Source organism: Oryx dammah, unplaced genomic scaffold (assembly GCF_014754425.2).
Source record: "Oryx dammah isolate SB20612 unplaced genomic scaffold, SCBI_Odam_1.1 HiC_scaffold_11, whole genome shotgun sequence".
NCBI lineage: Eukaryota > Metazoa > Chordata > Mammalia > Artiodactyla > Bovidae > Oryx > Oryx dammah.
Window position 1 is genome coordinate 2,226,801 of NW_024070195.1, and position 71,442 is coordinate 2,298,242.

Sequence of the window (71,442 nt, forward strand, 5' to 3'; positions counted from 1 at the left end):
CGGTGCGCCCGGGCATCGGGACAAAGCGCCCCCGCTGCAGCCTGCGGGGGTGGGCGCAGGGTCCGGGTTAGGAGGTGCGGAGGAAGGGGTGCGGCTCCGAGGACCTCGCGAGCCCGGAGCCTCAGCTCTCCTTTCGCTTCCGTCTCCACGCGCGGCTACTGGCGGTCCGGGTGTCTGCGGAGGGCCGGAGAGGTCGAAATGCAGAAGCAGAAGCAGAAGCAGAAGCAGGGCCGCGCGAGGCAGGCCCCGAGCCAGGCCACACGTGACCGCCCTCTGCCCCGAGCTCACGTGGGGGCGTCGGGCGCCGGGAGCACCGAACACACCACCGGGCGAACCGGGCGACAGGGAGACGCGAGCCGGGCACGGGAGTGCGAGGGCGGGGTTCTTTCCGCAGGGGCGTCAGGGAGGTCTGAGCTGAGTCTAATAAGTTTGCCGCGGGGATAAGCACGCAGCAGAGCATCCCGTGAGAGCAAACAGGGTGTCTAAACCTGCGGAGAGGACTGGAGGGGCCGTGAGCCAAGAGGGAGCCCGAGGGGGGCTTGGGGCCTTTCACCTCCTTAAGCGCCGCCTGAAAGACGCTCACCAGGAGCGGTGAGCTTGCGCTGTGGGCTCCGCTTCAAGGGACCCCCGTCTCCTCCCCTTTGGATCCTCTGTATTAACGTGAGCAGCCACTGGAGGGCGTAGGGGTTTGGGGAGGAAAGACTGACGGGGCAGAAGAATTTTTGTTGTTCAGCCGCTCAGTCGTTTCTGACTGCGATCCAGGGACTGCAGCACGCCAGGCTTCCCTGTCCTTCACCATCTCCCGGAGTTTGCTCACACTCCTGTCCCTCGAGCCGGTGATGCCACCCAACCATCTCAGCCACTGTTGTCCCCTCCTCCTCCTGCCTTCAATCTTTCCCGGCATCAGGGTCTTTTCCAGTGAATGGACTCTTGGCATCAGGTGGCCAAAGTATTGGAAGTGATACTTCACCATCAGTCCTTCCGATGAATATTCAGGGTTGATTTCCTTTACGATTGAGTGGTTTGACCTCCTTGCAGTCCAAGGGACTCTAAAGAGTCTTCTCCAACACCACCGTTTGAAGGCATCAATTCTTTGGCACTCAGCCTTTTATATTGTCCAGCTCTCACATCCACATGTGACTACTGGAAAAACCATTGTTTTGGCTAGACGGACCTTTATAGGCAAAGTATAGACAAAACCATGAAGGGTGGCGGATGCCAGGCTGGTGGGCTTTAAACTTATCTTGCGGGCTGGAGCTTGCAAGCTGGTGGCCATGTGATTTTTTTTTTAATCCTAGGAACTTGGTTTGTTTAATTCATAGAAAGTTTTTAAAGTCAGCACTTTTCTAGAAATACCAACAACTTCAGATATGCAGATGATACCACTCTAATGGCAGAAAGTGAAGAGGAACTAAAGAGCTTCTTGATGAGAATAAAAGAAGAGAGTGAAAAAGCTAGCCTAAAACTCAACGTTCAAAAAACTAAGATCATGGCATCCGGTCCCATCACTTCATGGGAAATAGGTGGGGGAAAAGTGGAAACAGTGACAGACTTTATTTTCTTGGGCTCCAAAATCACTGGTGACTGCAGCCAGGCAATTAAAAGACCCTTACTCCTTGGAAGAAAAGCTATGATAAACCTAGACAGCATATAGAAAAGCAGAGACATCACTTTGTGGACAAAGGTGTGTACAGTCAAAGCAATGGTTTTTCCAGTAGTCATGTATGGATGTGAGAGTTGGACCATAAAGAAGGCTTAGCACCAAAGAATTGATGCTTTTGAACTATGGTGCTGGAGAAGACTCTTGAGAGTGCCTTGGCTTGCAAGGAGATCAAATCAGTCCATCCTAAAGGAAATCAACCCTGAATATTCATTGGAAGGAATGATGCTGAAGAGCTGACTCATTGGAAAAGACCCTGATGCTGGGAAAGGTTGAAGGTGGGAGGAGAAGGGGACGACAGAGGATGAGATGGTTGGAGGGCATCACCGACTCAATGGGCAGGAGTTTGAGCAAACTCTGCGAGATGGTGAAGGACAGGGAGGTCTGGTGTGCTGTTGTCTGTGGGTTGCAGAGTCGGGCACAACTGAGAGACTGAACGACAAGAACAGGATGCTGAAGAGACAAAAAAGAGGAGACATTTAAGAGCAGACACCTCGGCATCGCACCACGCATGACTGTCTGTCTTCCTCCCTCTCTCATCTCTCCTGACCTGATGCCCTGAACGTCCATGATGAGAAACGTGGTACAGACCTCACTCAGCACCAGGGCCTTCTCACTGGGCGGCCCCAGGGTTAACAAGCTGCACACAGGTGAGGTTTGTAGCCAGTCCCACCCTCCTTTCCTTTGGGGAATTGAGGCTCTGAGCGTCAGGCTCTGCATGTGGTTCACAGTGTGGAGGGGAAGGGCATTGCAGCAGGATGCCTGAGCAGCTGCTGTGGATTCAGAAGGATCTTTCGGAGACTGGGCCCAGAGTCGTTTTGCTGTTCCCAGTACTTACCTTCCAGGCTGATGCCGCCTGTGACCAGCACGCTTCCTGTGGCCAGGCCTTGTCCTCTAAGGGGTGCTGTTGAAGCACCTCCCAGACCTGACTCACGGCCCCCAGAGAAGCCCGGAGTGAACGTTCATACTTCATCCCGTTCAGGGAAGCTTCCCCCAGCATCTCCTTTGCACCAGACACGGTGCTCCGGGCGGGGCCAGACACATGCGGAACCGCCACCACCCCCGTGAGTCAGCCCGTGACCAGGCCTCCCGAGGTCTGAACAGGAAGTGAGCCGGGCTTGGGTCTAGCAGGAATGAGATAAAGTGCGCTTAGACATGGCATGACCGACAGAAACGCACTGGTTCACAGCTCTGGCGGCGGGAGTCCAAAACCAAGGCAGGAGGCAGGAGGTGCTGCCAGCCCGCTCTCGGAGTTTGGACGAGTCCTGTAGCTTGTTTGGGTTTTCATTGTTTGTGTGTCAGAGCCGGGAGGGGTGGACCAGATGACTCCTGAGTTGGCCTCAGGCTTTGTCACGCGGCGGTTCTGCTGAGCAGTGGCCTTTGGAGACAGATCCAGGCACTGAAGCTCAGACGTCTGCATTCGTTTTCTCAAGCTATGGAAACGAAGTGCCCTGGTCTGGGGGCTTCAGCGACAGAACCTGACCGTCTCACAGCTCTGTAGGCTGGGAGTCCAAGATCGAGATTCTGGCAGGGTTGCTTCCTTCTGAGCGGGGAGAGGAAGCTGCTCCAGGCCCTCACCCAGCACCTGGGTGTTTGCTGGGCATCCTTGGTGTCCCCTGGGCAGTGGAAGCATCGCCTCAGTCCCTTCCTCCATCTTCATGTGACGCTCTCCCTGTGTCTCTGTGTGTGTGTTCGCGCAAGCAAATCTCTCCCTTTTAAAAAAGTGCTTTTATTTATTTGGCTGTGCCAGGTCTTAGGTGCAGCATGTGGGATCTAGTTCCCTGCCCAGGGATCAAACCCAGACCCCCTGCATTGGGAGTCTTAGCCACTGGACCACCAGGGAAGTCCCTAGCATCTCCCCCTTTTTTCGGGTACTGGTCATGTCAGAGGAGGCAGCGCTGCTCCAGTAAGAGCCGTCTGAACTAATGATATCTGCAGTGGCCCTATTTCCAAATAAGGTCACGTTCTGAGGTCCTGGGGGTCAGGGCTTCAACGTGTGAGTTTTTAGAGAATTCAATCCGACACATAGCAAGGTCCAAGTGAAAAAAAATGCCACGAACAATGAATCAGTCACTTGAAACTGAGTTAGGTTTCCGGGCAGCCTGGAATGATTGTTGCGACAGGAGCATCCCTGCAGACCACCCAAAGGGGTTCTTGAGAGGATGCTTGCTAACTGCAGAGCAGCGGCTGGGCGGGAGGGACACCCACTCTGCACGGTGGCCCAGTCCTAGTGGAGGCCCTGGCACTGCTGCTGGGTGCAGACACGCAGCTGCCAGGACGCTGCCTGAGTATCAGGCTGCTGCCCGAGCGGAATCCAGCTGGTGCCACGGCGTCTGCTGCCTCGCGAGCCCCGCTCCTCCCGGAGTCCCACACGTGTGTATCTCCGGCTCTCTTAGTGGGATAATTCCGACAAACTACGTTGAAATGGAAAATGTGCTTACCTCTGGTTCAGTGATTCCACTGCTATGATTTTTTCCCCCCTAAGGAAATAATTCAGTGAGTGCCCAGACATATTTTTTTATAAATATGTCTGTTTATCAGAGTGTTGCTTACATGAACCAAGAACTTCCATATCCATCAGTGGTAGATGAGTTAAATAAACCGTGATACAAGTGTGCCCAGCATGAGGCTACATTAAGTGTAATGAGATAAATCAGGGATTTTCAGCTTGGTCAGATCTAAAAGCCTCCTTTCTATAATAAACGTCAGACCCAAATGCCTCTTTTCTATAATAAATGTTTATAGCACTCCCCTTACTATCCTGAAATGAAATTCATAGATAATTTAACCTACACACATGACTTTTTAAAAAATCAATATAATGACACAATGACTCACACACACAAGTGTAAAGAATCGATATATTACCTTAACCGTAACATAAAAGAGAAATAAAGGGAGAAGAATCAGTAATGAAATGTTTCAATATGTAAACGCACAGGCGTGGGTGCCCCGGGGAGACGTGTGGAAGGAATGTCAAGGTCGGCCCCTGAGGCACGCCCTCCAGTGACCCAGGCACGGGGGCAGACCCCCCACTGTGGGCGCCAGGAGTCCAGCTCTCCCAGCTGCACTGCTATTTATGACAAGGTTTCCCACAGTGAACACGGTGAGGCACCAACCACGATCACCATCCCACCATATTCCTGTAAAACGGAGTCATGTTGAAACAAGGAAAAATTGATTGTATCCAAATTAAAATGAATTTTGGGTCTTAGATGATTCTAAATAAGCTTTTTAACCACATGAGTTACTGGTGGGATATTTCGAAATTATGAGGGATTCACCTGCATGTGGGGCATTGCCTTGCACAATATCGGATGTTCAGCACCCCCGGACTACCACCCACTAAAGGCCCAGAGCCCCCTCCCCAAACAAAAAGCCCCCACCAAAATTTCCAACACGCTCCCACTGTGGGGCAGAATGACCTCCTCGAGAACGTCACCTTCGATCTGTGTTTGCGTGCGTGCACGCTGAGTTGCTCAGTCGTGTCCAACTCTTTGTGACCCCATGGACTGTAGCCCGCCAGACTCCTCTGTCCATGGGATTCTCCAGGCAAGAACACTGGAGTGGGTTGCCATGGCCTCCTCCAGGGGATCTTCCCGACCCAGGGATCAAACCCAGGTCTCCTGCATTGCAGGTAGGTTCTTTACCATGTGAGCCAGCTGGGAAGCTGCCCTAATATGTCTCTACTGACGTGGAAAGAAGTCCATAACGTGTATTTTTAGTGCAGTGGATGGTTAAGTAAAAATCTTAAGGATCAGCAACCACAACACAATTCCATTTTCCAAAAAAGAATAAGCTGAAGAAAGAAAGACTCCATGAAAAACCAATGTGTGTGTGCAAGTGTGTGTGTGTGCGTGGGTGTGCATGTGTGTGTCCACTGAGGAACCAACCTGAACATTTATAGACAAACATACTAACCAGGCTTGTCTCTGGCAATGCTGTTGTTGCAGGTAATTTGCATATTCTAATGTTGATTTTCCAGAATAGACCGATTTATTTAATAATGTTATGCGATCAGAAAAATTCAACCATTTCCATTTGGCAGACAGCTGCTAGCAGGCAGTTTTCTCAGCTCCAGCTCTGTGGGTGTTTGGGCTGGGGCGGGGGTGGCTCTTGGCTGCCCTGTGTGCTGTGAATGTCGGCGGCCTGGCCTTGACCCCCAGGTGTGCAGCACACATACCGCGGGCGTGGACATGAACCTAGAGCATCTTCAGTCACTAAGTCGTGTCCGACTCTTTGCGACCCCACGGACTGCAGCATCTGACCTCCAGGGAGGCAAAAACCCACCCCTGGCTGGGAACTATTGCTGCTGTCTGGGTTCTAACCACTGCTAAGCCATCCATAACCTGTGCAACTGGTGAATAATCTCCACCCAGATTCCTTTGCTGTAAAATAGATGATGACACCTCACAGGGTTGCTTGAGGACTAAATTAGCAAACGTACATTTGAATGACTAGCACAGTTACTGGAGTAGCATAAAATGCACAAGAATGTGGGCTTTCATTATCGAATAAAAGGTGCTGGAGACATTACAGGTAGATGAACACATTTGGTACAGGAAGGAGCTTGACCCCGCAGGCCACTGTCCCCTCAAGGACTGGCCTCTCCCCATGGGGTCCCAGAAGCCCCACTCAGGGCTGGCTTTCTCCTGGGACCTGGATGAAGTCTCAGCAGGCACCTGTGACCATGAGGGCAGCCTCCGCCCCGTAATTACAATGCTGTCTAGAGTACAAAATTCCAGATTTCACTCGGTGATGTTCTGGCTCCCCAGCCTTCCTGGGAGAGGGGATCTGGGGGCTTCTCCCTGACTCACCTTGTCCCCCACTGTGGTTGGTGGGACTCTTCAGGGCTCCTTCTTAGTGGTGAGGGGGCGAAGCCTTCAGCGGCTGGCACCCTGCCCTGTGCCCAAGTCCTCGGGCTGGGCAGACACTCAGACGCTTCCTTTTGGAGCGAGGTGGGTTCAGTCAGGTTCTCAGGACCTCCCCTGCAGCAGATGCCACATCCTGGGACCTGCTTCTCCTCCTGCACACGGGAGCTCTCCTCTGGGGTCACCCAAGCCCCCAGAAGGTCCACATTTCATCTCCAGAAAGCAGCACCAGCACCCTGCTCCCTGTCTTGGGGGAACCCGTCCTCCACCCTGGGCCCTGCCGGGTGAGGAGCACAGAGCATCCCTCTGCCCCCTGACCCCAGGGGCGCACCTGGCTCCAGGTGAGGGGCTCACTCTGCCCCTTCCTGCCCCTTCAGTGGACCTGACGGGGGAGGGCCGAGCAGATCACGGGCTCCATCACCTCTTCCCAAGGCTGTCGTTGCCTCGGTCCCTTCGGTGCAGGCAGCAGAGGCTGAAGGACCCAGAGGCGTGGGGGTGTCGGGTGCTGGGGTCCAACCCCGGTGGATCCAGAGTGATTCGAAGGTGGGGACGGAGTCGGCGTCCTTGGAAATAACTTATTTAATTACAGATAGAGAGGGATTAGAAAATTAGCAGAGAAAAAGAGGCTGAATAACTTGGTTTACATGGAATACCAATCACCACCTACGTAGGCCGCAGGCGTCTTCCCGTTCTCCCGAAGGAGAGGAAGCACTGAGCCGCACCCCCGCCCGGTCCGATCTTAGAAGCCCAGGCAAAATTAGCAGGATTGGTGGGTACCTATGCACAGATGGGAATTCGGCCAGAAAATAGTAGGAGAGAAAAAGAGGCTGAATAACTTGGTTTACGTGGGATACCAATAAAATTCCAAGACAAGGAATTTGCACCGTCTACGCTGGGCCACCGGCGCCACTTGAATATCGGAAGCTGCCCCTCCTTAGGCTCCTTGTTGTGTGGGCTTGAAAGCCGGGACAAGTAAGTAGACATGGCAGACATCCACGCTCCAGATGGGAATTCAGCCAGAAAAACGGGGAGCAGGAAAGAACGACATGAACGATCAGTCTTTCTGGAAACTGACCCCATTTCTTTATTTTTGCGTTTGCTTATATACCTTTTGTTACACATAGGGATGAATACAGAGTCACACGGGGGTCAGCAGTCCTGACCTTTATCAAAAGCAGGTGCCTTACATAAAAAAAGATCTTAGGGGTTTTACATCATCTTCTGGCCATGAGGCCTGCTGACATTTTATGACCCTTTCTTTCTGATAGCAAGAAACTTATTTTTTCCAAGGGTGTTTTTTCTTAAGCCAGGCACCACCCTCCAAATAAAGTTGCATTCCTATAGGGTGAGGGTGTAGTGAGTTACAATCAAGAAAGGAATTTATTTAACCCAAGGTTAACATGATTAATCTTAAAGGTTAATACTTATTTCTCCTATATGCTTAAAGGTTAATACTTATTTCTCCTATATGCTAGTTATATTCATTATAAGGGCAGGGAATATGGAGATTTAGCTGCAAACATCAGCCCAACAAATGAAAACCCTTCACCAATGTTCCCCTTAAGATCTATTTAGTCTTAAGATAGTGATAAAGTTACATTTTTACACAGCAAGGACACAGTGATTTATAACAAAGTACAGTGATCTATTACAAAAGAGAAAATTCATTAACTCAAAAAGTCTAGTATTGCTAACATCAAAAACGACTATATTTCCTTTTCTATATTCCAAATACATTGATTAATATATTCCCAGGTGCCTAAGGATATGGAGGCCTGGCGGCAATCATTGACTCAACAATGAGAAAAGCCCTATGCTAATTAAGACTCTCAAAATACTCCAAACTCTCTGTGCTGTTTATGGTTGAGAGGTAGGAAACAATCATGTGCATAGTGGCAGGAGCGTGGATAATCCTGTCACACAAGCTAGTCTGCCAGCAGAGAGGTCTGACCTGAAACACCCTTGTCACACCCAGGGCAGGGAATTAGCAGCAATTATTGGCACAACAAATGAAAAACTCTTCACCAATATAATTCCTAACCAACCCACTATACTAATAATTTCTAACTTCCCAAAAGAATTTGCCTTTAGTAAGTCTAAAACATCTCATGCCTCTCAGGTTGGGAGGCTGTAAACAGTCACGTGTAGCCTATACAGGACGAACCTATACAGGCGGGCTAGATAACCTTCAGAGGAGTCCGTAAGTTGAAACACTCTTGTCACGCCCAGGAATTTTTATTGACTTGGAGCCGCACGTTTACTCCTTCTCCGAGAGAACCGGTGGGGAACAGCCCCCCCCATAAAGTCAGAGGTGTAGGCGAGAGCATGAAACAGTAAAGTAGATAGACTCTGGTTTTGGGGTAGATGCTCGGGAACAGGGGGTTTCCTGAGGCTTGATCACGCCTTTGTGTACGCCAAGCCTCCTTCCTCATGACCTCTGCCATGGGCGGAGTTCCTCACGCTGGCTCCCGGCAGTCGCGGCTGGTCTTGGAGGCTCAGCAGAGACAGAGTTTATGAGCACCCTCAGGGCCTCATCTCCTGGTTACCTGTATTCACAGACAGCTTCTCTGTGGACCCGAGACTCCAGCCCTATCCTCTGACCTCAGCAAGGCAGGCCGCAGGGAAGTGTGAAGTCCACCCGAGACAGGCTCCTTCCTTGGTGGGAGGGATTTCCCCAGAAACCAGGCTGCCGGGCACAGCATCAGGAGCTGGCAGTGATGACTTGCGGCCACGAGGCTCCTTAGGAAGTCACGGTCAGTCTCCAGGTCCACAAGCTCAGCATGAGCTGGGCCAGCCGTGGGCTGTGAGAGGTGCAAAGCAAGGGGGCACGCTCTGGGTCATGGGTCCCGTGGGGCCTGAGGGGGCCGCCTCGGCTTCCAGAGCCACTCGGCTGGTGTCAGGGACCACTTACAGAGAAGGGGGCTCTGCCTTGAGCAGGGTAAGGCGGTCACATGTTCTAGCTCAGGGAAGTGGGCGTGGTGGAGGCAGCTAGGATTCAGCGCTGGCCCTGGGCCAATCAGAGTGGAGGTTCTTGCGTGGGGCCCCAACCAGCAGCATCCGCATAGCCTCGCCTGGACACTCGTTGAAAATGCAGATATAGACCTGGACCCGGAACTGTGGCTGTGGGACCCCAAGCAAGGTGCTTCTTACTAAGGCGGCTCGGATGCTGCGAGGGTCCTGAAGCACATGTTAGAGGCACTTGAGGGGGTGTTTCCAGAGTCAGGAGCCCCCAGGGGGCAGTCTGATGGAAATCTTGGTCCTCATGTGGGGTCCAGCAGGGGGTGGGTAACAGGAGAGGGAGAAGCTGTGTCTCATTCACCATGACCAGCTTCTCCTAGCACGCTCATGACCTCCAGGGAGAAAAGGAGGCTGTGATAGAAATGGAAGAAGGTATCCTTCTGGAACACAAGCAATGCAACTGGAGTACCTTCCGGAACTCAGTGAGGAAGCAGAAGATGGTGGTGAGAGCAAAGCAGGGAGGCAGGCCACGTCCTGGCTGGGGCGGGGCAGCCCCTCCTGGGGACCCCGTCACTCACTCACTCATACATTCATTCACAAATATTAATTGGACACAGATTATGGGACACGTGTAATGTGCTTAGCCTGAGAAATCAGGACCCAGAATCAGCCCCTGTACTTAGGAATAAGTGTGGGTGAAGAGAGGGTGAGGTGCAGACAGACGATGTGCCCCCAGATCCTCACTGCATCACAACCACATTCGCGCACCTGGATGAGAGGAGCTGAAATAGCTCAGCTGGGGGAGCGTTAGACTGAAGGTCTAAAGGTCCCTGGTTCAATCCTGGGTTTTGGCAGACTGAACATTTTAATTTACATCCAGGAGAAGGAGCAGTTCTAGCGACCTCCTTGATCTCCGTTTGCATGCTTGAAACTCCTCGAAAATTATATCTTTGGGCTTCCCTGGTAGCTTATCACTAAAGAATCCGCCTGCCAGTACAGAGGATGTGGGTTCCATCCCTGGGTCAGGAAGTTCCCCTGGAGAAGGAAATGGCAACCCATTCCGGTATTCTTGCCTGAGAAATCCCACGGACAGAGGAGCCTGGCGTTAGTGACTAAAACAACAACGGGAACCTGGATAAGAATCCCGAGCTGTCGATAAAGGACTAAATTACTCTCATCTCTTTTACTAACAAGATGGGAAAACATGAAACAGAGACATATCAAAAATGGCGAAAGCGGTCTATTTGAGACCTTACTCTCTCATCACCACTCTATGTCTTCCAATCTCTTCTCAGATGATAATGTCTTTGAACTTGACGGTGGAAAATTAAACAGAAAGTGGAATGTCTTGTTTTGGGTGTCACTGTTTGGATTGCACCAGTCATTTCATTTTCCGTGGGGAAAATAATTAATCTCCTCTTCATGGTCCTGTTTGTGCTCAGGTTGTAAGAGCTCCAGAAACAGGAGGGCGTCTCCACGTGTCCCGTCATATTTTCTCTGCCTCATAATCATAGATCATGCCAAATCTCCATTTAACCACCACTACCCTCAATTAAAAAATTGTCAAGAGTTTAATAGTGCCTTCAAAATCCATTTAGTTTAAATACTGCATCGTTGAAGGGCCATTCTGCAACTGCTAAAGCCGCTTCTGTGAGACAGTTTCACTGAGTGCCCCTGGGGAGCATGCATTTCATTTAGGCAGCGTTTGGTTTGCCATATAGGATTATCATAAGGAGGGAATTTCCTGAAATAAGGTTTATTCCAAATATATTTTCAATCTACTTCAACTTTTGTGTAAAAATAAGGATAGATATTAGTCACTCAGTCATGTCCAACTCCTTGCGTCTTCATGGACTGTAGCCCGCCAGGCTCCTCTGTCCATGGGATTCTCCAGGCAAGAATACTGGAGTGGGTTGCCATTCCCTTCTCCAGGGGATCTTCCCAACCCAGGGACTGAGCCCAGGTCTCCCGTATTCCAGGCAGATTCTTTACCATCTGAGCCCCCAGGGATGCTTGTCAGATAAACCCATCCTCTTCGGGGATGGTTCCTCCCACAATTGTTTGGCAGCTTACACAGAAGTCTGGAAGTATTTTGGACTGAAACCTTTGACATGTGAAGCAGTCTCCCCCAGTATTTGAAACTGTGCTGGCCTAGAAATCTCCAGGCCTCTGAGCCTAAAATACAATAGAAATTCCCAGGAATAACAATACCCTCCAATCCCACAACTCAGCTCCAGTGCCCCCACAGCCAGCCTCTAGGTCCCGTCACCCAGCTGATGGGGCATCAGCAAGAGTCAGTCATTCCCAGGAAGAAAGTGAGCGACGCTTGGCCTGGAGGCTGCCCTGAGCCATGCGTGTGTTCCCACCGTGCGCAGGCTCGGTGGTTTCCATGGGGACCTTTCCCTCTCTTGTCATTTTATCACAACTAAACAAATGGGCAGCCTCGCTTCCTCCCCTCCCAAAGGCCCTGGTGGACTGGCCTGTCTGCACTGGTCACAGGGCAAGAGGCAACAGCGGCGTCGTGGGCAGTGCCCCCGACTTTTCTGGAGCTAGGGATGGCTCAGCTCCTGGAAGTGATGCCTCTCAAGTCCCCCATCCCTTCCATTCAGAGTCCTGGTTAAGATGGAAAGTTATTCTGAGTAATAACGCTTTCCTTCCCCTGATCCCCTCACATTGAAACCGTGATGCTTCCTACCTAGGACTTCTTGCTCAGTAGACATAACTCTCGGTTCTGGAGAAGAAGGTGCCTTGCTCTCTGAAGGGCAGTGGGGCTTTTGCTGCCTGTACTGACCAAGCAGCCTTCCCATCCTGGGTGGCTTCTATTGACCCCGGAGCTTGCCGCACCTGAACTCAGGACAGCCTGAACTTCTTCAACACAAGTGATGTTCCAGGCAGGCTGTGGACACTGGCAATAAATTTGCAAAAAAAAAATATATATATATCCTAACTAAACGATGAAGCACATGCTGTTTTGAACACTTAGGGTCTCTGCTCCCCCAAAGGTGCTGTGTCCTGACCTCAGGGCTGTGGGCTGACCTCAGGCCTCCAAGCGGGTCTACCCATGGCCACCGCGTCTCCCCACCCCACTCGGGTATCCTGGTCATGAAGGGCCACACAGGGAGCACATTTTCAAAGCCCCCATCACTTCTAGCTGGGGACCTGCTGGGAGCCGGGTTCCTGTGTGTGAATGCTGGCTGGACGGGAACAGTCCTGGGGGTGCGGGAACGGAGAGAGGAGGCGGCCGGGCGCAGGGCTGCGGGAATGCACCTTTACTCGCAGCGGGCCCCGTAGGAAGCTCTGGGCCTGATGCTGACCACAGACGAAGGCCCAGGTTGGAGAATCTGAGTCCTCTCTGCTGCCCACTGGCTGGGTGATCCCCAAGACACGTTTAATCTTCCTCATCTGATACACAGCATGGGGCCCAGGCCAGATCAGTGGCTCGGCTCTCAAACAGCAGAGTTCGGAAGACTCACCGGGCTAACACAGGAGGAGAAGGACCTCCCGGCAATGCCCAGAAGTTCTGGTTTCAAAGGTCCCCATGGTGACGGTGCTGATGGTCTGTGGACCATAGGTGGGAAAACGCTTCTCTCTAGAAGCCTTTTGGCCTCAGGTAACACTGATAGGCTCCAGCTCTGATTCTAAAGTGGATTCTCTCTGTTGGGGCTGGTGTTCCATTGTTTTTTCTATTTCCTTTTTATTTATTTTTTAATTGTAGGATAATTGCTTACAGAATGTTGTTTTCTGTCAAACCTCAACAGGAATCAGCCTTAGGTATCCCCTCCCTTTTGGACCTTCCTCCCTCCATTGATTTTTATACACATGAAATACTTTAAAATTACTAGAGTATTCATGATCTTTTCTTCATAATTAAATTAGAAAACATTAAGAGAGTAATGGTCTTCCCTGGTGGCTCAGCAGTAAAGAATTTGCTTGCAATGCAGGAGACGCAGTTTGATCCCTGGGTCGGGAAGATCCCTTGGAGGAGGAAATGGCAACCCACTCCAGTATTCTTGCCTGGAGAATCCCATGGACAGAGGAGCCTGGCGGGCTAGACTCCAGGGTGTCACAAAGAGTCGGACACAACGGAGCAATTAAACAATAACAAGAGAGGAGTAGCTTTGAGAATAGCGTCTTTGGGCGAAGGGCTAAATGAACGGAGCAAACAGATGAGGAGCTGGCTGTTTATCAATTACTCCCCAGAAGACGTTCTGGGAGGATCTGCACGTGGTCATTGTTCTCTTTTTCATCTTCTCTTTCTTCCCCACCCTTTCTTCACTTGTCCTCTGTCTCCCTCGGATGACTCTGCTTTATTTGGGGGCTCCCTTGATTGAGGCCACTGCCCCATGTAGAAGCAAATAGGAACCGTGGGTTCAGGACACCCTGAGAGCAGATAGGAAATTGACCTGGCGGATGAGTGTGTCTGCTGTCACCATGGAGCCCCGTGCCTCGGTTCTGGGTTTTTTTTTTTTTAAATCAGAACAGGAGGTGCCCTCAGCAGCTTTCAGCTTGCTCTTGGCATCGAGCCCTAGATCGAAAGATGAGGAAAACCAAAATCATTGGCAGTAGGGAAGGAGAGGCTTGCTGAGATGTAGCCATGACTATTTTATTAGAGCAGCCATAGAGAATATTCACACACGGGAAAACACCACCAAATATGGGGGGGGGGAGTGTTTGAATACTATAACACTTGGATCTCTAGCAAGGTTAATAACACTATACAGAATCACTTTTGAAATTGCCAGTTAGAGAACTAATTTTGCTTCTAAAACTCACTGTTTTGGGGGATTTGTAAAGAAGACAATGCATACAAACCTATCAATATTTATTTTATTTGCAGGAGTGACTCGCCCTTGGCGCAGACAAGCCCTGAGCACGTGCACACCCACAGTCCGCAGCTGACACGGGCCGCGATGACCGCCCTGCGGAAGTTCCGGCCCGGTTCCCTTCACCTTCCTCTCCCTCCCCACGGCGGCTCTTGCCTGACGCCGAGGTATGCCTGGAACAAGCAACGCGCCTACTTTTTTTTTTTTTTTTCTTTTTACTTTTTTTCCTCTCTACATAGATCGTTAAGCTTTAGTCGTTGCAGGAGAATTATAATACTTGTTCCAGTTTTCCCAACTTCTTGATTAAGTTTTCTCAGGACTCATTAAAACGTAAGCATTCCCTAAGAAGTGCGGGGAAGACATTTCTGTAGGGAGACACCACCCTTCTCTGGGCCTCTCGGTTGTAATGGCCACAGCAAAGATGACCTGGTACCCTTGGATGGTTGCGTGGAGTGGACAAGACTTTGAACAAGACTAAAAGTGATTTTATCCTCTCCACCTTGGAAGCATTTAAAGAATTTCCTTCCTTTTAGTTCAGCCCGGGGTTTCTAAAACAAAACAAAACAAAACTACATTTGTGTTAATAATTTAAATGCATGAATGTGAGTCAGTTCAAATGAGGTGGATGAACCTAGAGCCTATTTTACCGAGCGAAATAACTCAGAAAACAATTGTATACTAACGCATATATATAGAATCTAGAAAGATGGTACCATATATATGGAATCTAGAAAGAAGAACTTATTTTCAGGGCAGCAGTGGAAAAACAGACATAGAAAACAGACTTTCGGACATGGGGTGAGGGGAGGAGAGGGTGAGATGTATGGGGAGAGTAACATGGAAACTTACTTTACCATATGTAAAATAGACAGCCAACGGGACTTTGCCGTATGTCTCAGGGAACCCAAACAGGGGCTCTGTATCAACCTAGAAGTGGGGGGGCAGTGGGGAGGGAGATGGGAGGGGGGTTCAAGAGGGAGGGGACATATGTACAACTCTGGCTGATTCATGTTCAGGTTTGAGAGAAAACAACAAAATTCTGTAAAGCAATTATCCTTCAATTAAAAAGAAACAAATATAAAAAATTAAATAAGCATGTGAAGACTAGGTAATAATTTAATGGGAAGAGGGTGGAGAGCTATCCTACTAAGAGATTGACTGATGGGAACTGACATCAGGAAGTAATCTTTTTATTGTTGTCTCGACCTGTTGCCCGATAGCTAAGCCAGTAAACTGGAACAAACATCATGTTTCCTCCATCCACACCCGTCTCCCATGATCACATACTCTTGAGCAATCTTATGTCTTACCCACTGAATCGGTTCATATTGAGGGCATATGGTGTACACCCAAAATCCAAATTTCCTGGTCTTCAGATGAAAGATGAGGTGTAACAAAATAAAATTATGAAAATTTATTCCAAATAAAGTGTTTCACACGAAAAGACTATGAGTTAGAGACTTTAAAAGTAAATATATGCTATGAAGGTTCTCTTTTAAAATTCTTATCCAATTAGATCATAACCTGAGTTAGACGGTTAAGAAAAATTTGTAGGGAATTGTAACAGATGATAATGCTCCAACTGAATTTAAAACATGTAAGCATTCACTCAGTAATCTTTTGGTGTAAGGCCAAGTTCTTTTCTTTCTATATGGTCTGCTGACTGGAGTTGCTTGTTATCTTTCTTGAATAAATCTTGCTGTGATGTGCTTTCAGCATCTTTAAGTGGAGGTAGAAATTAAAGTAGATTCAAAACAATCTAGGTGCACAAAGCTTCTGAATTTGTAAGATTAGATTTCCTCTGACTATGATACAATAAAATTAACCTTTTTTTGGGGGGTGTATACAATTCTGTATTAACACGTGTAGAGATCCATGTTGTTGCTAAGTCATGCCGACTCTGTGTGACCCCCTGGACTATAACCTGTCCATGGGATTCTCCAAGTAAGAATACTGGAGTGGGTAGCCATACTCTCCTCCAGGGGATCTTCCCGACCCAGGGACTGACCCGCGTCTCCTGCACCACAGGCAGACTCTTTACCACAGGGCCACCTCGGCCCTGCTGGAGGCGGAGAGGCAGGCATGGTGGGCCTGAGTCAGCCAGCATGTGCGGCTGTTATTTAAGGCCTCGGAAAGGCAGGATTCTCACCAGAGCAGCACAGTCACCCCATCAGCTGGGAACGTGGTCTTCACATCCAGCACAGCAACCGTGCAGGCAGCCCTGCTGCCTGTGGGAACCTGTGAGAACTTACACTCTAAGTCCAGTCTCTGCAGCCCCCCACACTGGGAGGAAGCTCACACGCCCTTGTGCTCACACACATGCCTATTCACGGGCAACGTGAGAGCAAGCCGGGTGAGTGGGATCTAATTCAGGCACACTGACATCTAGGGTTTGCACGTGGGATTCTGGGCAGCCTGGGTGCTGGGGGAGCCCTGCTGGTCAGATAGGAGCATGAATCCACCCCAGTCATATTCTGCTCAGGGGCTGCTTTCCATGTTCTTCTTTCTTTCTCTCTCTTTTTAAAATTGGGTACTCAGGGCTGGTGCACTGGGATGACCCAGAGGGGTGGGATGGGGAGGGAGGTGGGAGGTGGGGTTCAGGATGGGGGATGCGTGTACACCCATGGCTGATTCGTGTCAGTGTATGGCAAAACCCGGTACAATACTGTAAAGTAATTAGCCCCCAATTAAAATAAGTAAATAAATAAAATGGAAGTATAGTGGGTTTGCAGTGTTGTGACGATGTCTGCCATATGGCAGAGCGACTCAGTTATGCAGATACATATTTTTTCCCCTCATGGTTTATCACAGGATACTGAATATAGTTCTCAGGGCTATACAGCAGTACCTTGCTGTTTATCCATTCTTTTTTTCTTTTTTTTTATATAGACAAGGCAGCAGTTACACACATCTTCAAAAATCACCTTCAGGCTCACGTTTAATGGATTCTTTTTCTCCAGAAGACTAAAATGATACAGACACCAGGACCGCCAGAGGGAATTCTGGAACACACAGCACCTTTGAGTCCCCTGGCAACGCTGCGGGGTTTCACGTCTCCCTGAAACGACACACTCCTTAGGGGGTGAGCCAACTGCGGGGGTGGGGGATGGTGTTGCCTGGAAGACAGGAGGCCCACTTTTAGAAGCAGGAGTTGGGAAAACTTCATTTTAGGGCCATTTGTGGTCGATGAGTGGACTCGTGACTTCCGAGCTTCAGCCGGTTCAGGGACGGAACCCCGCGGGGCAGGGGGTGGGCACTGAATGAGCCCTGAGGAAAAGCCAGTTGAGAGCTTCCAGCCACATGTTAAAGATACGCAACTGTTTCCTGAGGATCAAGAGGGCGTTCTAGCCACAGGAGATGCAAAGAATATTCTGTGGGAAGAAAGGAGAAGGGGAGAAAGGAAGGAGAGAAATGGGATCATCCAAAGCTCTAGAAATCAAGGCTCCACTCAGAGAAGGCAGGCAGAACCCCGGCAACCCCTTCCAGTGCAGAGTTGGACATGACCTAGCAACTGAAATCAACAAAGAACCCCTGCTGCGATGGTACTTGCCGCAAATAGGCCTGGTCCTTCCCTCCTAATTATGTCACCCTGAGTACGATATTTACCCCTTCTAAGCCTCAGTATCCTCATCTGTAAATTGAGCCTTGCTTCATAGGAGTTTGTTGAGGGCCAATGAACAAAAAAGAGCTTCTGCATTAGCAATGATGCTAAAGGCAGACACAAGGCAGCCCTTTCTAAGAAGCTCTCCATGTGCGATCTGTCCAGTTTTCACAACAGTCTTGCGAAGTTCCCACCTCTTTGAAAGAGGAAAAGAAGATTGACCTGTGTGCTCGGCTAAGCTGTGTGCTCGGCTAAGCTGGCGGCAAGACTGGAATTTGAACCCACAGGAGTCTGGCTCCCTGATCTGGGCTGGATCCCTCCTTCCTCACTGTCCTTATTTGCAAGTCTTTCTTTTGACCATTTCACAGGTGAGATGTGAACTCTGGCCATTTTCAAGATTTCAAACCACATTGAAGAGAAGTGTGTTTGGCCAAACCTGGGCTCAGTGCGATTTGGGGCTTCTCAGTGGATTTGACTTATCTAGGCTCAATTCACTGTTAATGGACATAATTGACTCATACTTGTACCTTGTAATCTGAGTCCCAAAAGTATAAAAATTAAATCCACCAGTATTTTCAAAGTTCAAAGTTTGCATTAGTAAAACAGGGGAATAGAAGCTTCACAGACAACGGCAGCTTCCAAGAACAAATACCTTTATTAGTGGGGAAAGTTGGTCTTTTGGGTCGCTTAACGTTGGTTCTTCAAGGAAGTTGTTATTTAGTTGGTAAGTTGTGCCTGACTCTTTTCAACCCCATGGACTGTAGCCAACGGGCTCCTGTGTCCATGAGGTTCTCCAGACGAGAATACTGGAGTGGATTGTCATATCCTTCTCCAGGCGATCTTCCTGGATCAGAGATAGAACCTGGGTCTCTTGCATTACCAGGTGGATTCTTTACCAGTGAGCCAGCAGGGAAGCCCTTTTCAAGGGAGATCAACTGTATAAAATTGACCTTACGTTGGTCATGATGGTGAGCAGCTGGGCTGTAGGGCATTTTACACCATTGTTTAAAAATAAACCCCACACAGTGAGAATCGAGGCAATCCTGGAGGGAAAGGAACCTCGGGAGTTTCTGGTTTCCTCCGGGCTGGGAGCAGACAAGCACGTCTCATCGGGTCTGATCGAATCTCCTGTGTTTAGACACTACTTCTTTCCCAGGAGGGAAAGTGGTTCCCTAGAGACATCTTGGTAGTCATAGACCTGCCCAGGTGCCAGCTTGAGAGTTATTTTCTTACACTGAGGATTTTCTTCCCACTCGGCAGAGAGGAGAGACGTCCAGACTTGTTTGGGAATATGATCCCATCCGTGCTCAGATATATTTAGAGTGTCTCCCTAACTCCAGCCTTTCAATAGCCCTCTAGGGACGTGTTGATTTAATTCTTGTATGTTTTAGGATGTTAAAATGGGAAGTACCTGAAACACAGATCTGGAATTTACTCCTGGGGTCTGGTGCCTGCTAACTCAGGTTAACGTGAACTCTGACGAGCATAATTTAATGTGTCAGCGATCCGTTTGCAGAAGAGCGTTCAGATCCACACAGAGCTCCATCACTATCTCTCTTCCTGTCTCCCGCTCGCTTTCACATACACATCCAGACTGTCATGGGCTCTTGCCATTTTCTTGCTATCCCCTTTCAGCCCTAATAAAACCATTTATTCGGGAGAGTTTCTCTGGAATCGGTATTGAGCTGAGAAGCAACTTGAACATGAATCATGATAACGTGTCTCATTGTTTAGGTAGCAGTGAAGATTCTCAAGATGATGGAGAGGAGCCAACCACCCTCTGTTCATCTCAAAGCCGTGCAGCCCCACTCTTCCTCACACAGAGATTTACAGGTAATCACTGCAGCAGATAAGGAGTCTTGAAGGAAGCAAAAGTTTTCAAGAATTGAGGTGCTTCTGTACCAGAAGGAACTAGGATGTGCCATGAACTCTGATGCTAAATTAGATGGAAGAAATGCAAAAAAAAAAAAAAAAAAGCAAGTATTTAGAAAACAGTAATCAATGTGTGTTGATTATCCTTTTTTTTTTTTTTGACTGTGCCTGGCAGTACGTGGGATATTAATCTCCTGACCAGGAATTGAACCCAGGGCCTCAGCCGTGAAAGCACAGAGACCTAACCACTGGACTACCAGGGAACTCTCCCCAGACTGATTTATACTCCAAAGACTTCAGACACTGGGATTATCCAAAACAAAGTCTAAAACAATCAGAAATAATCTTTTTTTTTTTTAAAAAAAGATTACCTTAGAAGAAAACATAGGTAAAACACTCTTTGACATAAATTATAGCATCATTTTGGGGGGGGGGATTTGTCTTCTCAGGCAAAAGAAACAAAAGGAAAAATAAGCAAATGGGACCTATTTAAACGTAAAAGCTTTTGCACAACAAAGAAAATCATCCACTAAATGAAGACACAGTCTACTAAATGGGCAGAAATATTTGCTAATGATATGACCAATAAGGGGTTAATATTCAAAATATATACACAGTGAATACAACTCAGTATTGAAAAAAAAACCTCTTTCTGTTCATCTCACTCTTCTTTTCCTTCCATCTTTGTCATTGACTATATATATTTATTTACTTTGGCAATATCCTCAATAAGCTATAAGCTTCATGAGACTAGAGACATTTTCTGTTTTCTTCGCCATTTATTGAATGGTTAAATGAATAAATGGATGATAACTAAATGACTGACTTGAGCAACATGGGTGGATCTTAGAAACACTGTGTTCAGAAAAATTGAGAAATAATGGAAAGTGTAGCACAATTCTATTAATATAAATTATAAGCACAAGCATTGAAAGAATCCAGAGGGGGAAAGCCTTTTCAACCAATGCTGCTGGAACAACTGTATGGAAAGAAAAAAGAACCTCAACCCTTACCTCATACTACATGTAAAAACTAAAGACGGCTCACAGATTTAAACACAAAAGCTTAAAATATAAATCCTCTAGAATAAAACAGAGGAGAATACCTTCCTGAACTTTGGTGAATATAGGCAACGATTTCTTAGGTTGAACAACAACAAAATCAACCATAAAACAAAACAAAAATTCTTATATAATTGACTTCATTAAAGGTAGAAATGTCTGCTTATCAAAAGACACCATTAGGAAAATGAAAAGGCAAGCTACAGAGTAGGAGAAAATATTTATAGTACAGATATCTAAAATATGTATAGAACTGCTAAAAAAAAAATAGGGCTTCTCTGGTAGCTCAGCTGGTAAAGAATCTGACTGCAATGCAGGACACCCCAGTTCGATTTCTGGGTCAGGAAAATTCCCTGGAGAAGGGATAGGCTACCCACACCAGTATTCTTGGGCTTCCCTTGTGGCTCAGCTGGTAAGGAATTTGCCTGCAATGCGGGAGACCTGGGTTCGATCCCTGGGTTGGGAAGATCCCCTGGAGATCTAAAGTATGTATAGAACTTCTAAAAATATTCAAAAAATATAAAGAACCCAGTTTTTAAAGTGGGCAAAGGGTCTGGACTCTTTATAGAAGAAGACTTGCAAATGACCTAAAAACACGAGAAAAAACAGCCACCATCATAAGCCATTGTGGGGTGTCAAGTGAGACTGCAGCACCCGCTGAAGTGCACACCCATCAGCCTCACCGGGGCGTCCCAGGGCACCGGCTTCCCAATTTCTCATAAAGTTCAACATAATTTCTCCAATGAGCCAGCAATCCCAGTGCCGGGTTTTTTAACCCCAAAGACCTGAGAACCTAAGTCCATATAAACAGTTGTGCACAAACTTTCATGGCAGCTTCATTAATAATAGTCGGTGGAGTGACGTGGATTGAATACAGTTGTTTGCCAATGGACAGATAAGCCCACGCACTTTGATGGGATACGCAGCGCGAGGCAGCAAACTGCAGCGGTGCCTCTGCGTACACGGCGCTGCATGAAGGCCTGCGGGTGTAACGGGCCAGGCGCTGCGGGGTTCCACTTGCAGAGTGGTGGTGGCCACTGAGTCGTGTCTGACTCTTTGCGACCGCGTGGACTGCAGCCTGCCAGGCTCCTCTGTCCATGGCAGTCTCCAGGCAAGAGTACTCGGGTGGGTTGCCATCCAGCTGCAGAAGAGGAGACGAAAGTGGAGAGTAGAAATCTCAACGCTGGTGCCTCTAGAAGGGAGGGATTGACTAGAAGGGGCAGGAGGAACTTTCTGGGGAGATGAAGCTTTCTTGACTGGGATGACCGTGCTAATATTGATACATACATAAAGAACTCATCAAACTCTACAGATCTGTGTATTTAATGAAAGAAAATTATTATACCTTGTAATATATATTTATATATATATATATATAAATGAGAGAAATGACTAGACATGAAGCTTGCTCCTGAGAGGAGAGAGAAGGCCGGCAGGCAGGAAGCAAGGAGGGGAGTAAGGAGGGGGAGTGAGGCGGAGGAGGGGTGACGGATGGGAGGAGAGCAAGTGGACGTGTGTGTCCTCTCCACACGTCCGGTACTCAGTCCAGGACGGGGGCACCGCCAGCTGCCGGGCAGCCCTCAGTGGCATCTTGACTGGCTGGTTCACGGATCCCAGGCGTGTACTCTGCAGCGCAGACACCTCCTTTATTTGGGTGCCAGGGAGGAAAGTCCTGGGAGCATCTTATTGGAAGCCTGTTGGAGGCAGGGGTCCCGGGGATTTCAGGGTGCAGGACTTCTCTCCACCAGGCCCCGGGGACCCCTGGGAGGCCCCCATCTGACTCGGCACAGGGGCAGCTGTGGATCTGAAACCTGCCCCGGGCCTGGCATCCACAGGGCTCGTCCCTTAGAGCCAATCCCCAGCACCGTGGTCCCTGACCATCACCCCGGCCTGGCCTGGACCTGTGCCCGAATGCCTCTGCCCTGCTGAGCACTTACCCGGTGAGTCCCACCCTTGTGCCAGCTCCAGGCTGGGCGCCGGGCGGGGAGGACAGGACCCCTGGGCCCCTGAGCACTCGGGATGATGGAAACAGAGAGAGTGTGCAAAGCGAAGTCTTCGAGAGCTGCCAGGCCGCCCTCAGGCCCCAGCCCAGCTGGCGCTTTGAGAGGACTCGGCAGAGCTGGCCCCTGTGCTCTCGGACGTTCCTCCTTCTCTGACGCACTCTCAGCTCACTGCCTGTCCTCCCTAGACCTCTGGGCCCACCGGGCAGGCTACTCCTGGCCACTGGCCTCTCACACTCACTGTGGCATCTTTAGAGATAGGACACTGTCCCCACCTCCCCCGAGCAGCCTCACATGGCAACCGCAGGATAGAAGGCGGAGGCCCACCCCTCCTTCAGTGGGTGAAACAGGAGTTTTCAAACTCTGCTTCTCAGAGACCTCTTGCAGCTGGCCATCGTAGGTATTTACAGCGGGGAGAAGGCGCCCAGGTCTTTGGGAGACTGATACTGTCATCTTTTACGTATCTGTGGAGATGTTATTTATGAGTTCTATTTCTCTCTTCATTCTACCTGTAAATTCCACTCTTACCAACCTCCTGTAGAGGTGAATTCATTCCCAAACTAACCACAGATTTTACCAGAAAGCAGGAGTGCGGTCGCCTCTGGGTAGGGAATTGATTACATTTGTTTCACGATCACCCAGATACACAGTGCGACACACACACAGGGAGGCGGGGGAGGAGGAAAAGGAGGGACAGGAGAGGGGCAGAGACAGAGAGCGAGGTGGTTTGTCTCCCAAACTTGCAGGTCAGCTACTTACCACCTTCCTACTTACCCATACCAACCCCACCTTCACACGTGTTGGTGGAAAGGCTTTCTGAAGCCCTGGTTCTAAGATCCCAAAGTGTCGTCGCACCAGGGACCCCAGTTCTAGGCTGTTCACAGAAAATCATTCACTGAAAGTCATTTCATCTAAGGATCATTTCCATAAAGGCCAATTTGTCCAACGTCTGAATACAAAATGTGTATCCCTCTTACCTGCTTTTGAAGCTTACAGGGCTCCAGTCCCGAAGCTCTGGTGGCCAAGAGCCCTGGAGTGGGGGCACCAGGCTCCTGGGACCCCAACCTCAGCCTCCAGCCTCTGCTTTCCTTGGGCCAAAGTGCAGCGGCTTCCAATAACAATAACTATTGATTATCTCACAGAGTTCTTGCGGGTCAGGAATTCAGGGCAGATGAGCTGGGGTGGGGTGGGGGTGGGGGTCGGGGGTGGGGTTCTGGCTTTGTTGCTATTCCGTCGCTCAGTTGTGTCTGACTCTGCAACCCTATGGACTGCAACATGCCAGGCTTCCTTGTCCATCACCAACTCCCGGAGCTTACTCAAACTCTTGTCCATTGAGTCGGTGATGCCATCCAACCATCTCATCCTCGGTCGTGCCCTTCTCCTCCTGCCCTCAGTCTTTCACAGCATCAGGGTCTTTTCCAGTGAGTCAGTTCTTCATATCAGGACCTTCAGCTTTGGCATCAGTCCCTCCAATGAATATTCAGGACTGATTTCCTTTAGGATTGATTGGTTTGATCTTTTTGCAGTCCAAGGGACTTTCAGGAGTCTTCTCCTTGAGAGCCTCGCAGTTCTTATAAGGTAACTTGTCATCTGAGGGTCGAGTGGGAGCAGCTGCTTTCCAGATGGCCCTTGCAGTGTAGAGAGCCTGACACTTGGCTTTTCTGGTTATAATGTAAGTGCCTGGTTAAGCTTTTGACTGTTGAGGCTGCCACTTCAAAGTCACCTGTCTCAAATAAACAACCTCCCAGCTTCACAGCTAACTAATGAAAAAGCCAAGCCATCCCACCCATGAAGTTCCCCTATTAGAAAGCCGAGTGACTCAGATAAAAAAAGATAAAAGATAAAGTGGACCCTGCTTTCCCCTGCTAAAGTCTTAATTCTCACTCTTAGGATTTAAATTCATCCATAGAGAGAGAACCAGCAGAACCCTAAACACCCCACCCATTCTCCACCCAGAGGTCACAGAGGCAGGGGACTTGTCACATGAGGTCACTTGTGAAGAGGACACGTGAATGGTCAAGCCTGGGTCTGTCTAGTTCGAGACTCGGTCCAGTTCGAGGACCTTTCCCTCCACTCTTGGCTCTTAGTGGGGGAACCACTTTCTTTCCAAGGCCTCGGTCACCATCCCGCAAGCCGGCCGTGAGCTCTTGATCCCGGGACCCTAGGGAGGGGCCGTGTGAGTCCCAGTGGGGACTCTGGGTCTGGGTCCGCCTCTGCGGGGAGACTGCCTCCCTCTTGCCTTCCTGACTGTGCGCTGGGACTGAGGTCCTGCTGGTCACCTGCCGACTGGAAGTGGTTACTCAGCGGACCGTGAGCCCCATACATCGAGTCCTCACATGGAGGCCTCCCACCCGTGACCAGGGCCTGCAGGGCCTTCAGGGCTGGCCGAGCCTAGGGCCTGCTTTCCCTCCTGACATCTAGAGGCGGTGGCTGCCCCGTCCTGGCAGCTGCTCTCTGGCGGGAGAGGCAGATGAATCATTTTAAAGGAACTTTCAAGCCACCAGAGAGAAAACGTGGGAAAGCAACCTCTTCAATCTCCTCTTTCCTGCTCTCGTGATTCTTCTTCCATCTCTCTTTCTCCCTCTGTCCCTGCCCTTCCCTCTTGCTGTCTCTCTGTGTCTCTGTCTCCCTCTTGCCTAGGTTTTCCTGTGGGGTCAGGGACTAGCCTGGCTCTGCCACGGGCTCCCTGAGACAGTGCTGGCAGCAGGGGCCACCTGCAGGCAAGGGGGCTGCGTGTGGTGACAGCCCCTGCACAGCGGGGTCCTTTGGGGGCCAGCCCTGCCTCCATCCCTAGACTTCGGGGACCTCCTTGGATTCCTGTGCCATGGCTATGCTGACCCTGGGGGGAGTGAGGCTGGTGAGGCTGAGCGGTCCTCAGGAGCAGAGAGGGCAGGTGGTTGTGGGGCTGGGAGGCCGGGGGAGCCTACCTGCTGGGGTTCCTGCTTTGCCAGCAACCACAAGAGCAGACCTTGGTCTTCCAGCGGGTGGATGACAGGTGGCACGGACCACCAGGTCACCAGGGGCATTTGTAGGTGGCCGCTCAGAGGCTGCTCTCTGTCCAGTCCATTGGAGATGGGCAGGGGAAACTCAAGCTGTCCCAGGGGTGTATCCCAGGCAGCCTGGACCCCCATCTAGGCTCTGTCGCCAAGGGTACTGGAGGGCCCTTGCCCCTTGGCATGCAGTCCAGAGGTGATGCCAGGGCAGCCACGGGCAGCCACGGGCATCCGTGTGAGCAGCCTTTGAAAACATCAAGTGTGTCACAGGAGCAAATAAGTTAGTCGTTGTTATTGTTGAGTCTCGAAATCGTGTCCGACTCTGCAACCCCATGGATTATAGCCCGCCAGGTTCCTCTGTCCATGAGATTTCCCAGGCAAGAATACTGGAGTGGGATGCCATTTCCTTCTCCAGGGCATCTTCCCGACCGAGGGATGAACCCGAGTCTCCTACATTGGCAGGCGGGTTCTTCACCGCTGAGCCACCAGGGACGCAGATAAGTTAGATCGATGACAAGTCAGCAGCTCCTAATTTTTATTAAAAATATCTCATTTACTCCTCCCTCCTCCCTGAACTTTCCCCCTGGCTGGCAGACAGGAGGGAGGCTGACATGGCAGGTGAGCTCACCAAGGCTCAGCCTGCCTGGCCTGGTGGCAACATGCTCTCTGGGAAGATCACCCGCGAGGAAATCCCAGGCGAGTCGTGTATGAGGAGGACCAGAGTCTTGTTTTCCGTGGCATTTCTCCTCAAGCAGCCACACATTTTTGGTTATACTCACAAAACACAAATTCCAGATTTCTGCAACAGAAGATGAAGATGAATGTCTTCTTGGACATTTGATTATCGTTGGCTGGAAATGTGCTGCTGATCTGGGCCTGAAGAAGGGTGGTGAATGTAGGCTCAGATGGTGGGTGGCCTGTCCGCTGTGTTCCTCCCCACATTCTTGGAGGTCAGCAGAAGACTTGGCCTCCTGGTTAAGCGTGTTGTAGGAACACTTTTCCCTTTTCTATGCAGTGATCAGGTTTGAAGCTTCCAGTCTGCTAAATAATACTTTGTTGAGCCTGTGTATGGAGAGATTGTAATTTTAAATACCATACATAATAAAAGACATTGCTGCATGGTATGAAAAAAAAAACTCATTTAAAAATACTTTTCCAAAAAAAAAAAAAACTTTTCCTATTTATGAAGCTTTAATTTTCCCTCAAGTATAGTTGTCTGCTCTATAATACCCTGATGGTGGATTTTCAGTCCCAGTAAGTATTGTGAAAAAAGTGGGTGTTAGTCTCTCAGTCATGTCCAACTCTTTGCAACCCCATGGACTGTAGCCCGCCAGGCTCCTCTGTCCATGGGATTCCAGGCAAGGATACTGGAGTGGGTTGCCATTTTCTCCTCCAGGAGATCTTCCCAACCCAGGGATAGAGCCCACGTCTGAACATTGCAGGTGGATTCTTTACCCCTGAGCCCCCTGAGAAACCCCTTGGGAGGATGGCAGTCATGAAATTCCCACTTCAGAGGTTCCTTCTGGAGTCGTCCCTGCCCGTGGACATAGCTCACTTCTTCCCAGGGTGGCTCTGGCTCCTTTCCATTCCTCTCTTTCTCTCCTTTTGAAGGGAGAACAAGTCGCTAGCTCTTTCTGCCCAATTAGCAGTGTCCGCAGTGGTGGCCGACCCAGAGCAGAGGGAGCCGGAGTCTCGGCCCTGGCAGCAAACAGCAGAGAAAATGGAGTGAAGAGAACTTTCCTTCCACACCCGGTGCCTGGGTTCATCTCAGGGCCAAGGCTGGCCCAGGGCAACATCGCGGAGCCGCAGACGTTGTCTTCAGAGTCTCAGCCCCGTTTGCCCACAGCCTCGGACCTTGGCATTCCTCGAGTTATCTACTCCCGAAAAGATATTAATTATCGACTGTATACATGTTGCTTTTTTTTTTTTTTTTTAATTACTTTGAAAGTTATTTGACTGGTCTCAGTGTCGTGCTGGGTGGAAACATGGCCTTCGAAGGTCTGTCCTTCCTGAGCCCCAGGTGCCCATGGGGGCCGCCCCCGAGTGAACTGGGGCAGGTCAGCGCACAGAGGAGAGATGCTGAGCCTGGGGGGCTGGGCTGAGGCAGCCCTTGGCCGGCCCAGCACCGGCGCTGAACTGATGTCTTCCCCCCTGGGGAAGACTTGGCGTGGGGACGCTGATTTGACTGGACTAGACAGACTCCACATAGGAGCTTTGATGGGGTAACCGGCGACAGGAGTGACAGAAGACGCTGATAGAAACAGTTCTGGGGGTGTGAGGCCTGACCCTGGCCCCGGGGCCTGCCTGGAGGCCGGAGCGGAGCTGGCTCGTGGCGAAGATCCAGCTCATGCGGCAGCTGCCGCGGGATGGGCTCGGAGGGCGCGGGGCTCCCAGGAAAGAGGCGACAGAGGGAGGTTTTGAGGCGGAGGAGGCTTTGGCTTGGAGGGCTGCGTAGTGTCTCAGCAGACGTGGGACCAGGTCACACGAGAGCTTGGCGGGCGGATGGAGGAGCCGTCTCTACGGACCAAGTTAAGAGCACAGATGCTTCAGCCTGGGGCTCACCTCCTCTGACCCTGACTCCCACCACCCACACCTGGAGAGATGCCAGGGGCTGACTGGCCTGAGCGTGACCGCAGAATCCGTGTGTACACGGACCCCGAACACCGGTGCCCACTGGCAGCCGCGGAGGTGCCTGCTCGTGTCCACCTTCAGGAGGGAATCTCTGCAGGGAGCACAGCTGGTGAGGTGACCTCTGGGTGTCCGGGGCTCCCAGCCGGCAGCACTTCCTCCCGCTGCTCCTGGCCAGGAGAGCACAGGTGGGCACAGGTGGGCACAGGTGGGGGAAGGGGACAGGAAGCCGAGAGGGGCCAGTGGGACACATCCTCTTGGGGTGAGCGGTGCTCAGGTGAGCGAAAGGTCATGTGAACACACCTCTCAGGATAGGGATGGAGGCGGCTGCAGGTCAAACCACACCGACGTGAGTTCCCTGTCCTGTTGCCGTCACAGGGAGCGAGTGGCAGAGATCCATGACCCCACGGTATTTGCACACAAGTATTCTCAGACCGGAAGATCCCCTGGAGGAGGGCGTGGCAACCCACTCCAGAATTCTTGCTTGGACACTCCCCATGGACGGAGGAGCCTGGCCGACTACAGTCCGTGGGGTTACAGAGAGTCAGATGTGACTGAGCGACTAAACGCAGCACAGTGTTCTCATGTGGGAGCTCCCCCCACCCCGGATCCTCCTTCAGGAATGAAGGAGCTCTCCCCCAGCTGTTAGACGTATCACCAGCATACGACCAGCTGCCACTCTCTTCTGGAAAAGCCGCAGCTGAGGAGAGCGGCTGCTTCACTGTTGTGCTGCACAGGGCCACCCGCAGGGGCGGGGAGGGGGAGACAGCGGAGACGGCCCTGGGTCCCGCCCAGCAGCTCCGGCCGTGGCTGTGCGGTGGGGGGTCTGAGCCCCAGACCTTGGGCAGCAGGAGAACAGCCAAGACGGAGGCTGGTGACCCCAGGCCCACTGGTCTGAGACCGCCCCATGGACGCCAGGGCAGGCCTCTCCTCCCCCAGCGCCACGACAGTAGGGGGTGTGGAACACACACAGGACCCTGGGGGAGGGGCAGGGACAGGAGCACCCTGAACTCATGAAGATGACCCCAAATTGGCAGAGAAACCTTGAACTGATGGAGAAACCTCCTGACTACCTGAGTCCTAAAATTTGCTCTTGTGCATATCTGACTGTGAATCCAGCCTACTACCTAGGACCGCAGTTCTACTGACGCCTCACTGTTTTTCATTGCTAGGGTTCAGGCAGGCTTCTTTCTAAGTGGGGGGCCAAGGCTTGCATGGGGGCCCTGCTTCCTCCTGGGAGGGGAGTCAAGTTGTGTTCGCGGCTGGGAGTCTGACACAGCTCAGTAAGCCTTCCAACAAAATCCTGTCTGCAAGGGCATGGAGCCAGGGAGGCGCCCGGTTCAAGTCTCCCTTTGGGAGAACCTCTGGGGGAGCAGGGCTGACTGACAGCCTCCAGGTGCTGCACCGCTGGGTCCACCATGGCCCACACGCCAGGCCTGTGGCTCTGGGTGCCCAGGGGCTCCTAGAGTCAGGAGGCCTTGCTGGGCAGCCCTGGCTCAGCCCCTCCCCACTGGCCCAGCTGGGACCCTCAGGACTCGGGCCTGAGGCTCTTCTTGCCCCTCCCTCCCTGCCAGGTGTCACACCTGTGTTGCAAGGTGAGTAGGATCTGACCCCGGCCGTGAGCACCTAGCCTGGTGGGCAGGACAGACAGGAACCGGAAGGTCTGATCCAATCAGATGCGAGCTGCGGAAGAGCTGGGATCAGGGTGCCCTGACCACACAGGAAGAGCGGTGAGTCACTGGGTCCTGAGATGGAGGAAGGCTTCAGGGAGCAGCAGTGGTTAAACTGGCTCTTACAGGCTGAGTGGGCGTCTGCCAGCTGTCCTAGTCCACCCTGGCTGCTATAATAAAATACCAACTGGGTGGTGTAAACAATAGATGGTTATTTCTGGAGGCTGGGAAGTCCCAGAGCAAGGTGCCAGCTGATTCACTTCTTGGTGGGGCCTCGCTCCCTGATTTGCAGACAGCCACCTCCTAGCCAGATGCTCACACGGCCTTCCCTGGGTGCATGTGTGCAGGCGCAGGGGTGGCAAGGTCTGTCTTCTTCCTCTTCTGAGGCCACTAATCCCACCACGAGGACCCCACCCTCATGACTGCATCTAAATCTCTGCAGATGGTGACTGCAGCCATGAAATTAAAAGATGCTTACTCCTTGGAAGGAAAGTTATGACCAACCTAGATAGCATATTCAAAAGCAGAGACATTACTTTGCCAACAAAGGTCCGTCCAGTCAAGGCTATGGTTTTTCCAGTGGTCATGTATGGATGTGAGTTGGACTGTGAAGAAAGCTGAGTGCCGAAGAATGGATGCTTTTGAACTGTGGTGTTGGAGAAGACTCTTGAGAGTCCCTTGGACGGCAAGGAGATCCAACCAGTCCATCCTAAAGGAGATCGGTCCTGGGTATTCTTTGGAAGGAATGATGCTAAAACTGAAACTCCAGTACTTTGGCCTCCTCATGGGAAGAGTTGACTCATTGGAAAAGACTCTGATGCTGGGAGGGATTGGGGGCAGGAGGAGAAGGGGATGACAGAGGATGAGATGGTTGGTTGGCATCACGGACTCGATGGACGTGAGTCTGAGTGAACTCTGGGAGTTGGTAATGGACAGGGAGGCCTGGTGTGCCACGATTCATGGGGTCACAAAGAGTCGGACACGACTGAGTGACTGAACTGAACTGAACTGAACCTTAGTTACTCCCTAAAGGCCCCATGTCCCGATAGCATCACACTGGGGACCAGGGTTGCAGCCTATGCATTGGGGGAGGGGCACACAAACAGCCCGTCAAGGATAGGCACGTTCTCCAAGGGCAGGGAGGCAGGGATTCATGCCTTGCCCGGAACATGCTGGAGCAGAGGCCAGGGGACAAGGCCATGGATGCTACTCAGCCCTAGGCCTTCAGGCACCGGGACCCTGTCCTGAGGAGCCTAGACTAGCCCGGTGGTACTGGGGAACCCCTGGGGTTTGTCATATTTTGTATTTTGATTATAAAAATATTGCTGCTTTATTAACTACAGAACTATCCACTACTCGCTTTCTGCACCCCTCACCCATATTAACTCAAAGATTCCAGTTTCTAGAAATGACTGACCCCCCTCCAAACCTTTTGACTCAGGGATGAAATCACTAGTTTGTTCTTTTTAAGAAGCATACTACATGGACTGGGACTTGCTTTTTCTAAGAATAAAGTTTTATTTTTCTTCTTTCAAGTTTATGAAAGTGAAAGTGAAAGTTGCTCAGTCATGTCCAACTCTTTGTGACCCCATGGACTGTATAGTCCATGGAATTCTCCAGGACAGAATGCTGGAGTGGGTAGCCTTTCCCTTCTCCAGGGGATCTTCCCAACCCAGAGATGGAACCCAGGTCTCCCGCATTACAGGCGGATTCTTTACCAGCTGAGCCACCAGGAAAGCCCAAGAATACTGGAGTGGGTAGCTTATCCCTTTTCCAGGGGATCCTCCCAATCCAGGAATCAAACCCAGGTCTCCTGCATTGCAGGCGGATTCTTTACCGACTGAGCTATGAGGGAAGCAAGAGCCTCTTATTTAGACTCTGTGTTTTCTGAGGCCCCCAGACCTCACATCTAGGGAATAAGAAAAGTTTCACTAGAAACAAAAATAATTCCTTTGCTCTGACTCTACCATGTGGGATGAGGGTGGGAACCCAGGACCCCCAGACTCCTCCCAGCCGGCAAGCTCCAGAATGTGTCCTTGGGCTCTGCTGCCCGGCCCTCGCCCTTCTTGCGGCTTGGTTCCCACTCCAATCACTGGGAGACTCCGGCCCCGGAGCTCAGCTCTGCACAGGCCTGCCTGCTGGGCCCCGGGCGTCTGTGCAGGTCTGCGCGCTGACCACCATCCTGACTGACTTCTGGGCGCTTCTGTGTGGAGCCGATTTGTAACCATGCCTCCAGGACTAGAGCAGGATCTGGCCAGGGACAGGAGAGCGGTGCTGGCAGTAGGGACGATTTGTGACCGGAAACAGCAAGCCTTCAGTGCACCGTGGTTTTCTTCCAACTGGACCGTGTGTGAGCGAGCGCAGAGAAGCATACGGGCTGACCCAGGGCTTGAGGGCGCAGGGGAGCCCCGCTGCACGGGCAGGGGGAGTGGTTCCCTTCTTGGGTTTAGAGGGGCTCACCAGAGGACCGAGGAGTGAGAGAGAGCAGGGAGGCTGGGAGGGGAAGCGCCTGAGCAGGCGTGAGTTCTCAGGTGAGGGCTGCTTAGGGGGCAGGGAAGGTGTGGGGGAGGTCCCTGGGGTCAGCAAAGTCAGAGCGGAAGTTCAGAGGTGAAGTCGTGAGGTGGTCACAGGAAAAGTCAGCACATCTGTGTGGATCTTTTATCCCCTGGGAAGCGTCTGTTCTCCAAACTTACACCTAGCCTCCCTCTCTGGCTTTAGCAGTGGAGCACAAGGACACTCTCTGGGACTTGCCAGCTGTTTGGGAGAAATCTAGGGTCCTGGGTTCCTGCCTCCCCCATCTGAGACCACTTCAAGTCTGTTTGGCATCCATATGGCTGAACCATCAACTCAGTGATGCTGTTACAGGAAAGCCAGTCCTTTCATTGATACTGACGCCCATCAGGGGCTCCTCCCTGGTCCCGGCCCTGGTGTGGGGAGGGAGGACGCTGCTTCCTGGGACAGCACAGCCCACCCTCTGGGCTCCACCTGGTGATCCCCAGGCAGAGCGCAAAGCCTGTTGGGGGGAATTTGGGTCGTTCTGCATCAAAGTTCAGGTCACTCTGCCCCCGCCAGGTCGTCCTGGATGCAGGGTGATGCATGGAAAGGCACTGCTGTTGTCACGGGGAGGTGAACTGGGGTGAGGGGCCTGAGGCATCCTGCACAGGCCCGAGCCGGAGTCACCAGGGCCGCCTGTCACCCCAGGGACGTGTGCAAAAGGCCAGAAAGGCTGGAGGCGGGGCGGGAATGGGAGGGATCGTGCCCCCATTAAAGGAAACCTGTCCTTCCCAGTTACTCTTATTAAACAGCGCAGCCTTCCCTTTGAGGACTTTGCAGTTGATCAGACTTGAATCTAAGTGGGTTTTGTGGCTCCAGGATGAGTGTCAGCCCTTGGCTGGGCATTTAAGAACCTCCAGTGTGGGGGCAGAGCTTCCCTGGTGGCTCAGGGGTAAAGAATCTGCCTGTCATTGCAGGAGACTCAGGAGACAGCGGTTAGTTTCCTGGGGCGGGAAGATCCCCTGGAGAGGAAATGGCAACCCGGTCCAGTGTTCTTGCCTGGAGAATCCATGGACAGAGGAGCCTGGCGGGCTGCAGGCCGTGGGGTCACAAAGGAGTCAGACCCGGCTGAGAGACTGAGCGCCTGGATGCACTGTGGGGCCTGGCCACGAAAGCATTATGTATGGGAACGCGCTGGCCTGGGACGGAGGCCCCTGGAGGCTGCTGTAACGACCGGGTTTGTTCTCCAGACAGCCCGCTCCTGCTCTCCTTCCCTCCTCTTCCCGGAGTCCAGCCCCATGTTGGTCTCTGTCCAACCTACAAACCGTTAATGCACGTGGCAAACAGAGGGGAAAGACTCTGAGACCCACAAATAGAACGTAAATCCCGAGGCCTCCCCTCCTCCTTATTCAGCCTTCCTTCCGAGACTGGTTGTGTGGGTCTCGAGCATCACACAAACCTCTTTGCCCTCCTCTTTCTTCTCCTGTGACAGGGGTCTCAGGTTTCCTGGGGCAAGACGAGGATGTGGGCGTGCTTGGGGAGGGGCAGGCACCCCCCACGCTGACCCCCCCCCTCCCGCTCACATGCCGTCAGCTCTTCAGCGCCCATCGCATCTATATACTTAGATACAATCACTGCATTACACCTCTGTCCTGACTTTGCAGCTGAACTAATGACATAGTTTTCTTTCGTTCTTTGAAGGAACGTTGGACAGAGGGGTTTATGTCCCCAGGTTGTGCTGGGCAGGAGGGATTCAGAGGGCGAAAGGTACTGTTCCCAACAGGAAGCCTCATCTTCTGTCCCGCTTCTTTGTAAAGTCACCACAAACACGTTTTTGACACAGGCAGAGTGAAAATACACAGAATATTTCCCCACCTAGTGGTATGCTAATAGGTGCCAAATAAATATTTGTTGAGTTCTGGGCTTTGGAGTTTTGGGTGAAGGTGTGAAATGCTTTCGTGGTGTTATTATTACTTTATTTCTGAGCTGAGCTTATTCCAGGTGTGACCAAGTAGGAAAGTCTGAACTTTCAAAATAGCAGTGCTGGGAAATGACTGCTCACCGCCTGGGAGGGTCTGCCCTGGGCTTCCTTTAAAAGCTGCCAGCCTCCTGGGGTTCCGTGTGTGTGTGTGTGTGTGTGTGTGTGTGTTGTGCGGGCTATAGAGAATGTTCGAACAGCTCCCTTCAAAGTGAAAAATCCATCACAAGCTAACTGACGGCAGTCCCTAGATTCTAGCGTAAGTCAATGGGGAAAGTTTATAAAAACCAAATTACATACAAAATTTCAGGCACAAATCCCTCACCCAGAGCCAGGCTTTCCTCCTAATTCCCCAGCCTTGTGGTCCAAGCTGAGGCTTCGCTGCCGGAGGACGGAGCTGGTTTTGTGCCAAGCCCTTCAAACTCACTATATCTGGATGAGTGTCAAGGAATAACACATTGAAGTTTTTCTAAACGGCCAGTTTCAGGGACTTTCCTGGTGGTCCAGTGGTTAGGACTCTGCCCTCCCATCCAGTGGTGGTGGGCGCGGGGGGGCTGCAGGCTCGTTCCCAGGTTGGGCAATAAGGCCCACAGGTCTTGCAGCAAAAAAGAAACGGAACAGAAGCAATACTGTGGCCAATTCAACAAAGATGCCATAAATGGTCCACATCAAAAGAAAATATAAAGTAGAATGGCCAATTTCTGTGTGCAAAGGCGCCCTTCTTCTGCCGTTCCCTGGGTCCCTTGATTCTTTCTGCCCCCCCACGGGGCCCCATCCTCCCTGTCTTTCCTGTGTCGACGCCTGAGTAGCATTGCTGGAGACAGTCCAGCCAAGACGCCCGACGTCCCAGCCAGCTCTCCGCGGGGCCGCTCTCTCAAGGGCGGGATCTGTGGCTGTGGCCGCCTGGCTCTCTCCCAGTCTTGCAGTGGCTGCTTGCCGTCACACCCTTGGTTCCTCACCTGCAGGCGAGGCTGTCTTCGAGGGGAACGTGAGCTCCCTGCCCTGGCTCCTGTGCCCCCAGGCCTCTCCAGAACCCTTCCCGCCCCACTGTGTGCTGTTGTTTTGTCAGGGGCTGGGTGTCACCTGCAGCTGTCACCGTAACAGTAATGACCGTGATAGAGCTTGACACTTCCGTGGGAGTTTACAACCTGCCAGGGGCCTCCCAGCCATCCAGTCACTCAGCCACACCTCTGACCCTGTGACCTCCTGCCTGCAGTCCTTGCACGACCCCTGGGTTTGCAGGGAGGAGGCCAGGCCTCTGGGCTCCACACCCAAGGCTCTCGAGATCACGCCTCCAGCTCTGTTGCAGCTGGCTGCATGGCCTCCCTGCCCCGCCGACGACCACCCTCTCCTGCAACGCCAAGCTGCTGGCCGTTCACGTCACACACCGCCCTTCCTCTGCCCCTCATGGTTTGACCTTTGCTGCCTTGGCCCGCATGTCCTTCCTTTTCATCTAGCTCCTTCCTGCCCACCCCGGCCACGGCTGTGCCCCTCCCGAGCCATGCCAGCCCCTTCAGAGCTCAGAACACCCCCCGACAGGCACTGCTGTGTGTGGTTTCTAACACACACAACATAAACGTCGCCATTTTAACCATTTTCGGGGCGCAGTTCAGAGGTGTTGACTTAGTGCTCCACAACCCCCACCACCACCCTTTTCCAGAAAGTGCTTATCGTCTTAGACCGAAACTTGACCCATCCACCTGAGTACATCCTCCTTCCAGACCTGGCAGCTTAGACAACATTACTTATTCTCGCACACTTCTGGAGGCTGGAAATCTAGGACCACAGTGGTCTCAGGGTTGGTGTCTGGTGAGGACCCTTTCCTGGCTCAGTAGATTGCCGCCTTCTCCTGCATCCTCGTGTGGCCTTTTCACGTGTGGATGCGGGACAAGCTTTGGTATCTCCTCCTCTCCTTAAAAGGACACCAATCCTGTGCGATTAGGGCCCCACTCTTGTGACCTCGTTTCACCTTAGCAACCTCCCTAAAGGCCTCATCTCCAATTTCTGTTGCACTGGGGGTTTCCATGTAAGAATTTGGAGGGGACACAATTCTGCCCATAACACCATTAACCACAAACTCCCCTTGCTCCCTCCTCCCAGCTCCTGGCCACCCCATTCTACTTTCTTTCCCTGTGAATTTGACCACTTTAAGGACCTCATTAAGTGGAACCAGCAGTAGCCCTTATTTCAGTGAGCATAAGGTCCTTCTACCCACTCCAGTGTTCTTGCCTAGAGAATCCCAGGGACAGCGGAGCCTGGTGGGCGGCAGTCCCTGGGGTCGCACAGAGTTGGACACGACTGAAGCGACTCAGCAGCAGCAGCAAGGTCCTTCTTAGGGTCCATCCACGTTGCAGCACACGTCAGCATTCCCTGGCAAAGGCTGAATCAGATTCCACCGTATGGGTGAACCACACTTTGCATGTCTGATCATCCATCAGTAAACATGTATTTTACAGGCGTCTGTGTTTGTCTCTGCCGAGGCTGGACACCTTGTCTGACACGTCTGTGCATCCATGTGCCAAACACAGGTGTTGTTTCCACAAATGGTGACTGGATGAACGGATGGATGAATAATCAACCAACTAACACAATGATCGTCACCACGGCCCTCAGAGTTACTGCTTCCACCCCATGGAGGAACAGCCCAGACTTGGACGGGCAAAGGGGCTTTCCATTATCTTCAGCTGCCTTTCTTGCCTTTTTGAAGATGATTTTTAAATCCCTTTTTTCTCTGTGCTGGGTCTCTGTGCTGCACGGGCTCTTCTCTAGTGTGGTGTGTGGGCTTCTCACTGCTTGGCTTCCCTCGCACTGAGCGCAGGCTCCACGGTGTGCGGGCTCAGGAGTTGCAGTTCCTGGGCTCTCGGGCTCTGTCAGGCTCAGCAGTTGGGGCGCACGGGCTTTGTTACTCCACCGTGGGTGGGACCTTCCCGGATCAGGGATCAAACTTGTGTCTCTGAAGCCCTTTATATCATCAGGTGGGGTCCCCAGGGAGAATCAGGGGCAGGTTTCTGAGGATGAAGCCAGGGTGCCCGTGGTCAGACACAAGGGGCCGAGCAGGTGCTGAGTGACTTGCTAACAGATTAAGTCTAAGAGTTTGGTGAGTCCTGGAAGCCCACAGTTTTTAGGAGGCAAATAGTAGCATAACAGGCCAGTATCTCCCCAACTCCTTGTGATGCTCTGTGCATGTTACCTTTGGGGATGAAATCTTAAAGGGCATCTATAGACTGCACCCAAACAATGTACTCTTGGCTCAGGAGGTCCCCGGTAAGGACCGGACTTCACCTCTGATGGTCCCCATAGCAACAACATCTAAGGCTCTTGGTTAACTTCTGTTACAAAAATCTTGGTTTGCGCCAGAACAGTACTTTTTAAACCACATTTAAATGGAATTTGACAAGGATCTAACACAGAGATATAAAGCAATTTCACCACCATGATTCATAAACATCGAGGCACATTTTACATTTATGATTATGGTCCTTAATTTATTCCATAATCACCCTCATCATCCTAACGAAAGAATGAATGGCACCAAAGTCTGTGTGAGTGTTTACATATTTAAGATGTAAAGACATTCAGAGAAAACGATGCCACATGAAGAATCTTCTCGGATAAAGACCTGAAGGGTGAAATGCTGTGTCAAATCCTGAGCGATAAATCTGCAACAGGCGCCTCTATTTCCCACCTGTGAAGACTCTGCTGCAGGACTTGCATCTACAGGAAAAGCAATGGACGCTCTCTGTCAGGTAACGAGTCTCCATCACCTCTTCTGCTGCCGGGCCACGTGCAGTTCCACCTGGACATCATCGCCTGTTACACGTGGGTTAACACGTGCCCACCGGAGACAGCTCACGGCTGAGCCACTGGCAGCAGCTGAGGTGGAGCAGGCTGCCCAGTAGAGAGAAGCCCCCACGCTATTTGACACTCCATGCCTCTGGCCCCCCGGAAGTCCTCCCTGCTGCTGAGTTTGAAGACACTCCGGGATGAAGAGCAGCCCGGCTGGTGAGCTCACGTTTTGTGAGCAAATCTGAGCTCATTTGCATCCTTGCATCCACTGCAGTGAAGAATGGCCTCTACACCCTAGAACCCTTTTCATACACGTGTGGGACCCCCACTCCAAAGAAGTCGCAAGATGGATACTGACTGTAGTTTAGGGGGAGCAGGAGCTTCTCTGTAAGGTCACGAGCCTGCCAGGCAAGGACACTGGCTTCGTGATGGAACGCCAATCACTGTCTCTCCAGCCAGCAGCCACACTCACCTGATACCCGCGTCTAACCCAACAGGAGGGTGATCTCCAGCGGGGCTTTGTGATGCTGGGCTTCTCCCACTGAACTGAGTGAAGGAGGCCTCCCCTGGTTGGACTGGTCTTCAGGGCACTGGGCGGTGGCGGGCAGAGGCCCTTCCGTCCGTGCCTGAGAGATGAACACACGGGTGGAATGCAGCCCCCAGGCGGGGAGGCTCCGTGGCACACATCCCTGCTCCAGCCCTTCCTGTCCCCAAACTTCCAGACCAGACCCTTTAGTGGGACTTCTTCATTACAAAGAGACAGCCTTGCCTTTCTCTCTCCTCAAATCCCACTGCCTACATACCCTAACCCCAGACTCACAGGCACGCATCCAGGCAACCACACACTCACATACCCATGGGCCTTAAAGGAGAGCTCCTTCCAAAGTGCTATGTCCCAGGGCAGACCTATTTATTGCAAGGGTCCTTATCTCATGAAGAATTCACTTCAGTTCAGTTCAGTCACTCAGTCGTGTCCGACTCTTTGTGACCCCATGAGTTGCAGCACGCCAGGCCTCCCTGTCCATCACCAACTCCCGAGTTCACTCAAACTAACGTCCATGGAGTCGGTGATGCCATCCGGCCATCTCATCCTCTGTCGTCCCCTTCTCCTCCCGCCCCCAGTCCCTCCCAGCATCAGAGCCTTTTCCAATGAGTCAACTCTTCACATGAGGTGGCCGAAGTATTTAGCAGAGTCATTTATTAGTAAACACAGTGAAAGTGTTAGCCACTTAGTCATGTCCAACTCTTTGCAACCTCATGGACTGCAGCCCGCCAGGCTCCTCTGTTCATGAGATTCTCCAGGCAAGAATACTGGAGTGGGTTGTCATTTCCTTCTCCAGGGGATCTTTCTGACCCAGGGATGGAACCCGTGTCTCCCGCACTGCAGGCAGATTTCTTATCATCTGAGCCACCAGGGAAGCCCAAAGCCAGTCGCCATTTCAAAAGCAAAACAGGAAAGTAACGTCTTCCCCCAAATGATGGCTGTGGATCTGCTGGTGGTTCTGTCCTTGTGTTTGCCCCGCTCCCTAGTTCCATGGGCAGTGAACCCCAGAAGCCAGCCTGTGCTCAGACAGCCAAATAACCCCTGGCGAGCTGGTGGGAGGTGCTGGCAACAGGGCTGGTATTGAACTGAGTGGTGAGAATTTAAGGCCAGGGGTGTGTGTGGAGTTGGCTGAAGGGTCTAACCCAGGCTGAGCAGGGAGAAGACACAGCTGGCAATTCCAGAAGTTACCACAGATAAAGAGAAGAGCACCTTGAACTTGGCGTGAGTCGGACTCACTAGGGAGATTGGTTGAAGGGTCAGTTGCTGGGCCCCCTTCCCAGACTCTCAGCATCAGTGGATCTGGGATGAGGTCGGAGGATCTGGGTTTCTGGCAAGTTCTGGAGTGATGCTGGGATCCAAGGACCACTGTTTGGAACCCAGTGGTCTTGATCTTCCAGTGACAGATCCTCTTTTTTTGGGAAAAGCTGTGTTTAAGACAGAGGGCGTGGCGGTCACCCATGGTTGGGGGCTTCTCCTGGCTCTCCTGAGGAGTGGGCTCCGGTTCTAGGACGTATCACCAGCACACGTCACTCCCAGGTGTGACCTGGCCAGTGCCTATGACTCATCTGTTTACCACTGTGCCCACCACGGTCTGCAGGAGATAAGTGGCCCCTCGAATGAAGGTCATCTGAGGGTTATCAGCACGGGGGCTGCTTACAAAGCTGGGGGCAAGCTGGGAAACCAGAGGCAGAGCAGTGCCCGGAAGACAAGCATGCAGAGAAGCCTACTCCGAGAAGAACGACCTTTGGTCAAGGTCAGCCCGAAGCTGCCCGCAAGGAGGGAGTCAGCAGAACGAATGTCCCACTGCCGGAGCGTGCCGGCCAATGTGCTCAACACGTGTGACGTCTGTCCATTTGCCTGGTGTGACCTCTCTCCCCATCCCTTCATTCAGGCTCTAAGTGAGGACACTGGATGATTTCCTTTGCTTTTTATGAAATTTTTTTTAATTTTGGTAAAATCACATAATATAAAACCTACTGTCTAAACCATATTTAACTGTTCAGCCCACTAAGTCCATTCACACTGGTGCACAACCATTACCATCATCATCTCCTAGGTTTTCACCTCCCTGAACTGAAGCTCCGTCCCCATTACACACTAAGCCCCCATCCCCCAGGCCCCTGGCACATCAGAGGCAGAATTGACAAGAGAGGCGCTCCGCAGCTCCAGCCCAGCACGGCCCCCATCTCACCCCAGGCTCCTGCCCGCTCTCCCCACTGACCACCTCAGATGGGGGCGGGGGAGGAGAGGGGGGCCCAGGGAGGTGGTCCACATGCAGGGGGACTGGGGGCCCAAAGTCAGGCCCCCTGAGTCTCTCCCACGCTTTCCAGGGGTCCTGAGGCTCCTTCCCGGGACCCAGGGCTCCGCAGGGCCTGTCTGGACGCCCTGACCTACGTGCTGATGTCAGGCTCAGCTGACACCTTGGCTCCAAGCCGACCCCAGGTCTGAGATCCCAGCTGTGGTCGGGGAAGGGTTAGGGGCCGTGGAGGGGCACAGATGTCCTCTAAGCCCAGCTGTGAGAATGAAATCTGACACCAGGTCATTGCTGGGGAGTTGGTGGGTGAGGAAGGTGAAAATCCGGTGGGAGGTGGGGTCCCCAGGAGGGGAACGAGGAAGAATATCCCCATGCTTTGACACAAGTCACTGCGGAGGGGGTCACTCCGCCAGTTCCCCCTGGGCAGACACACTCTCTGACTCTAAGGAAGGCCAGCATCTGAGCTCCGCTGACTGAATCAGTGAGCAATTCTTCCCTGGAGACAGGAAACCATTCCATGAACACTAGATAGAATAATTCATACAGGATTTCATAAACATCTAGAAAACATTTTCTTTTTATACATGCTTATTTTTTTTTTTTTTTGGCTTCTACAAAAATTCAGAGGCGCTTTTACCAAAGGTTCTTCAGTTAAGTTCAGTTCAGTTGCTCAGTCGTGTCTGGCTCTTTGTGACCCCATGAACCGCAGCACGCCAGGCCTCCCTGTCCATCACCAGCTCCCAGAGTCCACCCAAACCCATGTCCATTCAGTCAATGATGCCATCCAACCACCCCATCCTCTGTCGTCCCCTTCTCCTCCTGCCCCCAATCCCTCCCAGCATCAGGGTCTTTTCAAATGAGTCAGCTCTTTGCATCAGGTTCTTACAACTGTAAAATGCCATTGCTGTAACCATCGCCTAATTCTCTATATGGGTCCCAGCCGTGAAAACCCGTTTTTAAAGTCTCCTCAATCCAATTAGACGCCTTCCTGGCCCTCTGTGTGGTGTGTCACAAGGGGACGGTTATGCTTGACTCTATTACCCTGAAATGAAGCAGTTTTAAGAATGGATGTCCAGGTGCCTGAGGGGCCAGGGGTCAGGTTCCTAGCTGCTGAGCCGTGAACCCAGGGGTTGTTGGCTGTTGTGGGAAATGCTGGAGGGAAATGATGGGCGTCTCCATATCGCGGAGTGGGCGTGAACACAAGGCCTGCGTGTCCCCTCGTGGAGCACGGCCACGCGTGATCCAGGAAGTACCCCCAGGAAGTGATGCCTGCCTTCCCCCTCTCTTGTGAGAGTCAGCCCTCCTCCAGGAGCCCCGCCACACAGACCCCTGAGTGCCCGGCCACCTGGGACTCCAGCGGGAGGCTCACCTGTTATTTTGGGATCGTGTCGGCTTCTACCTTCCTGCTCTCACTGAAGACCCTGAGGTCAGGGACCTCTGGGAAGGTGTATTCACCTGATCACTGGTCTCAGAGGCTCCTGGGCTGGGTGGTGACTGGGCTAGTGCTTCGAAAACATTCCGTGAGAAGGCAGGCTGAGCAGTGGAAACCTATGTGGACCCTTCGAGAAGGCACACCCTCTCCACATCCCCTCCTTGGGAGTTTTGAATGATGTGGCGGAGGGTCCAGAGAGGGTGACAGCTGGGGGCAGGCCAGGGCAGTGCCCCCGCCTTCTGACTTGCACCATCTTTTATGTCTCCAGGCACTTTCACCTGCATTGCTCCATTTGCTCCCAGGAGCGAGAAGACCGTTACAAGATTGGGGACAGGCTCAGAGACACCGTGTCACCTGTGCGCGCTGAAACCGCGGAGACTTCGATCCAGGCTTTCTGACGCCAAGTCCGGCTTTTACCACAGCTGGGCAAGACTTCAGAGAGCGAAGGACAGCTCAGCACTCACTGAAGACCTACTATGCGTCTGGCACACATTTTTCCTGTTTCATCCTTTCCCAGGCCAGCCTGGTGAGTACGCACTTGTTCATTTTAGTGAAGAGGAAGCCGGCTCAGCGTTCAACAACACGACCAGCTGGAAAGTGGTAGGAATTGAGGTTAAAACCCAGTTCTGCCTGCCTTTAAAACCACTTTCTCTCATCTCTGCTAATGTCGTCCTTTTAAATCACATATGAGAGAACAGAGGCCCCAGGGGTTAAGTGACCTGCAGGCTGGCACAGCGGGTCTTAGGGAGAGCTGAGCCTGGACTCCGACCCATGACCCTGCCCGGCTCTGGGCTGAGTGATGGTCTCATCGTGGCTTGCTCCAAATCAAACAAGACCATAATGAGGGGTCTGGTTAATCCTTCACAAGCAGCTCTGACATTTAGCAGAAGTGGGCGAGGAGAGCGGCCCGGCGTCACAGCTTGGGGCAATATATGGGTCCGGGGCAGCCCTGTATATAGACGCCATTGTTCGCCGTGTTTTCAGCTGCTCGTCTGAGCCGCCTGGTAACCTCTTTCAAGTCCTGTTTCTCTGCGGACACCCTGAACCGTGCGGAGAAAATCTGTGGACGCTGAGTCACTAACACTATTGATTATCTCACTGTCTGAAGTAGCCAGCTGGGACTCTGTTCTGACAAATAGAGGTCCAATGACCCAGCCGCAGGCACCCGAGCGGTGGGTGCGCAGTCTGAGCAATGCCCGCAGAGGCACGGAGCCCCGGGAGCTGTGGAGAAGGACAGAGGCGCAGAGCCTGTTCCGAGACCCCCCGCAGCCCTCACAGCAGTGACAAAAGGAGACAGAGATGGAGGCGGGTGCTTCAGCAGATGGTCTCTATCCAGGGAGCAGCAGCAGAGATACTGACGTCAAGAAAACACAGGGGCTGTGACCCCAGCGATGACTCTATTTCCTGTTCTAGGCGGCTTGGCAGGGATTCCTGGTAGGAGGAACACTTACCCGCTGTCAAGATTTACTGGTCTCTATGCCTCACAGTGATCTGAGAGGCTAAAGAGATGGGAGAGCCTATCTTTCAAGGACACAGGTTGGGCTTTGAGTGACATTCTGCCAGCATCTCTCTGCTGTTGCAAATGTTTATAAAGACTGATTAATACCGGAGGCGAGGAGTGAGTGGATCTCTGACCCTCCCACAGGCGAAGGATTGCAAAGCATCCCTATTACAGTGAGGGCAGCAGAGGCTGAGAGAGAGCACCAAGGGTCGCTGTGAACAGTTGTGCAGGTCGTGCACTGAACAACTCTAGGGGGAGCCATTTACTCTCTAATCTCTTTTCAGATTCGTGCAGTGCATACTGTACACGTTGTATGTGATGCCCCGAGAGTCCAGGGCATCCTAGAGTCTATCAGCTCTGAAACACAGAAATCAGAGAAGAGAACTGATTCAAGGCAGAGCATCTTGGACTGAAATTGAAGTCCACCTGACCCAGTCTTCCTGACGCCCTCCTGTGCCTGGAAGAAGATGGCTTCATTGTTTGAACCCTCAGAGCTGGAACATCAAGGACTCGGGCAGTTTCTACAGGCAACACCATTCTTTCCCACAGCTCTCCAGAGCCAGGGTCAGTTAAGGAACATTGACCCCGACGGTTGACTCCAGTAGGAGCAGACAGCTAAACAGGCCGCTGTGCCCTTGGGGACAGCCGGAGCCTGGCCCTCCAGCTCCGGTACGGCCGAGGGCACCACGCGGTGACCAGTGGGCTCCGCAAGCTCTGTGAGTGCTGGCAGCAGCGGGGAGGGGGCAGAGCTGATTCCAGCCCCATCCTAGCAGCTGCTGTGCCCAGCGAGTCCCACTGACCCCGTGGGCATCATGGCCCCAAGGACTATCAGGGTGGCCATGGTTGTTCAAGTTACAGGGGCCCAAAGAGCGCCCACTACACTTGGGCCACTCAGAACCATCTGCAGAATCCAGGGTGTTCTGGGAGTCTCGGACATGGCTCGGGGGGTTTGGGGGAGTGAGGATTGGGGAAGACAGTCCAGGCTCCAGAGAATCAGGCTGTGGGGATCCAGGGACGTGACCTCATTTGTACCCAGAGGCTGCCAAAGCCCGAGGCAGGCTGGCTGCACAGGGAGATTCATTTCACTGTAGAAACAGGGAGCGTATCTCGAAATGCTTCGTCCTGTATTCCTAGGGCTCCTGGGAGGAGGGGTGGGTAAGAGGAAAGGCTGGGACCCCTGCACAAAAATAAAGCAGCCTGTGCTTCTCAGGGGTCAGAGTGAAGCCAGCAAGGAGACAAGAGAACCGGGTCACGGGTCAGCAGGAATGAAGTCGGGAGCCCCAGGTAAAGACGCGGCAGGTAACACTCAGGTCCTACTCCCCAGACTGTCCTGGCCTGGGACCAGGCTCCTGGTTGTCCAAGAAGAGGACCTGAGGGTCGCCTGGGGTCTTTCCTGAGCTACTTCCTCAAGGTCTGGCTGGGGCCAAAATCAGGAGGAGAGTAAAACCCACCCATTAGGATACGCTGCTCTCGGAAGTCCCCGCCCGGCTGACTCGATGGCCATCGTGTTGACGTTGTCCAGGCCTCACCAGGAGGTCCCGGCAGAGGTGTCTAAATTAAGACAATGGGCAACCTTCTGTAAGAGGGAACAAAAACGGGGCCTCTTCTGCCCAGAATGATATGGCAGAGATGGAAACTCGTAGAATTTTATCAGATTCCTCCAAAGAAAAGGCAGGGCAGTACTGTTTCAGTGCATCCAGAAGAAAACTCGGGGACTGACTGTAAGAGGGGTGCCCCGAATGTCAGGGAGCAGGGGCCCTTTGCACAGCTGAGCCACTGAAAGCAGCCGCTCCTTCTCAGAACCTCGTGCGGTGACAAGCTTCCAGTGGATTGTTGAAAGGGGCACGCATCTTCCGTGTTTTCTTCTGCTTTAATGAGCTTTAGAGAATTAAGAGCATTTGAAAGAATGCTGGGGGCACTTCCCTGGTGGTCCAGTGGCTAAGACTGCACTCCCGGTGCAGGGAGCCCTGCTCAGCAACTAGATCCCGCATGCCACAACTGAAACCGCCTGCATGCTGCAACGAAGCGCGTGCCACAGCTAAGACCCAGTGCAGCCAAACAAATGATTTTTTTTTTTTTTTGAAGAATTCTGGGGACAAAATAAGCTGGGAGTTTTTTGTTTTTTCTTTAAGCTGGGAGGTTTGCTGTGGACTCCAAACTAGTCAAACTCTGAAAGTCACATGTGAGATTTTAAAAAGTAGCAAACAGCACCTAGGAAGCATCAGCTTTAAGAGATCCGTGCTTCCACGGAACCCTGAAGGCAGGGAGTCTGAGACAAGAACAGACGGCAAGGAAGACAGACCGTGGCTGGTCATAGTTGGGGCCATACAGGTCTCTGGTGCCATTTGTAATAGAGAACAAGTCTTAATGTTTAAGAAATCAACGAGTATAAGAAATTTCTTAACAAGCTTAAGAAATCTTAGGCAAACAGCAATATCCACTTAGGGCTTCCCAGGTGGCACTACCGGTATGGAATCCGCCTGCCTCTGCAGGAGACGCAAGAGACAAGGATCCAGTTGCTGGGTCAGAAAGATGCCCTGGAGGAGGAAATGGCAGCCCACTCCAGGATTCTTGCCTGGGGAATCCCAGGGACAGAGGAGCCTGGCGGGCTCCAGTCCACGGGGGTCGCAAGAGTCGGACACGACTAAGCACACACACATTATCCACTTACTGCCGAGAGGATTTCATCAGCAGTTGATCAGCCTCTGCTTGTTACATCTTTTCCTTTATTGTCTCAAATAATTGGCTCCCAAACCACGAGACAAAAATCACTGGCAAGGCTTCAAATCCCTTTGCACAGCACACGTCATCTGTGGATTCAGTAAATATTTATCACATGTTCTATGGACTGCCATTTTTCATGTTGGTATTAATAAAATATTAATCTAATAGAAAACATTGCTAAAAGGTGTTGACACTTTTTGTCATGTACTTTTTCAATCAATGGGTACTAAGTAAATACAAATGCTATTCTAAGCCTGTATCTTTTAAACTAAAAACAGTATTATTCTGTTCTATAATTGAAAAAAGAATGAATTCTTATCTACCATGTATTGACCAATTATTATTTGCCTGGCTATGTGTGAAACCCTTCACATGAAACATCTCATATAATCCTCAAAACAACTTATCCAGGTAGATGTTAATGTGTAACTCCCATTTTATAGATGAAGAAACTGCAGCTTGAAGAGGTAGCTTACCTATGGTCCCAAGAGTTGGAGACCAGTCCAACCTAAAATTGAAGGAAATATTTCTCTCATAACCCTGCTGTTCAGAGATAGGTGTGAAAACATTTTAGACTTTGTTTTTGTGTCCTTTTTTCAAGCTTTTTCTTTTTTCACGAAAGAGGTTTTGTGTTTTCACAAGGCATCTTTATATATCAGGTTTTCCCCTGTAATATCATGCCTTGTCCATCGTATGACTGAAATGCATTTTATTTAGCCATTTCCCTGTTTGGGGACATCTAGATGTCTTTTTAAAATAAAACATAATGACTTTGACTGCACTGGGTCTTAGTTGCAGCCTGAGAACTTCAGCTGCAGCGTGGGAACTCTTAGTTCCCGACCAGGGAGGGAACCAGAGCCCCCTGCACAGTGAGCATGGAGTCTTAGCCACTAGACCACCAAGGAAGTCCCCATTTAGATGGTTTCTAAGGTTCATTATCAACTAACGCATCACGAGAGTGTAAAACTGCCCACCTAGCACTTGCCCCTATGTCTCCAAACTTAAAATCTGTGCTGGCCATGAGACCTGACGAGCCAGGCGAATCCGAGCAGAGACGGCGGTGTGCTCGCAGGCTGGGGGCTCTCTGGCTGCTCTTGGGAACCCCGCAGTGGCCCCCACGGGACGAAGCCAAGCTGGCGTGCTGCCGGCCCCCACACGTGGCCCAGTCGCCCCGCCACCCCTGCCGACTGCCTGTCAACCGCCAGAACGCTGGGTGAACTCATTCCTGGTCATCTGTGGCCGGCCTGACTGCAGATACACGACGGAGCCCAGCAGGGCTGACAAGCTGGTCCGACTGAGAAGAACCACCAGCTGATTCACAGATGTGAGTGAGCAGTCAGCCACCTCCAACTCTTTGTGACCCTGTGGACGGCAGCCCACCAGGCTCCATGGGATTCTCCAGGCAAGGATATTGGAGCGGGCTGCCACGCCCTCCTCCAGGGGATCTTCCTGACCCGGGGATCAAACCCCGGACTCTTACGTCTGCATTGGCAGGTGGACCCTTTACCTTTGGCGCCACCGGGGAAGCCCTCCAGAGAGTTTACCGCTTATGAAATACTATCTTTTTCTGTGATTTAAAATGCCAATTTTATCATAAATTGAATGCTGGCGCACACATGCACATCCTTGAGTCTGTTTCTGCTATCTTATTTGATCCTAAATGATTGCAGACTTTCATAATGGCAGTGGTTTTATAGGCCTTTTGGGTAGCTGGCAGTGCAAACACTTCCTCCTCCACAGTCACTGCTTATAATTCTTTTAAACTTTTTCTTGGCAGTTCTTGCTCACTTTTTCTTCCCAATGAACTTTAGAATCACTTTATCAGATTCCAAAAAAAAAAAGCCTGGGAATCATGACTTTTGATCTTTATTTACATTTTTACTGTGATTTACATTTTCACTTGAGTCTCATTTGTCCAGGCTGGTTGCAGACTTCCTAAAGATAACATCCATATCTTATTTACGTCTTTGACATTTCCACAGGGCCTTATACACAGAAAATGCCCAATAAGTGTGTGCTGATACAGTGAACACTCCCCAGAAACCTCCATCACCAGGACTTTTAAAAAATATATTTTTAAGCTACATATCAAAAGAGGAAAATAATAGCAGCTACTGTACATCCGATTTCATGATGTATTTTCAAAAGACTCAAGTGAAATAGTTTAAAACAGAAATATCAACATTTAAATGATTCTATACAAAAAAATTAATAGATCAAATTTGAAATTAATGCTGAAAACTATCCAGTCTTTTTTGTACTTCACTTTTACTGTCATGAACACTGAAGTCTAAGGTAGCCATTACTCAGGTTTCCGTTGTTTTGCTCTGTGTGTGTGTGTGTGTGTGTGTCTGTGAGATGAAACCCAGTAAGACTGACTTCTGTTATAGTGCTTCCCTGGTGGCTCAGACGGTAAAGAATCTGCCTGCAATGCAGGAGACGCAGGTTCGATCCCCGGGTCAGGAAGATGCCCTGGAGGAGGGCGTGGCAGCCCACTCCAATATCCTTGCCTGGAGAATCCCATGGACAGAGGAGCCTGGTGGGCTGCAGGCCGTGGGGTCGCAGAGTCGGACACAACCAGGCACGTGCAGGCAGATGTAGGAATGTGTCCACATACACATGCCTTAAAGTAGAAAACCTTAATGGAGGGAAGGAACTCTATATGACTGGTTCATACTCCTGACCCTCCAACCTCGGTGTGTCCGTTTGCAGAGAAATCTACACGATTACATTTGACATTGACCTGGAGAGGCAGTTCCTCCAATTAAGCGACAAGGAAACCGAGATTATGAAGAGAAACCTCAGGTCGTATAAGGAACTAACAGCAACACTGGCCTGAACCCCTCCGCTCGCTCCCACTCGAGTGACATTTCCATTCCCTTAGGCTGAGACACTGCAGATTCCTTGACCTTTTCCCAAAACCAAATCAGAGTTTCTTTGTAGAAGCCTGCCTTGTACAATTTTGGCCCTTGTTCTGGGAGGGAGAGGGTGTCACAAAATCAAACAAACTGCTAATGGAGGCCTGAAAACTCTAAAAGATGGATTTCTGCTAAAAGATAAACCTGCTCTTTCAAAATAGCAATATCTCTTTCAAAGCACAATGGCAGCCCAATAAAGCTATTGAAGACTATTTGCAACAGGCATAAAAAGTGGAAATGTGGTACCAAAGGAGAGTGACTTTCCACCGACAACACAATCCCTCAGGCTGCGGAGGAGGTGGACGGAGAGAAAGGGGGGCCGCCGGGCGCATGGAGCGGGACTGATGCCGGAGGGGAGGCCGAGACGCACTCAGAGCTGCGCTGTCTCAGAGGGCTTCACACGCCATCGCAGCTACGGAGGTAGAGCGCCGTGGGACGAGGGGTTTAGAAGACAGCTTTACCACCTATCGAGTCAGTAACCTAACCTGGGGAGAGACACCCTTCAGTCAGAGGCTGTGCAGCCCGACTCTCATCTGACCAGAGACCATTTATCATCCGGAGGCGGGTAACCGTGGTTACAGAAGATGAATGACAGCTAGGTGACTCACAGATTCTTATTTTCAGCGTGACAAGGCAGGAGTTCATAGATCCAGGCCCTGCACCTCGAGCAGAAGGGAAATATTTATGTTCACTTTTAGAAAAAGAGACCCCAAGAAGCACTCAGAAGAGACATGCATCCTCTTTGTAAGGACAGACTTCTAGGGACTTCCGGAACCTCCTAACACCCACACAGTTGTCAGAAAACGAGGCTTAGTATAGCTTGATGTCTTCTTTTTATGGATTGGGGTAAAAGGAGTCTTTTCTCTAATTGAGGACAAAATGGCAAATAGGGAGGTTGTTCCGTGGAAGCCAGGCTTCTCTGGCATGTCTGACTCATTTAGCTTGAAACATCACTATGAATGGTTTTTTGAAAGAAACGAGGCAGAGTTAATAGAAAGAGTGATTCACCTCGTGCCATATACCAAATCCGTTCCAGGGTGAATTGCGTATGCAAATGTGACAGGTAAAACAATAGAGCTCTAGAAAATAACATAGGGAAATGTCTCCACGACTTTTGAGACGGACAAGTATTTCTCAAACAGAACACACGAAAAACACTGGTTTTAAAGCAAAGACTGTTAATCTGGACTGTGTTACAATTACGAATTTCTGATCAACAAAAGTCACTAGTAGGGGAGAGAGTGAAAAAGCAAGCTGCAGAGTGAGAGAAGATATTTGCAATACATATATTCAATGAAAAACCTGTGCCCAGAAAATATAAAGATTTCCTACAAATCAGTAAGAAAAAATAAGTCAATGTTTTAAAAAAAATGGTCAGAGTCTTGACTGTAGCCCACCAGGCTCCTCCGTCCATGGGATTCTCCAGGCAAGAATACTGGAGTGGGTTGCCATTTCCTTCTCCAGGGGATCTTCCCGACCCAGGAATCGAACCCACGTCTCCCGCATTGCAGGCAGACGCTTTAACCTCTGAGCCCCCAGGGAAGCCCTAAGGTCTTGAATAGGTGCCTCATGAAAGAAGACATCCAAATGGGCCAATAAGCATCTGAAAATGTGTTCAGCCTTACTGTTCATCCAGGAAATGCAAATTAAAACTCCAATGAGATTCCATTACACACGCCCCAGCATTGGTGTTGAGAAGACAGACTATCCCAACAGTTGGCAAAGACATAAACTAATTAGAACTCTAATGCACTGTTACTGAGAAGGTAGACTGGTACAATCACTTAGGAAAATTCTAGGATAGTATCAAGATGTGGGTTCAATCCCTGAGTGGGAAAGATCCCCTAGAGAAAGAACTGGCTACACACTCCAGTATTCTTGCCTGGGAAATCCCACAGACAGAAGAGCCTGGTGGGCTACAATCTATGGGGTCACAAAGAATCAGACATGGCTTAGCGACTAAACAGCAAGTTGACTAAAATTGAACATATGCCAACCCTGCCATTCAGTGAGTCCGCTCCTGGATTTGCATCACAAGTGTGCATCAAAAGGCAAGAGCAAAAGTCCTCATAGAAACATTCATTGAGCTAGTAAAGAATATTTTCATTATAGTTCAAAGCTGAAAGGCAATCAAGTGTTCATCAACAACAGAATAGCAAGTTTGTGCTATGGTAATGCAACGGAATACTGCACAACAACGAAAAGGAACAATTACCAGAACACGGAGGAGTCTCTCACACATGACTGGGAACTACAGCAATCAGACACACAGGCGTGCATCCCACATCACCCGTTTACGCCACGTTCAAGAACAGGCAAACTTACGCTGAGGTGGTAGAAGGCAGTTAGTGGCTGGTTACCTTCTGGACGTGGGACAAAAGAGACACGATTCAGAGGGACGTCTGGAAGCCTCCTCAGGCACTGCCAGCATTCTTTTCCGATCTGGACTAGATCACATGGGGATGTCCACTTTGTGAAAATTCTGGGCACTTTTCTGTAGCAGGTATACCTCAATCAAATATTTATCTAAAATTGTCTGTACACAACATGAATATGTGTATACACACATTCCTTATATGCACTTAAAATGGCCACAATGGTCAGTTTTGTTACGTGTTTTTTACAATTAAAAATTTATGCATGAGACAGGGTGCTCAGGGCTGGTGCACTGGGATGACCCAGAGGGATGGGGTGGGGAGGGAGGTGGGAGGGGGGTTCAGGATGGGGAACACATGTACGCCCGTGGCTGATTCATGTCAGTGTATGGCAAAACCAATACAATATGGTAAAGTAATTAGCCTCCAACTAAAAATAATAAATTTTTAAAATTTCATAATAAATTTTTATAATACAAAAAGAAGGACCAAACCCTCCTGATACCTTGTCTTTGGACATCGTGCCTTCAGAACTGTGAAGGAATAAACTCCCATAATTCAAAGCCAAATAGAACAAAGTAAAATAATACACAGCCAACCTCTTTTCCACCACACGGTGTAATAATGTTCCATATTTAGCTCCCCTCAGTTCCTGTATCAGTATTTTTTTAAAGCTCAACTAAGTTTCTTATGTTAGCAATGTCTGTTCCCCCAAATAAACACTTTCTAATACAAAATTTATCTCAGTTTAAGTAAGGGAATTTCTTAGCAAACAAACTGTGGTTGCCAAGGGGAAGGGATAGGGAGTTAGGGATGGCCGTGCACACACTGCTATATTTAAAGTGGATGGCCAAAGAGGATCTCCCTGCTGTACAGCACAGGGAACTCTGCTCAGTGTTTCGTGGCGGCCTGGATGGGAGGGGAGGCTGGGGGAGAACGGATACACGTTTATGTATGGCTGTATGGCTGAGTCCCTTAGCTGTCCGCCTGAAACTATCACAACACTGTTAATCGGCTATACCCCAACAGAAAATAAAACATTGAATAAATAAATAAGGGTGTCTCGCTCCATGCCCTATGGCTAATAGCAACACTACTCACTGCCCAGGGCCTCGTTGGGCTCTGGGATGAGATCAACCACAAGACACTGTAAAGCAAATATACTAAAAAAAAAAAAAAACTTTAAAAAAGGAAAAGGTCTATTCTCAGCTAAGCTCCAGAGAGACACTGTGAAGACGTCAGCCAGGCCATGTTACTCCTTTGCTGAAAAGCTTCCATCTCTCCCCAGGATCCGTCCCAGCCGGCACCTGTCGTGTGGCTTCATCTCCTGCTGCTCTGTGCCTCACTGGAGAGCAGGTGAAGTCCTGCCTTGAGTTTTAATGTGGATGGAAGCCTCGACTGGTTAAACATCAGCAACAGCCACAGCTGGAGGGTGCTTCCCCCAGGAGCCTGAGGCCTCGGGCCCAGAGCGCCCGCAGAGGCCCAGCCCGCCAGCCACCGTGTTCCTCGACCTGGTGGCGTGGGGCTGGGCTGGCACCAGCTCTGATCTCAGCCGCAGTCCCTGTGGGCTGTGCCCAGACCGCACCGAGGGCCGGGACCAGGTCTCAGCTCTGCTGGGAGCCCTGTGGGATCTGGAGGCCCTGGGAAGACTGGAGGGACACAGAGGAGAAGAGGGTTTCTGCACCTTTTCCTCCAACACGCCACGTTCCCCCCGCCCACCCCCGCCCCAGTCTCTGCCTTGTGCCTGCTTCCAGAGCCTCCTTCTGGGGTGGGGAGCAGGCGAGAGGCACAGAGCTGAGCTTGATGGCAGCCTCCCTGAGGACTGCTGGTGGCGCGGGGGACCTGCCCCCTCGCTTACAATCATGGACACCCTTGGGATTAGCTCCGTGCAAGTCATTCTCCCTCCGTGGTCCCTGCACACCTGAAATTTGGAGGCCTCCATGGCGGCTCAGCGGTAAAGAATCCGCCCGCAACGCAGGAGACTCAGGTTTGACCCCCTGGGTCAGAAAGATCCCCTGGAGAAGGAAATGGCAACCAGCTCTAGTCCTCTTGCCTGGGAAGTCCCATGGACAGAGGAGCCCATAGCCCACGGGGTCATAAAAGAGTTGGACACGGCTGAGCCACCAAGCCACCACCAAGTCGTTCCCCACACCAGCTCTCTGCTGGGAAAGACGCTGGCGAGGTCAGTTTAGCTCTTCGTCCAACCGCTGCTTCCTCCACTCACCCGTCCTCCTGTGGAGCAGAATTCCGACTTTGTGAAGGTTCCTCTCCTCCCTGCGTGATTCAGGGGGCTCCAGCTGCCCTTCCGACCCTGACCCAAGAGGACACCCCAAGAGGTACAGGCCCAAGGTGGCTTCCCCCACCCCTCTGCCATGGGCTGGTTTGTTAGCTGTTTGTCAGAGACCGCGGGGCGTGTGAGGGGCTCCCGGGAGGGCTTGCTCCTTGTGCGGAGACTGTCCGTGGGTCGATGAGGTCAGGGCTGCTGCAGCCGGGTCTGGCTCCCCAGGGACAAAGTCAGCCCTGGGCACGGCCGGGCAGAAGGAACCTGCCAGCTGTGACGTAGCCACTGAATTCACTGACGCTGAGCCCCTTCCGATGAGAGGGAATAGATTTCCTTTTCATTTAGGCCTATTTGAGGCAGGGTTTTTCCGCTCATCACAAATGAAGGAATCCAGCGTCTGCCCTCTCAGGGCATCTAGGCCTTCTGTGATAAATAAACGCCCTGGCCGTATCTCTACCTTCTGCAGGAGGAGAAGGCTTCCCCTCTGCGGGTTCCCTCTGGCTAAGGCTGCCCTGGGTGTCTGAGGGCTGCTCCCTGAAGGAGTTCATAACTGTTACACGTCAAGTGAGGGACTCATGCATCAGCCTGTCCCCTTCTTCCTGTGAAAGACGAGGAGAGGCAAGAGGCGGAGGAGGGGGCTGGCAAAACGCAGCCTCCAGTGCCTCCCTGGATTTATGAACGCTTATCCACACCTGTGCTGGGCGCTGAGTGCAGGTTCGAGGACCAGAGTTGGGAGAGTGAGGCAACGTCTGAAAGCTTCGCTCGGCCTCGACCTCCACTTTCATCTCCCTTCCCTTCTGCAGCCTCCAGGCTCCAGGCGGCGCCCTTCACTGCTCCTGCTCTGGGCTTTGCCCTGAGCTGCCGCTTCCCAGGGGCCTGCGCTTTGGGGTGCTCAGACCTGGGGTGCAGACACCGTTTCTCAGCCACAGCCCATGCGTGCCTCACCGGCAGTGAGGACGTGCCCCAGGGGGTATGCTGTTGAAAGCAGGTGAAGATGGGCTCGTCTGAAGATCGCAGGCCCCTTGGCCTTCAAAGCTCTCGTTAGGGCCGACCCGAGACTGCCCCCGACCCCACCCCCGGGAGATGGGGCCCCCGGCATGCTGCCTCCTGGTCTTAGAGCTTAGGGCAGCGCCGCGCACGTGCAGAAACCGCCGTCTGCTCTCTGCTCGCCGGTCGGGGCAGGTGTGGAAAGGGAGACCCCTGGGCAGCCCCAGACGGGCACGTGGCTCCAGTCCTCATGGGAGGAGGGACATCCGTCCTGCCCTGGGAGAGTCGTCTGTGCAGGCGGGGTGGCCGATGTTGACCTTGACCCCCTCCTCCCAGACTGCCCCTTCTTGGCCTTCTCTGACCAGGGGTGGCCCGACCCCCTGGTCCTTTCTCTGCTCCCCCGTCCTCCTCAGCGCCCCCACCGTCTTCAGTCGTGCTCGGAACCGGACTCTGCAAGTTAACAAGACTGTTCCTTGGACGAACGCCCAGGGGAACAGCACCGCTTCCCAGCGACCGTCTGATGTATTTCTTATAATAGTTTTCAGGATCTGGCTGGTCAGTGGACAACGGGTCCAATTGAAAACCCTCTGCCGCTGTGGGAACACGGGCGGGAGGGGTTGTTAAGGGGCTGGGGTGCTGACGGGCATCTCCTAGACTCGGAGCCTCTGAACCACCTGCAGAGAGATGGGGACCACAGCCTCTGCTCCTGGAGGAGCCCTGAAGGGCATGGGAGGTGCTCTCGGGGTGACACTGGGGTCACCCAAGTCCGGCCCCCTGATGCCTCCGGCACCAGGCAGCCACAGGACAGCCCTGGCCTCGGGACAGGCTGCGACCAGGAGTGTCTGGGCTGGTCTGTGCTGTCCCCTCCGGCCGGATGCCGCCTCCTCCACCCTGCCCTGGAGGCACCTTCAGATTTTTCTTTCCCAAGTGTCTGTCCTCTCGGGCTGCGATTTCAGAGTGCGTGGCATCAGCTGCTGTGGGCTGGGACTCATGTGTATTCTCTGCAAGCGCCCTCCCCACCCAGCGCCTGCCCACCGTGGGGTGGGCAAGGAGGGCACGTTCACCTTCAGGGCCTGAGGCTTGCAGACACGGCGTAGGTTGGTTCATAGAAGAACAGATATGGTCCTGTGTCTAAACCATGAGACGAGCATCGTCACGCCCATTTCGCAGACAGGATCTGCCAATAAAGGCAGAGCTGGATTAGCAATTCAACTCAAGTCTGCTCCTGGGATGACTGGGTTACTGTCTGTCAGTCTTGGTTTGATGTGACCACCAGGGGCAGGGCCTCCGACGTAAATGACTCCCAGTGAACGTGGGATCCGGGAATGCTGAGAGAGCCAACTGGGCGTCTGGAATAATGCAGTTGTTGGCGTAGCCTTCTGAAGGGGTGCTTACGGTTTAGATAGGGGAGGGTGAAGAGAAAAGGGTGGAGGGCCCTCTGCACTTGGTAAATAGTAGAGGTGCTTTCCGCCCTCCTTCCCTGACCTGCTGCTCAGAAGGGACTGAGTGAATATTGTCACTTTGCCCAGCCTCCCCCAGAGGTGGGAACCCCCGAGGGTCCCCCTGGGTCCTGGAGACATCCAGCCTCCACCAGGTGGAAGCCCCTGTGGGGACCCCGGGTACTCGTCTTCCTCGTCCTTGCTGGTACATGCTGGGTTCTCATTTACACGAGCATCTCTCAGCACACATGGCTCCCCGTCCTCCCTTCCAGCCTCAGCAGTGCTCCCCCAGTGCAGTGCCCCCCAGGACCCGGGTGGTGACCCAAGGCCATTGCCTGCACAGCTGCTCCCCTCCAGCCAGGGGCTCTTGCTGACCGCCCCTTCCTGCTTCTACCTGCCGCTCTGTGTCATCTGGTGGCCGGAAGCCAAGAGCCCTCTCTCCACGGCCGTCTGCTCGGGGGTTTCTCTTCTGTCACGCTGCGGATGAGCACAGTGCTGGGTTTGAGCCAAGCACCTGCTCAATGAGAAGCCACCACGGCCAGACTACCCTGAGCACTCCGGCTCCCGCTCATAAGCATCTTCCCGCACGGCCAGCCCTTCCTGCACAGAAACGTCCTCAGAGCCGCCCCAGGAGACGGGCCGGCTCCTCGCCTGTCATCACGCCTCCACGCCCTCATCAGCTTCCCAGGCTACTCATTCGCTGTCGGTTCCACGAACTGCGATTCTCTTCTCATCAACGAATATTTAGGCTCCGAGACCCAGAACAACCACTGAACCACAGCTGGGAGCCGGCTGTGCGGGCGTCTGTTCAGCTCCCTAAATCCACTGCCCTGTGTCTGACTTCCCGCTCCGGCCACCTGACCTTGACCTGAGTGACTTCAGAGCTGCCGGTGGGACTCCAGCAGGAAGCGAGGCCTCCGAGGGGGACGGAGGCTCAGCTTCAGAAAGCCACTGAGGTCACAGCACAGGCACCCCCGAAGGCGAGTCTCTGCCCCCTCCTCGCACCTCCACCCCCTGCGGCAGGGCTGGGAGCGCGTCCCTGGCCCCACCACCCACCACTGCGGGAGGCAGGAAGGGTCACCATGACTGTGCTGCAAGCCGAGGGGCCGGCGTGTGGCCCTAGGGCCTGGCACCTGCTCCTGCCACCCGTCACGCCAGCTCTCTTCTGGGTTTGGAGATCTGAGAGTGAAATGAGAAGACACGTGTTTCTTCTCTTCTGTTCCTCTTCCTGTAACCATTCTTTCTCTTGGGTTCTTTTTTCATGGAGAGCAAAACAAAGTTAAAGGGAAAGAGAGCCAGACGCAGTAACACCCAGGGCTGAATTGTAAGCCTGAGAAATTCGAACAGAGTTAAAGCTATGTGCAGCCATCTCTGTGACGGTGAGTAAATCACTAACCTGCTCTGGACCCGAGGCTGCTCACAGGATCCCACAGAGCTGTTGTCAGGAATCTCTCCTGGGTGTGTTTTCCTTGCCTTGCGTGGTTTTCTGAGCCCACTCACAGGAAATGTGCGGGGTGCTCTCAGGGCACCGGGTGCTGCCGTCCTACCCGCTGCGGTGGTGCCGCGTGTGGCACTGTGTGCCCTGTGTTTCCAGGAAGCCACGGGGAGACGCGGAGTTCTGCTGTTGGACAGACCCCTCCTCTTCCAGCAGGCAGGTCCAGCAGGCCCACGTGCAGCTGCCTGGCAGCAAGTCCCTGGCCTCGCCCGGTGCGACACCAGCGCCCTTTGGAAAAACTCCCAGAGCTGTTTTCTGTCTCTGCTCTCCAGCATGAGGGCAGAAGAGGTGGCTGGATTTCGTCCCTCAGCAATCACCAAAAATGAGGCGAATGAGAGTGACTTCCAAAAATGAAAAATACTCCCGCTTTCCAGGCAGACTCATGATTCGGGACATGACCTGGCGTTTGCCGTTGACTGTCTATTTTCTCTCTGAATTCACGAGTCACGAGTAGGAAGGAGGCAAGGCGGGTGTGGGCAGGAGGGGGGAGCGGAAACCCGAGCACGCAGCACGCGTAACAGGGAACGCAGGCCACAGGGCCCACACTGCGCAAGGTTACACCCGCTGCAGGCAGGGCGGCAGCACTGTCAACACACGCCTTGTGAAGGGCACGGGTCATTCCGCTCTTCCCAGACCAGCACATTTTCAGCTTAGGATGGGGGTGGGAGGGGAGGGTGGGCACAAGACGGGCCCCGGGGGTTTCTCAGACTCCACACCCCTCTCCCTCTCCCCTCTCCCCTTCCCAGAGCGTCCCCTGCCTCCTGGCTGAGCAGAGTTGCTCTTTATAAGGACGGTCTTCCAAAGACAGCCCAGGGCATGCTCAGGCTATTAATGGATCAGAGATAGAAAATGAAATCCTGCTATTTCCTGCCAATCAAATTCTTCCCGGGGCCAGAACCCGAGCCCAGGTGAGGGAGTCTTAGCCCCAGCTCACAGGGCTCCCCAGCCTTCGTGGGTCTGATCTTTTACATTTAATTAAAAGAAATCATTTAAGCTTACAGGCAACATTAAGTCCTTGGTAGCCAGGGAGACCATAGGTCATGGATAATTGATATCCAGCGAAAATCCCCAAACCTCATTCGCATCAGTAATCTCAAAGCCACCGTTCCCTGGCCAAACAAGCGCTCACCGGAGCTGCTGAGCATGCTGCCCTCTTGCCCGGCTGGCCCCACCTGCCCCACTGACCCCCCGTTCCTCACTGCCTCCCTTCCTCACTGCCCCCCTTCCCTGCCGCCCCCCCTTCCCTGCCGCCCCCCCTTCCCCTGGCTCCACTCCCCTCCCAGTGGAAGCGTGAAGTACTGCACAGGCCCGCCAGCCGACCGCCAGCCACGGAAGCAGAAAACGTTATAACTGAGCCTCTGCATGCATGCGCCCCATTTCCCACACAGCGAACACCCCAAATCCAAGTCTTAGAACCTCCCAATTAGTGCTTGAGAAGTATTGCAAAGACAGCTGTGCTATAAACAGGTTTTTGCTTCATAACCAGACTCACTATGAGATTCTTTAGGCCAATGGGTATTAATTTCTACAGGTTCTCAGATTCTTTCAAGAAACTGAAGAACTATACAGATCCATCCCCCCCTAAATCATGTTCACACATGTATACATCAAATTTCACTTAGGACTGGGGAGCTTGTAGATATTAGCTCTAATGTGAGGTGAGGTGAGGTGAAGTCGCTCAGTCGTGTCCGACTCTTTGTGACCCTGTGGACTGTAGCCTACCAGGCTCCTCCATCCAGGGGATTCTCCAGGCAAGAATACTGGAGTGGGTTGCCATTTCCTTCTCCAGGGGATCTTCCCAACCCAGGGATCGAACCCAGGTCTCCTGCATTGGAGGCAGACGCTTTAACCTCTGAGCCACCAGGGAAGCTCCAATGTGAAGAATAAGTAAAGGTGTGGAAGCAACCTAGGTGTCCAAGGAGAGGTGGATGGATAAAGAAGGGGCGGCGTGCATACATGTAGACAATGGAATACTACTCAGCCGCCAAAAAGAACAGCATTTTGCCATTTGGAGCACCGTGGGTAGACCTAGAGGGCACGTGCCAGTGAACTAAGTCAGGGAAAGACCAACACTGCGTGATCTCACGTGCATGGGGAACCGAAATGAACAGACCAGTGAGCGTGGCAGAGAAAAGAAGCAGTCTCACGGATACAGAGGACAGACTGGTGGTTACCAGTGCGGAGTGGGGAGGGGCAAAGCACGGAGGAGGGGGGGATTTAAGAGGTGCAAACTATTGGTCGTAAGATGGGCTCAAGGATGTATTGAACCACACAGGGACTATAGCCAATATTTTGTAATAGCTGTAAGGGGAAAGCAACATTTGAGAACTGTGTTAAAAATTTAAAAAGAACAAATAAACGTGATCTTTTTCTTTTATTAGCTTGCAACCTACAGGAAGGAAGAGTGTACCATGTAAGCCCAGCTGTGTTAAAGGCTGCAATGACAGAGACCCAAGAGGGACGTGGTGGGCCAGTGGGACTCTGCCTGCCGACGCAGGGGACACAGGTCCGATCCCATCTGGCAGTGAGGATCCACCATGCTGTGGAAGCAACCAAGCCTGGTGCCACAGCTACTGAGTGTGGAGAGCCAGAGCTCTGCAACAAACACCCCACACAGCCAAAAATAAAAATAAATTAAAAAAAATTTTAAGTGCACCAATAAAACATATGTGCTTAGTTGCTCAGTCGTGTCCAACTCTTTGCAACCCCATGGACTGTGGCCCACCAGGTTCCTCTGTCCATGGGGATTCTCCAGGCAAGACTACTGGGGTGAGTTGCCATGCCCTCCTCCAATAAAAAACTGAAACATATACACAATTTAATTACATGTGTTTTATCAGGTAGAATGGACAAGGATTTACCAGATCTGTTTGGGTTACTTTATAAAGATTACTTCAGAGTATATAATAAATCTGTTATTAATAACTAAAATCTATTGGCAGCCACTGCACAGCTACTCACGAGGCCAGAGCAGGGATCAATTATTTCTGACAAGAACAGGGTTATCCAGAATGACATCACAGAGAAAGTGACATTTAAATGGAGCCCTGAGTGTAATTTGAAAAGAACTTCAATAGGTGGAAGGACACGACATGAACGTGTTAGGAATCAAGACCAACAGAATGTGAACCGGTAATAAATATCCTGCCTCTCTGGAACTGAAAGTCATTGGCATTTATCAAAATTTAGAAGCATGTCAAATGCATAGGTGATGTCTATTTGAAAGCCATTTTCTCCTGCCTTTCCTCATTTCCTCGTAATTTCGCTGCAGGAATGTGATCCCTGCACAGAGAGTCCTCACAAACGCCACCTGAAATGTTTCACTGGCGGCACTCCAGGTCTCGGGCACGGGAGGCTTCTCCTCTGGCAGGAGGTTGGAAGGAAGTGCCAGGTTGACAAAAATGCACATGTGGAAATTGCCAGATGGGACCCCAGGCCAGGGAGAGAGGTGCCAAAGGAAAGTGCAGTTTTCGGGGAGATGGTTCCGCAGTCAGGAGGGCTGTGGATAGAGAACTTCACTTTGCAAAAGCTGATAGCAGGCGAATCCAGCCTTCACAGGGCTTTGCACTGAGTAGTCTTAGGGGCTGCCCAGGTGGCATTAGTGGGAGAATCCGCCTGCCAATTCAGGAGATGCTGATTCAACCTCTGGGTTGCAAAAATCCCCTGAGCTGGGAAATGGCAAAGCACTCCAGTATTCTTGCCTGAGAAATCCCATGGACAGAGGAGCCTGGGGGGCTGCCGTCCATGGGGCCACAGCTTTGCAAAAATGGTTTCTTGGATAATTGAAAACTCCATCTGTAAGAGGCTTCCCAGGTGGCGCTAGTGGTAAAGAACCCTCCTGCCAGCGCAGGAAACAGAAGAGGCCTGGGTTCGAGGCCTGGGTTTGATCCCTGGGCCGGGGAGCCTGCAGGAGGGCATGGGAAATCCGCTTCAGTATTCTTGCCTGGAGAATCCCTGTGGACAGAGAAGCCTGGTGGGCTACGGTCCAGAGGGTGGCAGAGAGTCAGACACGACTGGAGCGAATGAACACACACATGCCGTCTGGTTTGCGGCCCCAGAGTAAAGCGCCTTCTCTTACTCTTAACAAGGGGAACTGGAGTTAGTTGGTCCTCTGCCTCTTTTTAAATCGAATTTTATTATGAATCTTTCGACCAGGTGTTTTAAAAAGTTAGATCTGTTTTAAATTAGAGCTGCTTTTGTTCCTGATAAAATCTAATAGGAGACTCTTGTAAAGTGGGGAGCCGCTCTGGTAAAAGCGGAGCTGGGCCGGGCAGGGCAGCCTTTCTCCTCCTGCTCGTGGACTGGGGACCAGCAGCGTGGTGTCACCTGGGGGCTGGTGAGGACCGCAGCATCTCAGCCCTGCCGAGCCAGGGCCTACGTGATCCTGGTGATACAAACACACGTAAAAGCTTGAGAAGCTCTGCTCTAAGGAAACCTCAGCCTTGTGTGATGTTTGCCCACGCAAAAGATGAACTGGAGGTGGAAGCTATTTTCACTTAGAGGTGGAAATAAATTCCAGGTGACATTATTTTCTCTGGCAGTTTATGAAGCAGGGAGGGACCCCGTGATGGATCATCTCTGCCAGAGACGCGGGCAGACTAGGTCCCTGAACAGCCCTCAGGCCCGGCTGACCTTTCCAGGAGTCACAGCATCTTGACCCTGGCCCTTCAGCTCCGATGCTGGTCTCTGCCTTGGGGGTCCCATCCTCCCCACTGAAATCACTGAGCTCATTTCAGAAATAGCAATCTTCTACCCACCCCTCAACCCACAGTGGGCACCCACTGCGATCCCTCTAAAGAAGCTGGCATCCTAGCACTGACGTATTTTTCTGGGTCATTTTAGAAGAGGGGTGGACAGGTTAATACCTTCACTCCAATCCTCCCACCTCCCTGTGCTTGTATGTCTCTTTCAACCATATCTAAGAGTTTCTGGTATCTTCATTTAATTTCATGCAAGCTACTCACATTCCAGTCAGCTCAACAAGCAAACAGACCATCCTCAGTTATTCAAAGATAAAAAAATTTCGAACCAATGTATCCATGTTGACAAATTTTACCCCAAAGTCATTGCAGAGGTCCTATGAGCCTGAAGTCCGTAGAACTAAGACGGTTCTAGGCAAAACCCACCAAGATCCTCCTTGATTTGTATAAAAGCAAACAGACAAACAAGCCAACAGAACTTCTTGGCCTGGTGACTGGAGGCTGCTAGACTGATCCTGAGGGTTCAGGTCACGGCCACGGAGTCACGGCCACTCACTGCCTCAGGGTCAGTTCAGAGACACAACATGAGGGGATGTAGCATTTTTGAAGCAAGATAGTGCAGCGACAGCCCAGTGCATGGGACTCATCTGCCCTCTGGCCGTCAGGAAGTTAACGGCCTGTCTTCAGAGCCTGGCTCTAAGATAACGTGAATGTCCAGGGCGTGGGAATGCCTCTGAGGTTTACTGGATAGAGCGGCCCCTTATGAAGTTTACCAAATAAAAAATGTTTCGGATCCAACTGTCCCCTCTGAACTCAATGGAAGGTCATGTGTGATTACTGCCCTAGTTCCTGAACCGCACGTTCGGAGCAGATGTGCTTGGGGCCCCCCACTTTCCTGACCTGTAAAGTGAGGGTTATGTAAGGAAGCCCCAGGTGGGGACCTAGGGAAATACCCTTCCCAGTTAAATAATCAGTCAAGGGCAATATATCACCCAAGAGGAAATTTCCAAGAAGGTGACTCTTGAAAGGTGTAGGATTAAGGATTCCGATCATACCCTGTTCTGACTCAGCCTTGGCTTGTGTAGAAGGCAGGCTTGTGGGCCTGATTGTAAAACAACCAAATGGGGATGCTAATTGCACATGGTCCTGCAGGGATAGACTGCGGCCTGGAGAACATCAGAGTAACGGCTAGAGCCTGGTGTACAGCTATTAATCCAGAAAACTCTCCTTTCTCTTTTCTCATGAATAGAGGACACCAAACCCATTTTTATTTCACCTGGCAAGGATGGCAGTACACTCCAATCATCTCATCTCCTTGGGTTTGTATGTGTTTTTTGATAATTAAATTAATTTTAATCGAAGGATAATTTCTCTGCAATATTGTGTTGGCTTCTGCCAAACATCAACATGACTCGGTCATAGGTATACCTACGTCCCCTCTCTCTTGAACCTCCCTCCCACCTCCTTCCCCATCCCACTCCTCTAGGTTGTTTGCAGAGCCCCAGTTTGAGTTCCCTGAGTCACACAGCAAGGATGTCTGTTTTAACCATATCTAAAGAATTTCTGGCATCTTCAGGTCATTTCATGCAAGCCTCCTAAATTTTAGTCAACCTGACAGGCAAACAGAATCATGCCCAACTAAGCAAGAATAAAAAAAGAAATCTCAAACAAGCGTGTATGCTCAGTCGTGTCGGACTTCTTGCAGCCCCATGGATAACAGCCCGTTAGGATCTCCTGTCCGTCGAATTTTTCAGGCAAGAATACTGGAGTGAGTCGCCACTTCCCGCTCCAGGGGACCTTCCTGACCCAGAGACTGAACCTACATCTGCACTGGCAGGCAGAGTCATTGCCACTTGGCGCTTTGAAAAATGCATCCCCAAATTGCTGCAAAGGATTGCCTCACTCAAGACAACACCAGCTCTCGGCCCCTGTGTCTTGTTTAGCCTGCAGACCATCTCAGCCCTGATCCACTGTACTGAGCTTACAGCACTGATGGGAGTGACTAGCGAGCGGAGGCGGTGAGTCCCTGGATGCTCGATACCACACACCTGCGCTGGAACGTGGGAGGCAAGCTCCTCGAGGTCCTTAGAGTGCGGTGCTTCGGTCCAGCTCCCGGGGTCTGTCTGGGGTAGCAACGTGGGGCACGATGAAGATCCTCTCTGAAATTAAATGCAAGTTCTGTGCCTTGCACCCCCATGATGAATAGTAAGGTGCAAAGCCAGATGGGGGTCTTTGTATCACGGAGACAACTCGCTCCAGATACGGCTGCACTGACCCAGGTTACTCACTAGGCAACCCCAAGGGAGACAGTTCTGAGTGGGGCCTGAAGCAAGAGGAGCCTTTTCCAGCTGGCTCACGTGGGACTTAGGACCCAACACCTCACGAGTGTGTGACAGAACACGATGCTGGATGGAGCCTGCAGCGAGACCAGGGATGTGCCTTGAACCAGAGGCCAGAACTGGAAAGCAGGAAGCGGACCCTCAGGTCTCCCTGTCACTCCCGAGGACCACTCGTGACCAGACCCCAGACCACTCACGCATAATGGTCTCCATCACCACTACAGCAAAGCGTCCCAACCCACTAGGATCTGACTGAAAGCACAGGAAACAGGATGGGAAGAAGAGGAAAGGAGTTTGCACCTACCACCGGCGGCCTTCTGGCACTGCACGAAGACTAACCCTGTAATGGCTGAGCAGGGCTCCGACTCGCCTCTCTGCTGGGGATACACTCATGCACACTAGCCAACCTTCCCTTTCTGGCTCACTTTCCTGCACTATTTTACACAGATTACTGGCACACTTCGGAGATATTGGGAGTCTGTTTCCAGACCACGGCAATCGAGAGAATATTCTAGAAAGCGAATCACATGAAGTTTTTGGTTTCCCTTGGCACATAAAAATTATGTTTACACTATAGTAAGTGTGCAATAACCGTCCCTCAATTTAAAAATACTTCATTGCTTAAAAAGACGCTGTCCTCTGAGTCTTCAGCAAGTCATAATCTTTTTGCAATAATAACATCAAAGATCACTGATCACAGATCACCATAACAAACAGAACAATAATCAAAGAGTTTTAAACATTTTGAGAATTACTGAAATATGACACCGAGACGTGAAGTGAGTAAATACTTTGGGGAAAAACGGCACCAGTAGACTTGTTCCGTGCAGCAGGTACCGCAAACCTACAGTCTGTGAAACGCTCAGTATCTGTAAAGCCAAATAAAGCAAAGTGCAATAAAACGAGGTCTGCTGGTCAATTGCTGGTTGTTAACAGTGTATTTTGATGCTGGCTTCAGGACCTCCAAACAGGGTTGGGACTGACCTGGACGAGGGGAATGAGGTCTCTGCTCTGGGGAAGGACATGCGCGTTGGCAGGTAAACAGGTGCGCTGCTGGTGAGATGCTCCGTCACAAGGACGGTGCGTGTGGCGCTCGAGTGGCCAGTGGAGGGGACTGCCGTGGGTGCTGGCAGCCAGCTCTCCTAGCATCCACTCCGGCCCCTGGTGGCGAGCCAACCCGCCCTGCCACGGCTGGGGAGGTGAAACTGTGGTTCCCAGATGGCCCTGCCACGAGGACCTGCCGGCTGGGGGACGCAGAAAGAGAGGCAGGTGTGAAGGGTGCCCTTGGGCCACGGAGCCTGGCAGCGCTGGCACCAGCAGCCTGTCTGGGCAGCTCCCCTCGGGGCTGCAGGGCCAGAGTTCTGTGTCTGCGCCTCTCGGGGCAAAGCTCCCATCACAGCAGAAGCTTCGAGTGTGAGGCTGTGGCTCCCAGAGAGAGAGCCCCGCCGCTGTGTGAGCATCTGAGACCAGGTACCAAGCCCGCTTCTGCCCCAGCCAGCAAAAGAGGCTTCTGTTCTCTGCCCCCAGCCCCGGCTGACACTCTGGGAGCGGGCAGCGTTGGCCACAGAAGCTCCAGAAATATAAAAACTGATGTCCATTCAATTTCAACACTATGGACTATTTATGGACACTTATAATGAGAAATAAAAAGAATATGCCCATTGTATTAGCCTGTTATGTAAAGGGCATTTTTCAAAAAGCTTCAGAAAATACACTGGTCGGGTGAGTCATCACGACCCTTTGCCTCTGAAAACAGTCGTGTGTTCAGGCCCCAAGTGCACGTTGTATTTGCACTTAACGCTGTGCAATCACCGGAAGACAACTGTGCGAGAGGGCCGAGACGCACGTGCCCAGCGCTGTGGGCGCCAGAGCTGGTGGCCTGGGCGCAAACAGGGGCTCGAGCGCTCGCCAACCACAAGCCATTGGGCAAGCTGCTTCCTCTCCCTGGGCTTCAGTCTCGTCTTCTGTAAAGTGGAGATAATCCTAGTCACTGCATCCCCAGGGAGCCGTGAAGGAGAACTGAACTCACTTGTGTAAAATGCGTGGAGCAGTGTCCAGAGTCTGGTAAGCTCTGCACATTTGCTGCTGTTATTATTATTTTACGTTAACATGTTGGCTTCTGGACTTACCAGCAAAATGAAGATGCAAAAAACACGAGGACGGAAATGAAGAACCTACTACAGCGAGTTGGAGAGAAGTAATATTCTCAGGGGGCAAACGTGCCCTGGACACAGCTCCTGGCAGTAGCACCTGAGGCCGGGTTCGAGCCCTGGGGCGGGTGTGCGGGAGGACCCCCACTACACACCCACGAGAGGCCAAGGCAGCCAGGAAGCACGCTTCCCAGGGGTGGGAGCGCCGCGGGCAAGGCCTGCCCTACACCTATCCCGCCGGCTCAACGAGACTGCGGCGCCCGGGGCCTTGAGTCTGCCTCCGCCGAGCAACCCTATCAGCTGGAAACAAGAGGCCATTCTTAACCACCCCCAGGGATGTCACCAGGCCAGGGGCCTTCTCGGGTGTGAACACCCTCGGCCAGGACTGAAAGGACCCACGAGGGTACAGCACCCCTCATGCGCGCGCCCTCAGGGCGGCTCCACGTCTGCACGGCCCAGCACGGTCAGTGCGCACCGCCGGGAGCCACCGCTAACAAACGCCTCCTCTGAACAAGCAGAGACTCACTGTACGTTTCCTGAAGAAAGCAAAGGATTGAAGGAGTGCTGTCAGAACACGCCATCTGGAGTCACCCAGACACCATCGTGGCCTCTAGTAGCTTGCGGCAAAACGAAGGTACGGTCCACTTGGGCAGGTCACTTTTAATCTGATGATACAGGCAGCACAGCAAGGCATTTGCCGAGGGAGTAACCTGTAATTGGCTTTCCTTCTCTTACGTAATTCGGATTTAGGGCAGCCAAACCAAGACACAGGATCTGAGCCTATTTGAGGGAACAATGGTCGAGAGCTACATGAAATTGGGACTGTTCCAGCAAACTCGAGATCTGTAGCCACCACAGAAGCAGGGTTCATTTCAAACACACCTTAAGGAAATTGGTCTGCCAAAGCCTTCTGTGGCTTCACTCTCCTAGCATGAGGTTTCTACCTTTTATGTCTTGCCAGTGCTATTAAGACTCCTTTTAATTAGATGTTTACTTGATTGAACTCATGTGGGAACTTCCATGGCAAACATACGGGATCTCGGTCCTGCGGAGCCTTGTCGGTGGGGAGAAAGAAACAATCACCCTGAACTAATTGCAAATGACATGAGAGCAAAGCGCAGGTAGTTATAAGGCTATCACAGAGAGCGCGATTTGGATGAGGGTCATAGAAGGAACATCGGTCAGGACTCATTGTCAGGTAGCTCTTACTAATCCTGGCTGATTTAAGAAGGCAAAAAAATGTGCTGAAAGGCTACTGGATACTCATTGGGTTGCTGGATGGGCTGGAGAACCTGGCTTAGCGTAGAGCTAAATCACTTTCAGGCGTGTCCGACTCTTTGCGACCCCGTGGATTGTAGCCCACCAGGCTCCTCTGTCCATGGGATTCTCCAGGCAAGAATACTGGAGTGGGTTGCCATTTCCTTCTCCAGGAGATCTTCCTGAAACAGGGACTGAACCCGTGTCTCTTACGTCTCCAGCATTGGCAGGCGGGTTCTTTACCACTAGCACCAACTGGGAAGCCCGTCATACAGCCCACGGAATTCTCCAGGCCAGGACACTGGAGCGGGCAGCCTTTCCCTTCTCCAGCAGATCCTCCCAACCCAGGGATCAAACCCAGATCTCCCACATTGCAACGGGATTCTTTACCAGCTGAGCCACAAGGGAAGCCCCAGCTTAGAGCCTGCTTAGCCTCAAATGTCAGTAATGCCAGGCTGCAGGATACGAGGTTAATAAATAATAGTGAATTGCTTTCATACCAACAATGAACAAGTGGAATTTGACGTTTAAAACACAGAACCATGGCTCAGTAGTAAAGAATCTGCCTGCCAAGCAGTAGCCACGGGTTGACTTCCTGGCTTAGGAAGATCTCCTGGAGGGATGCAATGGCAACCCACTCCAGTATTCTTGCCTGGAGAATCCCACAAGCAGAGGAGCCTGGCGGGCTACAGTCCACGGGGTCGCAAAGAGTCAGCCATGACGGAGCGACTAAACAATAACGCCACCATCATTTACGTTAGTGCCCCTAAAATGAAACACCTGGGTATAAACCTAACAAAATCTATACAAAATCTATATGAGGGAAACGACAAAACTCTGATGAACAATCTTAAAGTAGAAGTAAATAAATGGAGAGATATTCCATGTTTGTGGATGGACTCAATATTACCAAGACATCAGCCCTTCCCAACCTAATCTACAGATTCAAGGCAATCTCAAATTTCAGCAAGTTATCTTGTGGATATTGGCAAACTGATTCTAAAGGGCATGGGGAGACAGAGGACCCAGCAGGGCCCACACAGCCCTGAAGGAGGAGCTTTTCCGAACAAGAGGTGGACACCACGTGTTGATGACCACAGAGAATCGGGAGAGAGTGAGACCGAGCCCGCAGCGGGCAGGAAGCCCCCACAGCGCCCTCAGCTTGCCTGCCTTCACCTGTGAGCGCATTCACTTCTGTTTTAAGGCCCTGCCACTTTGAACTTTCTGTTCTTTGTAGCTGGCCCTAGGAGGAGGATTCAAGAGGTGGATTTTTGAACATTGTGTGGCAGAGGTGGTGAAGACTCAATGTGCTGGTCTGGAAATTGGCCTCTCCTAGTACTTCAGTTGGCAAAACCACCGACTGTGAGCAACGCTGTGCTAAGTCATGTCGGAGCCTGAGACAAAAGGGAGTGAACCCCACCTCTGTCTCAGATTTTGATACTGTGTTCATCATTGATGTTTTTTTTGTAGTGCTTTTAAAACATATCACATTAAAACAGTATCTTGATAACTGGAGAGGAAGTTGATCAAGTTGATAACTTGATAAAGGGAGCTGGTGCCCTTTACATTTGGCACTTGAGGAAAGTGTCTCACTTCCTCACCCCAGTCTTAGGCCTGCCCCTGGGGTTACACCACACACCATCCAGGGGCATTTCAGCAGGACAGATTTAGAATATTTCTGCATGTTGGTAACTTGGGACTTTTTCCAACAAGGTCTTACAAGAGAGAAATTAACTCTGGTTATAGCAAGCTTATCTGCAGGCAGAGAGAAGAGGGTAACTTTGCAAAGTGGACTCTACTGACTGTGTTTTGCAACTTAAATTCACTGAGAGCTCATCATCGAGATCTTCTGAGCTTCATCCACTGCTTCTGCATCTTAAGCTTCCAGATTGTAAGCAGGGACTTCAAAGTGCCAGCCCGTGGCCACGAATTTTTAAAGTAACTTCTTCTAGGTTCTCTCTGCTGGGGAACACCTCCCCAGCACCTTACTTTGAGAAACCACACACTAAAAGAAAAATCTTGTGATTTTAAGCCATCCCTTGGCACCAACATGATCAAGAATGTGAATGTCTGACTAAAAGGTGCTTATCCAGATAATCTAAAATGTGTTTACTTTATCATCACCGAAGAAAACTTGCAAAACTTAAATATTCCCGTGAAGATCTCTTGAATGACACAGAATAGACCTGCACACCTCCAGGGGCATGGCACACCAACGAAGAAATGCTAGTACAATGAATTCCACATTTTAAAAAGTCTGCTACATTGTCAAGAGCTACAGAAGAACTTCTTCAGGAATTTTGAATATTAGTTGCTTTTCCTTTAAAAACAGAATTAATTATGGCTACACAGTATTTCCAGACAACACTAGTGGCAAAGAACCCACCAGCCAATGCAGGTAATTTAAGAGACCCAGCTTCTATCGCTGGGTCAGGAAGATCCCCTGGAGGAGGGCATGGCAACCCCTCCAGTATTCTTGCCTGGAGAGTCCCCGTGGACAGAGGAGCCTGGCGGGCTACAGTCCATGTCATTTCAGAGAGTCGGATATGACTGAAGCGACTCAGCACGCACACAGTATTTATTGCTGAATTAAATGAGGACTTAGGAAATTTCAAAGCTTGGTACAAATATAAAGAGCTTATGTAACATGAC

General features: G+C 51.5%; 2 non-coding genes and 1 pseudogene across 2 annotated transcripts; 2 read left to right on the forward strand and 1 right to left on the reverse strand.

The window, feature by feature from the left end:
- The first annotated feature begins 10,270 nt into the window (after window positions 1-10,270).
- TRNAF-GAA lies at window positions 10,271-10,343 on the forward strand. Its single transcript has one exon. It is a non-coding gene; the product is annotated as a tRNA-Phe (tRNA).
- A 16,107-nt stretch (window positions 10,344-26,450) lies between these two features.
- Window positions 26,451-26,818, forward strand: LOC120869973 (annotated as a pseudogene).
- A 33,321-nt stretch (window positions 26,819-60,139) lies between these two features.
- On the reverse strand, window positions 60,140-60,211 carry TRNAW-CCA. Its single transcript has one exon. It is a non-coding gene; the product is annotated as a tRNA-Trp (tRNA).
- Between the last annotated feature and the right edge of the window lie 11,231 nt (window positions 60,212-71,442).